Genomic DNA, 72,089 nt, shown 5'->3' with positions numbered 1-72,089 from the left:
TTGAACTTGCTTAATGGCGTTTTTAATGTTGTCAATACACATTATAATCGGTAGTAGCAACTTAAATATACCATTACTTAATACTATTCAGTTTTCTTAAAATATATTTGAATAAATCTTTAAGTCGTCTTGAATACGACGTCTTTAATCATTCAAATCAGTTATTTGTAAAACGTTTTTTCGACGGACAACGTTGACTTTTTTAAGACATCTTTAAGACGTATTTTTTATCTTGAAAAGACGTCTTTAAGACAACTAAAAGACGTCATACGTGTGCTTGTTACATTTAGTAAACCGTCTTGAATAAAGCGTCTTTAGTCCGTCTTAGACAAAACGTTTTTAGGTTGTCTTCAGTAAGACGTCTTTAAACAATGTTGAGTAAGACGTCTTTTCGACGGACAACGTAAGCCTTTTTGAGACATCTTTAAGACATCTTTTTCCATCTGGAAAAGACGTCTTTAAGACAACTAAAAAACGGCTTTTGTTTGCTGGGAATGTGCTTAAAAAGCTTGTATTTTTCATTTATTCATAGCCACATTAGTTATTGCAATACAGCGTGGGAAAGTAATTATTCATCTTCTATATTAAAAATTTATAGCAAACAAAATCTAGCAAGACGGATAATTTTGAATACAAGTAGATATGCATGCGCCAAGCCTTTACTTAAAAAAGTTAATGCTTTAAATATTTATGAGCTAAACATCTATCAAAGTCTGATATTTATGATTAAAATTCATAACAACATGCTTTCAGCATATTTTCAGCCTCATTTCACCTTAATTAATCACAAATCCTCTACAAGACACTCCATTGGCAACTTTTTTATCCCTACAACATCCCTTAAAAAATCAGGCTTCTCAATTACATGTCGAGGACAACATTTGTGGAACTATATCCTGAATAAAGACATGAAAAACACAATTTCAATTGAACTATTTAAAAGTACAGTTAAACGATATTTATTTAATTTAAATAATAAAAATATTCTTTCGTACTTTTAAAAACACCTATATATATTGATTTGTTAACACGTATATATGCATCTTATAACTTATGTATATTTTATGAACTGTAATATGTTATAATATGTAATATGTACAAAATTTGTAATATGTATAAAACTTATATAACATATATTTTAGGAACTTAATACGTAAAACTTTATTGAAATTTTCACGAGCATAGGAGCAGGGTGACGCATTGTCTTCTACTTGCTCCTGTCAGAATGTAAAGATTTAATTTTTAATTTTTACAAAAAACATTGTAAAATGATTGTTTATTGACGAAATATATATATATATATATATATATATATATATATATATATATATATATATATATATATATATATATATATATACATACATGTATATATATATATATATATATATATATATATATATATATATATATATATATATATATATATATATATATATATATATATATATATATATATATATATGTAAGTTAGAAAAAAAAGTTATAAAGAGAAAAATGTTTAAAAAATCGGTATAAATAAATATTATTTACATAAAATAATGCGCTTTTTAAAATAATGTATTATAACTCTATGTATTACCTGGATTTTAAAAGTTGTTAGACTAAAATTGTTAAGTAATTAACATATTTATAGCAATTTTAAATATGCCTAATATGTTATATTTTAATGTCAAACTTTTGCTTTTAATTGACAATATTTTTTTTTTTATTGCTACATCTTGCTTTTATTGCTACGTCTTGCTTTTATACTCAGATATTTTATAGCTTATATATGTTTGCTTTAATAATTTCATAAATCTGGCTGCCACTAGGCGCCACTTTGGTTTTCTTTTACGTTTGAACTCTTTCACCATACAAAAAATCTGTAATTGCGCTCAAAAAATTTTTATTTGCACAAAATTTTAAAAAACGCGGAAAACATATATATATATATATATATTTTTTTTTTTTTGTAATATTTTCTCCAGAATAATATGAGCAAGGTAAATTTACAATGAATATATTACTGGTAGGACTTCCAGAAGATCACATGATCTTATCATGAAGCCCTTTACAATCTATACAAAAAAAAAATCGTACATTAGAAAATTACATATGCGTTATAATACTCTTCAGATGTTAAGCAAGTTTTAACATAATATTTTATAATATAGGTATATAACATTCTCAATATTGAATAATATTATAATATAAAGTATTCAATATATGTTGTATAAATTATATTCTTTATACAGTAAACAAAAATAATGTATTAAATCATATTAACTTGTAATACTAAAAATAGATGAATATATTTTGTGTTGAAAATATTATTTCTTTTAATTTCTTTTTAAAGAAAGAAAAAGACCACTTGAAAGAAAAATCCAAGTTAGGTAATACTATTTTATTCCAGAGAAATGGACCACAATAAGAAATACAAAACTGGTCAATTTTTGTTTTGCAAAATGGCTCTTGAATATTTTAACTACAACGAAGTTCATATTTGTTTTTGGGTTTCAAATTATAGAGGTTTATAAATACACTAGATGATACATTTTCTTTACATTAAAACACAAAACATAAAATATTAAAAACTTTTAGTTCGTATATATTTAAAACTTTCATTTCCATAAGAAGTGGTGTTGAGCTTGAAAAACGATTTGCAAAATTAATTATGCGAGCTGCGTTTTTCTGATGCCGATAGAGAGATTTAAGTTTGGTTTTGTGAGTGTTTCCCCATATAATATTAGCATAGTTTATATGGCAATGAATAAATGAATAATATAGTTGAGTTTGTTGGTGTTTATTTAATATATATCTAGCTTTATATAGAATTCCAATGCTTTTAGCAACTTTCATGGAAATATTATCAGTTTGTTGATTCCAAGATAAGTTTTCGTTTATCATGACTCCTAAGAATTTTGTAACTTTTTTACTTTTTATGATTGTATTGTCAATTAATAAGTCAGGCAAGACATTTTGGATTCTCTATTTTTTAGAGGTTGGGTAAATAAGTAAAAACTTTGTTTTATCCGTATTCAAAGACAATTTATTTTTTCTAAACCAATATGATATTCTATTTAGTTCATTATTCATTTTATTAAAAAGTATATTTATGTCTTCGTGCGACTGAAATAAATTCGTATCATCCGCAAAATTTACGGTCGTTAAGTTAGGAGCTTTGTAAAGATAATTTATGTATGATAAAAATAACAGTATGGACCCAAAATAAAAATAACAGTATGGGCCCAAGTATGGACCCTAGGGAGACACCACATGTTATATTCATTATTATTTGCGATGAAGATTCTTTATTATAAACAAATTGTTTGCGATTACCTAGGCAGGTTTTGAACCAATTTAGGGTTTTTACTTTTACACCATAGCTCTCCAGTTTTTTAATTAAAATATGATGATTAACAGTATCAAAAGCCTTTAACAAGTCAATGAATATGTCTAGTGTGAATTAAGAGTTCTTAAATGAGTCGGCAATACTGCGCGTTACTTGGGAAATAGCGTGTTCAATAGAATTGTTTGAAAACCAAATTGATTTTTATAGCGGAGTTTATTATCGATAAGATAAGTGTATATTCTGTTATGCATTATTTTTCTAATATTTTGAAAAGACTGGTAGAACTGAGATAGGACGATAGTTTGTTATATTGGTATGATCACCTGTTTTAAAGGTTGGAGTTATTTTTGCATATTTTCAAACTATCTGGAAAAGATTCTTGAGTAATAGATGCTTCAAAGACTTTGTAGAGGATATCTTTGATCACATTAAAAGAGCCAATTATAATATTTCCATTTATATCATCAGGCTCTATTGCTTTATTCCTTTTTAATGATTTTAATGCTATTTCAAATTCATAATAACTTTGAGTTGAAAAATTTATAGTTGAATTTGGTGACGATATAAATTCGTCAAGAGTTATTGTCTATATAAGGAATCTTATGTAATGTAAACATGTTATGTAATTAATCTTATTTATGTTATGAAGTTTATTTATTTTGATTATGGTATGAGATGGAAAGTAAACTAACCGGTGCAAAGATTATTAGGATGAATTTCCGCTTGGCTTGAAAATGATTTTAATACCACATTATTGAAGAATTGTAAAAATAAACAACTCAACAGACTAACATTATCATTTCAAGAATCATCATCAAAATCAAAAAAAAGAAAACTTGCAACTTTGTCAGCTTCAAATTTTTGTGAGTTATTGTTTGCTAAGCTTGTATTAATTGTAGCATACATTGTCAAAGATTTTTGGTGATTGTGAATGCGTGGGAACAATACAACCATAAAAATTTTAAAAATTCTGTAGACGCTCGTAAAATCTGCTAAAAAAACTAATTATTAAGCTAGCATATAATTTTTTTTCACAGTAAAAAAGTTCTGCTTTTAACGAGCAAGGATCTCATAGTAAAACACGTGCTAAATAGAGTACATAGCATAAATAAAACATATGCAACTAATAAAAGTTAGTTGTTGCTAAGCAAAATTAGGTATCCATAGCAAAAAATAAAAAGTATATTCTTTTTTTTAAAAAGCCTGACCTCATATTGGTACATATGTAAAATTTGGTGAACATTGCACTCGTAAAAATATCTGCAATTACCAAAACTAGATATTTGCTATCCGAAATTTGGTATCCATAGCAACGAATTTAAAAAATAACACCTTCATAAGAAGTGCAGACATCTTATTATTTCTTATCCTAATTTTAGTTAATATAGCCCTAACATTAAATTAGTTATGAAATTTGTCCAGTAAAAGTGAATTCTCGCCCACTGTGTTCCGGCTAGTAAACTGAGGGTTCGGAGTTCCTATATTTTTTTGAGTTAGTTTTATTTTTTTTTAGTTCTTTTTTTTGTTGCTGCACACTTTTGTGCACCAACTAAATAAAGTTCTGCACTTGTATCATATAAAGTCAAAGTGCAGAATGTGCACTGCACAAAGACGTTACAACTGTAACAGTCCGTTAACAGGCTGTAACTACTCCGTTAATGGAGTGTACACGTCGACTAAGCTAGATTTAGGCGCAGTTGATTCTACAATCAACATGTAAATACATCAACTGAGGGTTGTGGTTTGGCCAGATGCTCTTTTAATTAACAGAAAGTCTTCTCTAGATTTAAAACTAAAAAAAGATGTTGCGTCACAAAATCGCCTATAAATACCCCTCCCTCTCCCTATAGCGTGACGTAATTTATGGACGACCCCTGTGGTAAATAAAATAGATAAATAAAAAAATAAAATAAATAAACATGAAAAAGGTCCACTTTATATTCCATATAGGATTAAGTCAGTTTATTTCAAAAAAAGTAATGGCTCTATATATGATTTAATATCTCATTAACAATCAGTAATAACAAATTTAAAACACAATCAAAAAAAAGATTTAGGAAGGGCTTTAAATTATCGGTTTTTAAATATCCGCATAAATTACAAAATGCTTCAAATAATTTTTTTTTGATTCTATAAAAATACAATCTAATTTATATTTACCCACTGGGTAAATATAAATATATAACAATTTATTACTATATATAACATTTATTATAAATATTTAAATTTTCAATTTCAAAAAAAAGTTTTTTCACTACACCCTAGTAGAGCGTAGTGAAAAAACTTTTTTTTTTAAATTAAAAATTTAAATATATTTTTCAGATGTCCAAAGAGATTTTAAGATAAACTATAATTTTTTTTTTTCATAACTTCATAACAAAGTTTGAAATATTTTACAGTCATAAAATGAAATAAAATTACGACTTTTAGTCAGGAACTGATTAAACAAAAATATTAAATAAAAAATTAAATTCAGACTTGAAGAATGCCGCGTAAATTAAATTAGTATTATTTTTTATGCCCAAAAACATTTTTTTGTGCAAACTTTTAGTATATCAGGGGTGGCGGAAGGAAATAAAAAGTAGGGGCAGAAGGGGGGGGGGGGGAGCTAAAAATATTTTGCAAATTTTATAAAACTAATATTAATTTTCTATTACTCTTAAAAGAAAACCACACTTATCCATTTTCAATAAAGTATAATATCAACTAAAACATGTACCAGAAAAAATCTGCGAGTGTTCTGATGCGGTGTTTACGGAAACCGTACATCATTTTAAATTTCTAATTGTTTTAAAATATCATTGTTTAAGTGTTATTCAAAATTTAAATAAGTCTGTTATCAAAACAATTAGCTTTAATTGAAATGTCATCAAATCAAGATAAGAAGCGAGAAAAAATTTTGAATTTTCTCGTTGAAAATCCTGGTGTACTAAACAAAACAATTTCTAAAGAGTTGCAGATTGCTTTGAGAACAGTGCAGAGCGTTGTGAAACGATTTAAGGACTCAAATCGGAAAGTGGAAGAAAAAGATGTTTTGTTAGACGAGATCTTAGTAAAGACGAGACGAGATCTTAATAAATTTAAGACAATTGCTTCTACTATACAAAGAGTAAAGAGAAATTGTGGCTATAAATCTTCGTTATAACAATTCGTTGTTCAAAGCTGCTCCATAAAAAATTATGTGCCAAAAAATCTTGTTTGATTAATGACGATGAAACTTATTGTGCTGCATATTTCCGCTCTCTTCCAGGACACCAATATTGTTCAGCAATTAATCGCAAAAAACTGAATTCCAATTATAAATGGAATGCAAAATTTCGCTATAAAATTTCTAGTTTGGCAAGCACTTTGTGAATGTGGTGAAAGGAGCTCTATTTTTATGACTATGGGAACAATTAACACCAAAATATACATAAAACAATGCCTCAAGAAATGTCTTTTGCCATTTTTAAGAACTCACACGCCTAACCCGTTTATTTAGCCCGATTTAGCATCATGTTACTACTCTGGGACAACTTTAAACTGGCTTAGAGAACATAAAGTAGATTTCGGTGAAAAACACTGCAATCCACCAAATTGTCCTATCGAAAGATATTTGGCTCTTATTAAAAGAAAACTAAGGTTCTATGTAAAAGAAGCCAAAAACATTTATGACTTTAAAAATAAATGGTTTAGAGCTACCAAGAAAGTCCAGCCGAAAACTGTGCAAAAGCTGATGTCGAGTATAAAACGCAAAGTGCGTGCGTTCTCACGTACAAAACTTCACAAACTTTCTTAAGTGAAATTTAAGAATATTAATATATATACTTTAAAAAAATATATATAATATTCAATATCGAAATAAAATTATTAAATAAATATCCTTTAAAATACCCGCGCAGATTTTTTCTGGTACATTTCTTATAAACATATTTCACTAAAATTTATAATTAAAGGAATATGTTACAATCTAAAAATAATTTAACGTTTTCCAAAGTAAGAAATTCTGATGTCTTTACTTTTTCCATTTATAAAATATTTTGCAATAGCTTTTACATCTATTTTCACAGTGTTTAATTTATAAAATTGAAGAAGTAGAAGTTGATTCAATCGCTTCTGAGTCGAGCTCGACCGAATATATGACTTCATCATTCTTAGATGAGAGAAAGATCTCTCGGCTGTGCAGGTTGTTAATGGTATTGCCGAGTAAATTTTTAGAAGTTTTGATATTTCGGAAAACATTATTGAGACTTTTTTACAGTCGTTTAACATATCAATTATAGTTGTGATTGATGTTACCTGTTTAATGTTCATTTTATATGTAATGTTATAAGTTTCCTTAATGGATTTAACTAGAAAGAGTTCAGCTTTTAATTTTTCATAAACTATATCATTTTTATAGAAAACCTTTATATTATCTATAGCTTTTATGTCCGTATCACCATTTGCAGTGCACAACAATAACCTTTCTAAAGCAATTGATCCGTGGAATTTTCTGGGAGTCGCTGATTTAATTGACTTTCTATAACATCAAGTACCTCTTAATACTGAGCTCGGTAATATTCCATTGTTTTTTGTTTTTTTTTTAATTTTTATTTTAGGTGCTCCAAGAAGTCCTAACGGTCTTGTCACAGAGCACCGTGGAAGTGCATTTAACCAGGAAGTTCACGCCTCCTTCCTTACCGTGACGCGAAAAATTGTGTCCCACTTGTGAATGTTCAAACTATTATCATCAAAGCGAGAAGGAGTTAAATATCGGGGAGGCAAAGAAGCATGAGGTAAAATGCAACTAAATTTCTTAATTCCTTCATTAACACAAGATTCAAAAAATAATTCAAAATGTGTTTCTGATCTCATAAATAATATATGAATTTTTAATAACATTATTGATGAAGCAATTGTTTGAGCATCTACTTCAGCAAATTACATATGTTGAGAGATTTGCTCTACAGTTGCAAACACATCATAAACCAGGCGAAGCCCAAAATATAATTGAAATGATAATAATTTATCAAGTAAACCTTCTGCTTTAGCTTTGTTAGGATCATTTGATTCAAAAATTTCTTGAAGCTCTGAAACAATCACTTGAAAATTTGTCAGAATTGAACCATATGATTTGGTCTTCGCGGTAAAACGACTTGGACGAGGAGCACTTAAATTGATTTGCTTGACATCCTCGTCAAGTATATCACAGTGTAATTTTTCAAATCTTACCAGTCTTTTTGGAGCTAAACAAATGAAATTATACAACAGCTGGCACAATTCCTGTCCCTCGTTCATACAGTTGACTTGTTTACAAGCATTTTTAAGAACAAGGTTGAGCCGATGTGCGTCACGATGTATAAAAGCCGCTTCATTGACATCATCTTGAAATAGTTCAGCAACACCACTTAGATGCCCTGACATTGAAGCGGCGAAATTTTTCCTATTTTTCTATTTGTTTCAATTTGTTTTATTATTATATTATACTCTATTTAATATTATTAATGATTTTGATTTAATATTTATTCCATTTATCTCATCTTGAACCTAGCCTTGAAGAAAAACCTGCATTAATGGTATCCAAACCTATAGTAGATTGGTATAAAAAGTTTGATATAGATTTACAGTATATTGGAACAGATTCTACAGCAACTAACACCTGTAAGTTAGATTAAAAATAGGCTTCTTAATAAAAAGTTAACATGGAATATATGTATGCTGTATACAAATGAGCTTCTTCTTACACATATTATTCAAGATCTTGATGGAAAAACAACTTCCAAAAATGGATTCAGTGGAGTTGTGGGTAAATTATTAGTTTGTTCTACATTACTTCCAGTTGCTCAACATTTTCCAATAATAACCATTAATAAAAGACCAATTGAATTAAGTAAAGATGTGATTAATGTGATCTTTCAACTGATCAGCTCTATGGATATAAAATGATTCTAGCTATACGTTTAGGTAACATACCTATATATCTTAAGAAAATCGAGTGTGGTCCTGTTAATCATAGCAGATGGCGAAGCTCTTCTAACAACATTGTTCTATAGTGAAAGAACGGGTTTTTGCAGTAGATTTTGTCCTTCAAATCTGAAAAGGTTCTGACAAAGCAGACATATCTGTTCGAGAAAGAACTTATGCTTCTTCTTTAAATATTGGTGCTAAGAATCTCTCAGAGCTATGTTCTTGGACTCATAATGTGTTTGAGCCAATTCAAACATGTAACTTTACTATTAAGACTATTGTTATCACACACATGTAACTTTACTATTGAGACTATTGTTATCACTTTTACTTAACAACAATACAAAAAAGGATTTAAAACAAATGGTTTTTAAATGTTTATATTTTGAATGTGACTACTAAATGGGATCTTTATAAAGAGATTTTCATAAAAACAACCTTTTTTATCCTTTTTATCTAGATATTTCTTTTTAATAGCAACACCTTCCTTTTAACCTATCAAAATCCAACTGAAAACTTAAAACTATTGCGTAAGAATTTACACGAAGATCTTTCCCTTTCTCTTAGAAGGAGATATCTTTTATGGATGACCCCAAATAACAATCCATATGATCTAATGTATTTATGTTTTACTAACTGATATAATTCAATTTGTTATTTTAAATTTTTGTTATTTAAATACATGGGTAAACTTTAAAGTCACTAATATAAAATAAATTATTTGTAATCACTATGGCCAGGCTAAAATTATTTTAAAATAAAAAACAAATTTTATTTGGTTTTGCAGTACCACTTTTCATTAATAGTTTCAGTTTTAAAGATCAAAAGGCAAAAGGTTAAAAGTTTAGCAATCAAATTTTGATACTTTATACACTTGTCAAATGAGAATAGTTTCGAAAAACCCATTGTTATTCAGGCTAAGTCTTAAAATCTACAAAAATATGCCTCTCTGGCTACCACCCCTCCTCCTTCAAAAATTCAAAAAACCCTAGTCAAATTTGATTTTTTTTTACTTAATATTTTAAAATAGATTAATGTCCAATAAAAAATTTCGAATTTTAACAAAAATATGTTGTGTTGAAAATTTATGATATTTTATTGTTGATAATTCCCTTTTACGCACATTAAATAAATTAAATGTGCGTAACATGTCTTGGTTTTGAAGAAAGAATCGTTATTCTTATAATATAGTTTATACAGAAATTTTTTTATGAAAATTTTTAACTTAAAATTTTTAATTTTAAGATTTGTTTTCAGTCATTTAAATTTTTAATTTCAATTCTTTTTCACTTATAAACACTCATTAGGTATGCATAATATATATAAGATTTATTTGCCTTCACCTTCACTTGTTCAGGAGACAGTTTTTTTTTAATTAATTATAAATTATATTTAATTAAAAAAAAGCGATAAAATGAATAATTTTTAACAATAATTTATGTTGTTGATGGGTTAGTCCTCTTGATTATAAATAAAACATAGTCTTATTAATGCAGAAACACAATAATAATAAAAACCGAAAATTGAAGGGTTAGTCCACATTTTGTTCTAGCAAAACCCTTTACTACTTACATAAGATTTACTTTAGAATGTTGCTCTACGGCTTAAAATAAGAGTTACTAGAAAAAAAAGAACAGAGTTATAGAAAGAAAACGGTTGACAAAAGACTTGAAAAGTTGTTAGTCAAGAAAATATGAAGATGGGAGAGAGTTCCAACATGGCCTACTATATAACACGGCCGGATTTGTTGCCTTGAACGCAAAAAATTAGTGGGCCGAAAAAACACGAGTTTGAAGTTTACAATGAACCGATTTAACAATCTTAAATTAAACTTTTTTTAATTCAAGTAATACTTTATTTTGCAATGCCAAAAAAGTGTTATGTTGTTGGTTGTAGAAGTAATTATAAGCGAAAGATTAAAGAATGTTCCAGTAACAGCAACCACGTAACATACAAAACTGTGTTTAGTTTTCCTGATAGCAATCAGTTAGATCTTCGAAATTGTTGGATTAAGTTTGTCAACCGAGCTGATTGGAGCCCCACAGAAAACTCAGTTATATGTATCGATCATTTTGAAGATAAATATTTGAAAAGAGGTAAACGTATAACATTGAATTATTGCGAAAATCCTATACCAACAATTATTACCAACCAAAACATCCTATCAAAGCCATCTTTAATTCAATCAACTTCAGCTTTACGTAAGCCCCCTGCAGTTCGTATATATTCTCATCCTTTTCTCGATGAAACATACGGTTTTAGAAAACATGATACAATTAAAAGCATTATAGATCTTAATGAAAGTTTTTGTCCAGCAGGATTTTCATTTAAACTAGTTGATAACCGTGTGTTATTTCTTCGAATTTATTTCGACGACGGGGATGTTACTCCTAACATTGAGAGTATTACTATTGATAAAGACTTACATGTAAAGCTACATATGAAAGGTATCCCAGTTCCATTGCCTAAATGGTTTAGAGAAGGCAGTGTTTGTAAATTGACCAGTGCCAGTATGCTTGTTAATTTTGTTTCTTATATGCATGAAGTTGCAAAGAACGTATCAAAAAGTGTATTATCAGATTTATATAAATTATCTCTTTATAAACCACAAGGACGTCCAATCTACACAAATGAAATCATTAGATTTTCTCTAATGCACAGATATACATCAAAACAGGCTTATACTTTGCTATTAGAAGAGTTTCCACTTCCTTCGTTGTCTTATTTAAAATCACTTTCAAAGGGTGGCATTGATCCATTATCAGGATTATTATTACTTTTGGAAAATGGTAGTATTAGTGCTGACTGTGTTGTTTTAATTGATGAGATGTATTTACAAAAAGGTGTCCAATATCATGGAGGAAGTTTAATTGGTGCTGATGATGATGGTAATTTCTATTCTGGTATAGTTGTGTTCATGGTGGTTAGCTTGAAAGAATCTATCCCCTTTGTAATTAAGGCCTGTCCAGAATTTCAAATTTCTGGTTCTATGATTAGTTCACATATAGAAGAAACGTTAGATACTTTATATAAAGCATCTTTTAATGTACGAGCTATAATAACTGACAATCATGCAACAAATGTTTCAGCATTTAAAATTGAACAAGATAATGAAATATATTTTACTTTTATGGGACACCGGGTTTACAATTTATATGACAGTGTTCATTAACTGAAAAACATTAGAAATGATTTATTAAATTCAAAACGGTTTGTATTTCCACCTTTTGATTTTATTGAGTTTGATGATATTATTCATGTTGAAGCTGGAGAAATTTCTTGGAGTTTATTGCATAATGTTTATGAGAAAGATGAATTGTTACCTGCTAACTTAAAAAAAGCTTTCAAACTGTCTGCCCAAACTTTACATCCAGGAAACAACAAACAAAGTGTTCCTTTAGCTTTAAATATTTTTGATGAAACCACCTCTGCTGCAATCATCAGCTATTTTCCAAACGAAACTGCAGCTGCTGGATTTCTAAGGCTTATTAATATTTGGTGGACTATTTCTAATTCAAAGGTAATGTTTAATACAAACAATAGGATTGGTAATGCAGCTATTCCAGGTGACAAAAAGTCACAATTTTTTCGAGTTTTTGCAACATGGATTAATGAATGGAAAAATTTCAGTTTCAAAGATGTAATAAGTATACTTTATCTGCTCAAACAACTAATGCATTAATTACAACACTGAAGGGTACTGCAAGTCTGATTGAAGATTTATTTTCATAAGGATATAAATATGTTTTAACTAGCAGGTTTCAAACTGATCCATTAGAAAGACATTTCAGTAAATATCGACAAATGAGCGGTGGAAGATTTTTAGTCAGTTTACGTGAAGTTCAAAGCTCTGAAAAGATATTATGCATGAAATCCTTAATTAAAGCCAATATCAATTGTTGGACGAGCAATCTTAAACTTGATACAAAAATTGACAAAAATGAACTTTTAATAAAATTGGAAAAATATAGCAATGAAATTCAAGAGAATGAGCTTTGTCATGACTCTTACGAAGTTGCAATCAATATATCTGGTTACATCACAAAAAAGATTGGGGATAAATATAACTGTTCTAACTGTCTGAAATCATTAAGTTTCAATAAAGTCTCAACAGAATATCTGGAAATTCTTTCACGTGGTGGTTTAACAAAACCTTCCAAAGAATTAGCTAACTATGTTTGTAATGGGTTTATAATTCTGGACACTGTAAAGAAAATGTTATTAAAGTATTCCCATGATATAAAAAATGCATCCTTGCTAGCGCTAGAAAAATATCAACCAAGTGATAGTGATTTTATGTGTATAGAACATGAGGAATGGGGAAGGCATTTGGTAAACACAATTATTACCAACATATATTTTAACAATGAGCAACAAATTAAAAATGGAAACATTAGAAAAAATGAAGTTGCTGCCTTTAAAGTTCGACAAACCAAAAAAGACAAATGAATAAACCCATAACAACATAGTATATGTATATTGTTTTTTTGAGAAACAAAAGAAACTTGACTTGATTAATCTTTTTGTAATATATGTAAATGCTTTCAGTAAATGTGTACATTTAAAAATTATGCTAGTTTTACTAACATTTTTGTTAATTTTAGTTGTTTGAACCAATAATTTTAAGACTAAGATTTTGTAGATTAAAATTGATGGCTAAAATAGATAGTTCATTCGGCTTAATGCAATCATGATTTATTATTAGCTAACTGTTTTAGTGTTTGAAGGTTAAGAATTTTGGTAATAGTAATAATTATAGCTAAGAGCAAATTATTTAAATATTATTAATGTCTTTATAGAATTACCTTCAGGTTTTGATTCAAAAGCTAAAAACCTAAAATCGGCCCACTAATTTTTTGCGTTCAAGGCAACAAATCCGGCCGTGTTATATAGTAGGCCATGGTTCCAAATGGTTGAACTGCGAGGAAAAAAACCAAACGAATTAAAGTTTTTAAAACATGCAGAGATAGATACAGTAAAAGAATAAAATTTTGCCGAATGAAGAGTCAAAGAAGAATGAGTTTTAGTCGATGTCGAACTAGAGATAACAGCTCCTTTGAGCAGCGACCATGATAGTATTTAAGAGATGTAACTTTACTATACAACGAGAGAGGCTCAAGAATGGCAGATAGAGCGGGTCTAATTATGTATACAATGCGTTTTTGAACTTTGTCAAGAAGAAAAAGAGCATTATTGGAAGAACCAGTCCAGATATAACAACAATATTCCATACAAAAACGAATGACAGGTTTGTAAAGATAGAGAATGAAATTAGGAGTAAGAAAATGGCGAGCACTCAACGCCGTTAATGTATGTTCTGGAAAATACACGAATTTTGCGTTTTTATAAAAAGGTTATGTTTGACTTTTAGCCCAAATAATTTATTTTTTTTAATTTTTTTTTTTCCCAAGCGCTTTAATTTATCTAAAATCAAACAAAGTTAACTTTTTTTTTTAATTACTAAAGTTTAGATATAAATTTTGCTTTATAGTTGATGAACCATATTTTGGTATAAAATGGTGCTGCTCTCAATGAAGATAAAACATTAAATTAAGAAAACAACTTTTTCAAACAAGTTTTGAGTTATATGTTTAATTTCTAACCAGTCATATGTCTGCAAACAAGTTAAAGGTTGAAAAAAATTAGTTATTTCAATTTTAAAATCTGTTTTTTCCATTTTATATGAAAGTTTTTATTAATTTGAGTGTGAAGAACACACAAATTGACATACGACAAGTTAGACTTTTAAAGTTAAACCTCTTAATGTTTATTTAAAAGTCTAAGCTCAAAATTTAAACATTACTGTGATGTGAATCACCCCTATTTTATAATGCCATAAAACTATTTTACTAAAATTCCGGTCTTTAAATTACCATAGATTAATGTAAACGTAAAATAGCGAGCAGAATATAAATTTACTTAACCATATGTAGAATACAAGTAAACAACAGATTTATAATAAAATTAACTCAATTTTTTGCTATGTCAGAGCTGTCTATTGCTGATCCTTTAACTTGCGGTATTTCTAAAGTTGCAGTATATATAGCTTTGACTGAAAAACATAGAATCAAACATTTAGTAAATGAAAATTATAAAGTTTTTAGATCAAGAGTGCTAAATCATCAATACAAAACTCATATTGAAAAAAATCCTACATTTCACTTATAGTTATGAACAAATAAAAAAAACAGGCCCGGTTATTGTTAAACATTTAAAAAACGTAGGGAAGACCAGGTCAAAATTGTCTTTAAAAGATATTTTGCTTACCTTTTCCAAAGAAAGATTTAATAATTTAGGAAGTTCAAAAATGCTTCATAGCCATTTTAACTGTCAAGGATGCATAGTTAACAAAAGATTAAAATTAGTGTTAGAAAAATTTCCTGTCAAATGTAAAAGGTTCAAATATAAAGCAGAAAAAAGAGGAATGTATAGGCAGAAAAAACTTTCAATCGCAACTCATAAAGCACTGAACAAACTAGATCAGGATTTTAATAAAACATTTTCCACCACATTCACAAAGGCTATGAAAATCAATATACCTAATCCACAAAATAAAAAAAAGAAACACAGATATGATGCAAATAAAATAAAAAATGATATTGAAAATCAATGGAAAGAAACCTCAACAGATAGGTATTTATATACGAAAGCTCAGCAGATAAGTATTCATAAACACCTGAGTATTTAGATCTATACATACTAAATATTGTTTGTATATACTCTATATACTTCACAAGTATGTGTGCTTGCTGCGCCAGAGAGAGAGAGAAAGAGAGAGAGAGAGAGAGAGAGAGAGAGAGAGAGAGAGAGAGAGAGAGAGAGAGAGAGAGAGAGAGAGAATGTACTCTATCTCACTTTGTTTTACATATACAATATATGTATATAACACAAAATATAAAAAAAAATTAACTTTTTTAGGGCATTTGGTGTTCCTGTATCATTAAGCAATAGAGATAAGCTTCGCCTAACCCATAGTTTTGAAACACAAAAAAATACGAAAAATAGAAGAATATTAGAATTATCAGCTATAAAAAATGTAAGACAAGTACAAACAAATGAGTTGGTTAAAATAAGAATAGTATAACTTCAAAACAAACTTGAGTTAAGTCAATATTTATAATTACAATGCGTCATTATGTTAAATTTAGGACTGGCATAAGTCATTAGTTCATCCAGTGACCCCTGGGTATGTAGGGATTTTTCTCTTAAACCAAATAAAGAATCTAATAAAAGGTAATAAATATCAAATAAAGGAAAATTTAACTTACACCATTATAGTTCTTACCAGCTCAAATGATCATTAACTATAGTTTGGACAATATACACATTAATTAAATGTAACAGATGGCCTTTGTATCATAATTTCAAATTGTATATTTAAATATATACATATATATATATATATATATATATATATATATATATATATATATATATATATATATATATATATATATATATATATATATATATATATATATATATATATATATATATATATATATATATTCATACACACATACTTTAAAACTCTATTCACATCTAGAAGGAACCTACGAGATGTGGAAACACTCACAGGGCTCGTTTAACAATCCATATGACAGATGTGTTCTAAGTACAGAGAAGTGCTAGCCATTCCTTATGTATTTATGTTATATACCTTTTAGCATACTACAGAGAAGGATTAAGTATTGAAAGGTATAGTGAGGCATACAAAGTATAAGCCTCACTATATTTTTTTTTTTCTACCACTAATTTAGGGAGAGAAAAAGGCAAAAAACCCTGTCGGTTCTATTGAGAAATATTCTTGGAAACAAGTTTAGTGTTTGGATGAAATTTCATCCTACCCTAATGGTTTTAAAATAAACTTTTCTGAACTAGCACGTAAATTTTCTGTGACAAACAAAAAAGGTAATAGTTTTAAATGTCTGCGATATAGTATATTTACAAAAATAATAAACTAATAATAAATTTTTTTATGCTAATAAATTAGTTTTACCATTTTAACAGTAATAAGTACCAATAAAAAACAAGAATTTTAAACAAAATAATTTTTAGGTATTACACCTGCAAACGGAGGTCAAGTACTAAAAAAAAAGACTTTTAGAATCTATGAACTGTGATCTAAAAAGACTAAATTTAAAAAGAAAAATGTCAGATAATACATACTTTGATGGCACAATATTAATAATATACAGTATAGAAGAAAAAAACGTAACGAGGTATTTATTACCTTTCCTTCACTTATCATTAATAAGTTAAACTTTTCAAATTTTATTAATCATTCATGTTTAAACTCATTTATAGGTTAAACAGGCCATACATCAGAGATATATCTTTGCCATGCGAGCCAACTAATAAAAAAAATAAAGCAGCAACTCAAAAAAAAAAAAAAAAAATAGACGATGGAACGTATAATTCAGGGGAAAAGATTGTGCCCCAAAGATATGAAAAAGTATTTATATCATCTGAAAATCAAACAATTACAAAAAAAGAGGTTCATATTAAAGGCAGAAAAATTTCCTTAAAAGATATAAGACTAAATATGTTCAAAGACCATGAGATTTTTATGAAAGTTCGAAACGATAATGAACTAGAAGCACTTTCTCAAAGGCAAATTGTTTATGCTCTTGATAATATTCAGGAATATAAAGATGAATATGACACTTTAACTAAAAAAGAGCTGATAAATATACTTAAAACTTATGAAAGAACAAGGAATTTAATGTTTTGGCATGATTACTCCACTATATCTAATCACGCTCACTTTCTTGTTACTGTTAGCGTAATGTATGATACAGCCATATTTTTAAGTAGCTTTGAATATAAACAAAAGTATGGAGAGGATATAAATGTTCAATCAGAGGTCGAAAAGCCTTATTTATACATACTTGGTAGATGTCCTTCCAATGACCAGCAACTTTTGTATAGCGATGACAGGATTAATGACATTTTGCAATTGAGCAATCCCTTAGAATTCAAGGAAACACCTATTTTAGATGTTGCACGAATATTCAAAGGTAAAAATCCAGCAGCACAACTGGAAGCTGGTCATCTGAAGGGTGGTAATTATTTTTGTTGGACATGCAACATGCATGCAGATCTTTCTAATAATATATCTATATCACTAAGCTTCCCATACACTTCCTTACAAAATCGTATAGACCATATAAATGCAAGTAACACCTCACAGCTGGCAGTAAACCAAGGAAAAACCAAATTATATTCATGTCTATAAAAAGATTAGATTGAACAAGAGTGTTATGAAAGAAATATTCAATTTCCATTAAATACATCTGTCAAAAATTAAAGGAGCTATTGGCAAATAAAATGCATGGAGTGCAAGGATTGCCTCCCCTTCTTTTTAAAAAACCAGGTTTTTCTTTAACACAACTAAATCTTTTACACTATGAAATCTTAAATAATGAACCAATGCATAATATTTTAAACCATATTAAAAATATATTTGATGAATTGCCATATTTAGTAGAAAAAAAAGATAAAAAAATTGTAGAGAATATAATAAAAAGCTCTTTCAATGGCTTTGAAGCAAAAAATGCTTCCAACTATCGAAAAAGTTTATTAATAGTTACTAACTGGTTCCTTGAACATTACAAGGTTGATCACTTTGTTTTTAAGTTTTTACTAACTCTGTGCGAAATACAAAACATCCTTTATATGCCAGAAGAATCTAGATCAACACACAGTATTCTTTGTTTAATAAATACCCCATATGTAGATGCAATAATTATAAAAGAACATTTAGAAGCAAATTTAAAAAATAGCAAGCGAAAATTCTTTGGTGCATACTATCACTCAATCACATCCCATGCTCCACTACAGTATAGATTGTTTGCAGGTCGTACGTCTAATGTGGAAAAAGAAGAAGCAAAATCAAAATTTGAAACTGTCTACAAAAACATCTTCTAATCATCATTCATATAATGTTATTTTTAATGCAATAATCCGCAACCAAGCAAAAAAATATTTAAAGGAAGGAAAAAAGTTATGTGATAGCGTTTCAATACTTCACAAATTCTACCAACCATTACATAGTCTATTTAATGACACAAAAATATCATTTACTTGGATTGAAAAGAATAGCAATGAATATCAAAAACTTTTAGAAAAATCAGCTGACTATTTAGTAGAAGGCATTAATGTATGGTGGAAAGAAGTTGAAGATGGATTAGTATTCTTTAATATAAACTACCCCAATAAATCGAAAAAAATATTTTCCCATTTTTGTTCCTCCTCAATGCAACAACAGTCAGAGTACTTAGAAAAATGCTGAAAATATTGTTTGGAAAACAAACACAAAATTCCTGCTTATAAAATCACAATTAATGCAAATGTGTTTTATTTTATTTTATTTTATTTTGTTTTTAAACATCTTCGCTTCCAACAAGGCTGCAAGCAGCCACTAATTAAAGTTGGAAGTTACTGAAAGAGAAAAGATGAAGATTGTAGAGCAAGATAACGATTGACAGACGACTTAGAAGATTGCAAATTATATGAGTCAGGAAAGCAAGATGAAAAAAGCGAATTCCAAAGAGCTGATGTTCGAGGAAAAAAACTAGACGAATAAGCGTTTTTGGAGCACTTAGGAACAGTCACAGAAAAAAGATGACACTTAATTGAATGGCGAGTAACACGAGAATGAATTATAGTAGATGACACAAGAGAAGCTAGCTCTTTAGAGCAGTGCCCAATATAGCATTTGTAGAAAAGAGAAAGAGAAGCAACATTACGACGATGTGATAATGGTTAGAGGTTGGCTGCAAGAGTTTTTGCACCTTGTCTAAAAGAGAAAGGGCATCATTAGAGGATCCGCCCCAGATATGGCATCAATATTCAATACAAGGCCGGATTTGAGATTTATAGAGATAGAGAATAGAATCCGAAGTAAGAAAGTGACGAGCTCGATAAAGAGATGTAACTTTAGCAGATGCTAATTTTGCAACTGATTTGATATATGGTTTTCAAGAAAGATTTGAAGTAAGAGTTAATCCTAGAAGATGAAGAGTAGGTGACTCATCGAGTACATCACCGTTCATAAATATAGGAAGATCTAAATTATTGCGATAACGATTGGCTGAAAAAAATTGAGTTTTATCTGAATTAAAGTTCACCAGCCACTGTGAACTTTAATTCAGATAAAACTCAAACTTTAGACACACTTCAAAATTTTCAAATTTTTAACACTAAAAATATATCTAGAAATAGTATTATACCACTAGATATAGTTTTGACTTAATAATATCAAAGTTTTTCATATAAGTATTAAAAACAGTTATAAAAATAATACAATTATTCCTAATGACATCATCTAATGTTATTATTATTTTTTTATAAAAGAACTTAAACATTATAAAAAATATGTTTACAATGTGTTTACAACATTATCATTATGTAGTACATAACCAATGTATGTACAGTTAAATACACAATCATTGTGCCAAAATTTTAGCAGTATGCATACCATATTATGCATAATAATGTTATTATATATATATATATATATATATATGTATATATATATATATATATATATATATATATATATATATATATATATATATATATGTATATATATATATATATATATGTATATATATATATATATATATATATATATATATATATATATATATATATATATATATATATATATATATATATATATATATATATACATATATTTATACAGTATTAGACAAAACATTTGCAACCAACATCGAACAATGCTAAAAAGTGTTGCTAATTTTACATGTCTTCAAAACGAAACGAACTACACTACCACAGCAAACAGTTCAGGAGTCTGGAGTCATAGCATGCCATGACTGAGCAATCAGCTGACAGGTAACAGCACACAGGCAGAATTTCGTTAACAAGTGCCATTTTGCAGCGGACAAAACAAGCGCAACTTTTTTGGTTTGTTTCATTTTCTTAAGTCTGGTCCGTGTCAACGTCACGGAAGTTTTTTAATAATTAAAGGAAGCATCCAGAAGTTTCCAGAAGCATGCAGAAGCTTCCAGAAGTTTTCAGAAGAAGCATCTTGAAGCATCCAGTAGCATCCAAAAATATCCAGAAACATTCAGAAACATCCAGACGCATCCAGAAGCTTCCAGAAGCATCAAAAAGAAGCATCTAGAATCTTTCAGAACAGGTTCACACATGTTCATTTTACTATATAAGAGACATGTAAATCGACATGTAATTCAGTCAGTATATGGAAGTCAATCAGTCAGTATTATCAAGACAGTTTATCGAAGTGAGTTTTATCAAAGTGTTTTAATAAAGAACATCAATACAAGAAGTGAAATACAACAAGTGTTTCATTACATCAATACAATCCACATCCAACCAAAACGTTGTGTTCCACAGAGCATTATTGTATCATCACAAGGTAAATGTAACACGGTAAGCCTTGAGAAGCGTGATTATTTATTTTTATTATTTTTATGACTTCAAGTGCAAAAATGGCTCCCGACAATCTTGGATTGGAACTAAGTCAGAAAATCATTGGCGATTACATAAGCGGAATGTCACAAAAAAGTATTTGTGATAAATATCGCGTGAAAAAATGGACCGTATCAAGACTATGTTCCAAATATCGTCCTACGGAGAAGTTAACAGCAGATAACAAAGGTGGAAGACCGCGTTCCACCACTTCTAAAGAGGATTCTATGATCGTCAGATCCGTCAAGAAGGATCCCTCGATATCATCAGTCGAGATACAAAAGCAATTAGAGCTGCCTGTATCGGACCGTACAATCAGACGACGTGCTGTTAAAGCCGGATTATTTTCTTGACGCCCTGCAAAAAAACCGCTGATTTTACTAAAAAACCAGAAGAAAAGACTCCTGTTTGTTACATCTCATATTGACTGGAATGTGCAAAAATGGCGAACTGTTCTGTTCAGTGATGAATCAAAGTTCAACATCATTGGGAGAGATGGCATTTGCCGTGTACGTCGACGGGTCGGAAAATGCCTCGATTTACGTTACTACCATAAGACCGTGAAGCATGGTGGAGGCAATGTAATGGTCTGTGAGTGTTTTTCTGCTAACGGTCTAGGTCCAATACATCAAAAAGATGTAATAATGGACCGTTTCATGTTTAAAAATGTTCTGAAAGATGTTATGTTACCTCATGCTGAATGGAATATGCTAATAAAATGGGTTTTTCAGCAAGACAACGATCCGAAACACACTGCAAAAGTAGTCAAGCAGTGGTTTCAAAACAACCACCCATCGGTGATGGATTGGCCGCTTCAATCTCCGGATCTCAACCCTATGGAGACCCTGTGGGAGATTGTCAACCGCAGAATTATCGTGAAAGTGTTCGTTATAAGGATCAATTGTTTGAACAAATCCAAAAGGCCTGGGCAGCGATTCCACAAAGTTTCATTGATCACCTGATCGAATCTATGCCTCGAAGATGCAAAGCTGTGATTGATAACAAAGAATTCGCCAAAAAATTTTGATAGCGAAATACAGCTTGGTCAACATTTTGTCGAGTTGCACTTGTTTTGTCCAGAAAGAAATCAACTTTTTTTAATACTTTTGATTAATTTATTAATTTTCGTGTATATATACATATATATATATATATATATATATATATATATATATATATATATATATATATATATATATATATATATATATATATATATATATATATATATATTTATATTTATTTATTTATTAATATATATATATATATATATATATATATATATATATATATATATATATATATATATATATATATATATATATATATATATATATATATATATATATATATATATATATATATATATATAACAACTTTATTATGCAAAATATAGTATGCATACTGCAAAAGTTATGTGATTGTGTACTTAACTGTACATTCAATAGTTATGAACTACATAACGATTATATGCATATATAATTATAACTACATATATATATATACTACATATTAAATAGTTGTAACACCACATATTAAATAGTTATAACTACATACAATATATAATATATGTAGTTATAACTACAAATATAATATTTGTGTGTGTATATATATATATATATATATATATATATATATATATATATATATATATATATATATATATATATATATATATATATATATATATATATATATATATATATATATATATATGTATATAGTATTATTATGTGTATGTGATGATATATAGTATATACATATGTATATATGATATATAGCAATATTTAATAACATTATTAATATTATATTAATATTATTATATTATATTAAGATTTATTATTGTTATCAAAAATGAATTTTTATTCATGATATAAAAAAATATATTACTTCTAATAATTAAGTAAAGTTTAACAAAAAATGTATATATATTCAACGAAATATTGCGTTTCTTTACCACAGCGCAAAAGATATGTTAAGTTTTAAACATTATCTAAACAAATGTTGCAGACCGGAAAAAAAGTATGTTTGTTATCACCGAGAACAAACAAGACAAAAAAGTTTGAGAACTTGCATTAACGGCGTTAATGCAAGTTCTCAAACGATTTAAAAAGTAGAGATATAAAGCCGGAGTCCCAAAAAGGACTCCGGCTTTATATCTCTACTTTTCCAAGTCTGTAGTGACCAGAAGCTCTAAACATGATTGTTGACTTATGATCTGCTGTAGGATAAAAATTCATGAGATTTAATTAGGGCTGTAAATCCTGGCTCGTGTTCGTGAACGGCTCGACAAGAGCTCGTTCAAGTTCGGCTCGAATGGAAGACGAGCCGGGCTTGAACATCATAGGCTTGATTAAAGCTCGAATATATCTGTATATATATATATATATATATATATATATATATATATATATATATATATATATATATATATATATATATATATATATATATATATATATATATATATATATATATATATATATATATATATATATATATATATATATATATATATATATATATATATATCTATATATATATATTTATTTATCCAATGCATTGAGAGCAAGACTTATATTTGAGAAAATGTAATTTGAACTATTAGAGTGCAGTGTTTGATAGGAATTATTATGTTTGTGAGAGTTTACGTTATGTTTGAACTATTAGTTTTAACTTTTATTTTGAACTATTAGATTTGTGGGATCTTATTTCATTATGTTGTTTATTTGCATGTTTAATAGACTGTTGATGTTTGGATTGTTTATGTTGTTTGTTGATTTGGACTTGCATTATTTACAGACGAGCCTTTAACGAACAATTTTTTTTTACTAAACGAGCTTTAAACTAACAGGTTACAATAATTATTTCGAGTTTTGAACCAGTCGAGCTCGAGCAACATGTAAAACGAGCCGAGCCCAAACAATACTAATCCTTAACGAGCCGAGCTCGAACAAAGAATCTTATGTTCGAAACGAGCTCAAGCCGAGCCTGAACACTCTTAATATGTAAACGAGCCAAGCCGTGGCAAGCTTGGCTCGATATACAGGCCTAGATTTAATGACTTGAAACTTCTTATTTTTAAGCCCGGAGTCCTTGCCGCCATTATACTTATGGACTCCGGGCTCAAAAAAATGATTGTTCCTCTAACCTAATAATCTTAATTTTTTACCATTTAGTAGTCCAAACACTTATTTATATTTTTAGAGCTGGATACCAAATACTAGGATAAAGTAATCTTTTTGCAACTTTCAAATCCGGAGTCCTTTTAGGGACTCCGCATCCCTGACCTAAGCAGATGCTAGTTTAGTAATTGATTGCATATAAAATTCAACTCAAGTTACTCCAAGAAAAAGTAGAGAAGAGTTTTGCTAAGAAACTAGCTAACTTGGGTAAATTTTCATATTTTAACAATCTTTCAATACTCGATTTGGAACTACTCAAAATTTGTCGACTAAAGCAAGACTCAACTTCATATTACAAAATTCTGAACAACTTAGTTTGTCTTGGTGTATCAAATTTTATTTAGTTAACAATTACATTTAAACTCGAGGTTATTAAGTTACGCAAATTAAAGTGTTTAACTTAATGTTCGTAAATATTCTTTCTTTCAGAATTGTTAATACTGGAATAACTTGTCGTTTGATGTCGTAAATGCCAATAATATCAAGAGTTGTAAAACAAAAATTAACTACATCAATTTTTAAAAAATACTGTTCATGTTAACTGCATCTTGTGTAACAGTTTTGTCAACAACTCAAAAACTAGAGTCTCCAAAATAACATAATAAATATATAGCTTAAATTGAAAATAGCAAGTTAATTAAAAATTGAAGCAGGTTAATAATGTAAATATTGTTAAGCAGGTTAATAATGTAAATATAATAATGTAAATATTGTTACTAAAAATTCATTGGATTTGCAATTCTAATTGCAAATTATAAGGAATTGCGCTTAATTATGTTGGAAATTAATACCTTTTCAAAATTAAGTTAATCGAAACTGGATCTCTTTCTTTCAAAAGAATTTACTTGTTTGATAATTTTCAAAAGTTTTGATGAAAATTTATTTTAATTTTCGATAACATTTTTAACAATTAGTTTCGATGAGCCGTAAATGTGACGAAAATTGGTAAAAACCTGACTGAATTCAAAACACGTTTCTATATTGCCATGTTTTTTAACTTGCTTTTGATACAGAGTTTTGAGAGAAAATTATATCACAACACACTTCCATTATGCACAAAAATATTATAAGAGGTTGAATATATTAAAGAAAGTTATAGTTTGTAAACCAGTTCAGTATTTACCGAAGTCATTGTAAACAATTAACACCCTAAAATTAAAAAATTGCAAATCTTTTATTTATCAAATTATTAATGGTTGGCAATTTTAAATTTTTAGTATAGCATTAAATTACTTTTTTCTTCTACTTTCAAATGAAAATTAGAATTACCAACCAGAAAAAGTTTGACAAAAATAACCAACCGTATGCAAAAATAGCCGGTTTTTAACATTTCCAAAATATTATGTCATATCGTACTATTCGTTTAGAGCAACTTAATTTTTAAAAATCAAATACTATAAAAGTAACATTTATCAAACGCGAGCATCAATGTTTTTTTAAAGTTACTCGTTATCTTTAACTCCGTTAAATGCCAATGCGGTTAAATCCAGCCCCGTATGTTACTAAACAAACCAAGAGATGCTTAGTCCGAATCAGCAGCCGGCTTTTTTGACTTTTTTTTCTTAGGTTGCTTTTTGTCTTTTTCTTCTGGAGAAAGAGTTCTCTTCCTGTAACTTTTTTTTTTACGAGAACTTTTTATTTCGTTTTCCGTGTCACTATCATCTGAACTTTTTTTCTTTATCTTTCTTTTTTTTCTATCCTTCTTTTTAATTTTAGATTCGTCAACTGAAAAATCTGAATTACGTCGCGTTTTCTTTTTATGCTGTCGACTCCTTTCAACACTACCACCTTCACTTTCGCTTAAGTCGCTTTGAATTTCTCTTGAGTCACTACCACTGTCACTATTCTTATGTCCCCGTCGATATTTCTTTTTCTTCTCTTTACGCTTATGTTCTTTCTTGTGGCCATCATCTGTGCCACTGTCGCTACTTGATTTACGCTTTTTCGCCGAATTCTTACTTTTACTCTTAACAGGCGTACAATTCTTAGAATTATTTTTGGACTTGACTGGAAGAGTTTTGATTTGCTTTTCCGGAGACGAGTCAAGCTTTTCGGATGGAAGGATTAAGTCTGCATATATATCGTTGTCATCACTTTCATGACCTGCATGAGAACTTATATGAGAAATTGTATCGTTTATTTTTACTGTGCTGGTGGTTTGAAAATTGTCAACTTGATAATCTAGATTTTTAACATTAGACTTCACTTCTTCAAAATGGCGCGCCAATTTATCGTCTTTGATCGTTGTAGCAATTAAGTCATTGCTGTATTTATGATTATTGTTCTCCATAATGTCAGCACTGTCATTAAGGTCACCTGAAGATTTATTTTTTGATAAAGTTACGGCTTCATTAATTTTATCTGAAATACATTCACCAGTGGAATTACTGTCTTTTCCAGGCGGATGGGTAACTAGAGGATACGATGACAATGGCGGAGGAGAAGACGGTAAAGGAATTTGATCAATCCATTCAATATGAATCGGACTATCTGCTAAATCCATAGGTTCATTCATAATTAAATCGTCACGATCGTTTTCTTTTGTTACAACAGGATTAACAACATCTGTAATTTGTTTTATTTGATCGAATTCAACAGGATTTATCTTTTCAGTGTTTACACTACTATTGGCTATGTCGGCATTTTTTTCTTCGTTAGCTTTTTTTTGAAGTAAAAGATCTATTTTTTCTTTAACAGTCTGCTTTTTATTATCGATATCCTTTTCTTGTTTTTTTTTACGTTCAACTGAAGAATCAGACCCACTACCACTTTTTGAACGGTGCCTTTCAAATTTACTTCGCCTATCACGAGAACTATCACGCCTGTGATCACGGGAACGAGATCTTCTCGAGTTACTTCTTGAACGCCTATAACGATATCTATTACGCGATCTTGAACGCGGACGTCGACGTGGAGAACGCGAAGGTCTTCTTTCACGTGATAAAAAACGTCTTCGACTACGAGACGACGAACGTCTTCTAGGTGATCTACGTTCACGAATCGGTGAACGCCTTCTTCTTGGACTTGTAGAACGCCTACGAGGGCTGCGAGATGATTTTTTTGACGGACTTGATCTTTTTCGAGTAGGTGATCTATTTCTCGCAGGACTAGGTGAATGTTTTTTGCTAGGACTAATTAATTTACTTTCCGAATTCTTGGTCTTCGAGTCAGGGCTTCTTGACCTTTTCATTTCTGAACTTTTGGAAGTAAGAGACTTTTTTCTATGATCAGGGCTACGAGACTTATTTCTAGCAGGTGTTTCTCTTTTATCTTTTTGTGGGGAGGACGAACCTTTTCTAATATGCTTATCGTTTATGCGAGAACTCTTTTTTGGATCGTCAGCATCCGAATTTTCTGAAGAAGGCGTTGGTGTTCGATAACGCTAATAGAAAAAATATATATTATGAAAATAGAAAAAATACGAAACTTTTGTATGCTTATTTCCCTGTATAAAAAACTTTGGTTTAAAAGTAACTAACATGCCATTAGTTTCTACTTTTTGAGTAAGGTCACCCCCTTTACTACCCTTGATTACTTCACAGGGTATCACTGAAATTTCTCTGAAAGTATATTAACCTAGCTATTAAAAGAAACAGTACTTTATAGAGATTTCAGATATTTAACTATGGTTTTAAATAAAAATCAATGGGATATATGGGACTTAGCAAGTAATCAAAGATCATTAGGTGTGACCTTTTTAAAAAGTAGATAAAACCAATCACGTTTTTATTACTTCAAACCAAAGTTCATTTATTTTTTTAAAGCAGGTTTTTTTTTACAGGAATCTATATTTACATACAAAAAAACATACACACACTATGCATTTTGGGAAGGCCGTATATGCGAGCAGAACGAAAGCTTGTAGGATAATTTTAATTATAATTCGAATAATCAAAGAAACCTTGACTTTTGAGTTTCCTTATAAAAAGTTTTGAAGTTGCCCCTCCCTATTAATGGTGACGTCTTTTTTTAAGTTTTTTAAATTTAGTTGGATCATTAATAATAATATTAATCCCTTTTTCATAATTTTTCCTATCCAATATAACAACAGCATTTCATTTACCTGGTTTTAAAATTCCTATCCAATATAACAGCATTTCATTTACCTGGTTTTAAAATGACGATATCCAGATTTTTACTTAGTTTTTTTTAAATGCTATGCTTTTTCAAAGTTTCTTTAGATGGTCGGTAGTTATATATATATATGAATTGCGAGATGAGATAATTCAGCATTTTTTTTAATCTGAAGATCACCTTCCTGTAGGTTTTAAATCATTCGTCGTTTACAAATTTGTTTACGCAGGTGTATATGCTGTTATATTGGCGAAACTTCTCGCCACCTAAAGACACGAATGATTGAACACTACAGAAGGGATAAAAAACTCTTATTTATAAGCATCTTCATTCAAAAGAAAAATGTTTTACTAATTATAGTGATGATTGCTTTTCGACCTTGGATCTTGGTAATTGAATTAAAAATAAAACAAAATTAAATTAAAAATAAAATAAAGTATTCATATAGAATGAGAAAAATACGATATGAATAAACAAGAAAATCATGTTAAAACCTTTTACCTTTTAAAATAATTTACCGGTTCTTTTGTTAATTTTAAACTTAATTGAAATAAGTTTAATAACTTTTTTTGTATATGTAGAAAGTTTGTTATCAATTTTATAGCTTTTATTATGTTTATTTTTACAACTATATTTTATACCATTTTTAACTAATATATTTTAACTGATGATGACTAAATATAGTCGAAACATGTCTTAATAATAAAATGTTTTTAAATAAAAAAAAAGTTGTCTTATTTTTAAAAGTATTTTTACATTTTGTGCTGAGAAATTATATATAAATATATATATATACAAAAATTAGTAAAAAACACTTATTTAACTCTTTTTTTCTACTTTCACCATTGTTTCACCATTGCTGGATCATCAGGAAGAGTTCTCTTTCTTAATGATCCAGCAATATATATACGTATGTGTAAGTAATGTACTGTCCCCAATAATTTTTTCTTTCAAGTTATACTATTTTTACTTTAAACCGGTACAAATAATTAATTTACAGCTTATACCATGTTAAACCGATAAAAACCAATAATAATTCGTTCGAATAAATGTTCGACATCAAGTAGTTGAATAAATTGTTCAAATCAAGTAGTTTAATCCTTGTTGCTAGTACTTTATTTTTATTTTAGTACATAATAAATAATTAAAAATACATTAAAATTAGAGTTGACAATATTTTCCTCGAAGCATATTTTTTAAGTAACTTTTATATGATTGAAGCTCATGTCACCAGCTCAAGTGTCACGTCTGTGGATTGAGCTTTTTATTCCACAAATAAAAAACTGTAGGAGGCCGCAGTAGTGCTCTGTGTTGCTGTCCTAGCTGAACTATAAGACAATTTTATTAATGAGTAAAAATGAAGGAAGTTTTGGTGTAGTTTTTTAGTGTTGATAAGTGTTGAAGTTTTAAAAGTTGAACTTGTTAGTGTATCACATCCGTGGTAAACATACTCAGGGTAAATAATTTTACTTTTTATAAGCAAAACTTTTACTTAATAGCAATTACCTAGGCATGCTTACTCCAAGGGGAACAGAGTCCTAGCCTCAAAACATAGCACTCCTTTTAGGTTTTCTCCTTTAATTTGTCACGTTTGTGGAGTACAGAAAGCAACAGACATGACACACACGGAACGGACATGACAACAAGTGACAATTTTACTTGTATGTGAATCTTTTTAATGCTTATTTATAGCATTTTTAACATTTTAAAACTTTACTCATATAGCCAATTAATTATTATAGAAAAAATAAATGTTTCTATTCAGATAGTTTTTTACTTACAGTTAACAAAAATGGGAAAGATGGAAAAAACTAGAGAATTGAAAAAACTAAGTATGAGGAAGGCGAGAGAGAAGCTGAAAACCCAGACAAGTATGAAGAACAAAAACAGAAAGATAGAGAAAGAAAAAAAGCAACACGAAAGAAAACTCATGAACTTGCAGAAAGGGATAAAAGATAAGTAAGAAAAGGTTGGAAGTAAAGGACCAAGAAAAGTCCGGAAATGAAAAAGAAGAGTCAGCAACTTATTGAAAATTTGTCTACAACACCTGAAAGTCCAACTGTAAATATTCCTATTGACAATGAACTAGGCATCAATGTACATCCTGGTCCCAGTCAGGAATCTAGTTCTAGAAAAAGAAGCAGGCTAAAAGTTTGTAGAAAATATAGAGATGGGTTGAAGAGAAAAAAATTTGTTAAAGCAAAGAGGTGATAAACACAAACAGGAATTCTACAGACTGCAATATGCAAAAGATAATACTCCTCAAAAGGTGGTTAAAAAAATGACCAGTGGTACGAAATGCTTGAAGAATCTAAAGAAAAGCTTGCTTTTTAGCGAAGTGTTACAGACACAAATACAACCAAATTTTTCAAATGATTTTGTCAGGGTATTAAGAGGTAAGATAATAAAGAAGTCAAAACTTCAAAGAAGCCTCAACAATTTTACTTCTAGATATCTTACCATACAACTTGAATCAGCCCTCAAATGTACTGAAACAACAAAAACTTTAAATGGAAGTTGGGGTCTTTTAGAAAAAGATAGTTCTAGTAGGCTTACTGCTGGTAAAAAAGAAATAATAACAAGAAACAAAGTGAAAAAACAGAAAAGACTATTAAATGATACAATGTTGAATGTATTGAATGAGTTCAAGTCAATGCCTTATAGCACACTTTTTGCAAACTGAGACTCTTTTGGGTTGTTCAACAAGACTTTCCTAAACGAGATACTTGTCTTTGTATTGACCATGAAAATTTCGCTTTGATTCTTGACAAGTTGTATAGTTTAAAGATGTTGGTATATAAATATACTACTGACTTGCTAAAAGTATAACATGTGACGGCGAGCTAATAGAATCATGCCTAGAAAGGAAATAGGGAGTATGCCTTTTAAACAAAGAAAATAGTTTGTAAAGAATTTTAGAATGATATGAATGAAAAAGTAACATTTCCACAATGGTCTAAAAAAAGTGTTGATATTGTGGTGAAGGGTGAAATGAAGACATGTTTTAAAACTGTAAAATAAGAATTTAACATTAACTAAAAAAGAGCTGTTATTGCATTTTATTAATAACATACTGGAAAAACTTATGAGGCATGTATGAAATATGAAACACTAGTACAAAGCTAGATCAGAAATAAAAAATAATTTAGGGCCTGGGGATTTTTTCATTCATTGTGATTTTTCAGAAAAGTACAATTGCAAATTCTCAAAAGAAATTCAATCAGTCCACCTTGGTGGATTAAGAAACCAAGTATCAATCCATACAGTTGTGGTATACTATTGTAGTATTTCAGAAATGAAAATAATGGCAAAATCTCACTGAACATTTTCAGATAACAGACGTCACTGGGCGCCTTTTTGGGATCTGTGCACATTTAAAGTTATTAATGACTTGAAAGAAAAGCTGCATATCATTGAAACAGTTTATCTCCTTAGTGATAGCACTTCATAACAGTACCGAAACAAGTCCATGTTCTATTTGGTAAGTACTTTTTTTCAAAAGGAGTTTGGAGCTAAAACCATGAGGTGGCATTTCACAAAAAATGGGCATGGAAAAGGTGCCTCTAATGGAATAGTATCAAAATTGTATGGAATTGTATCAAAAGAACTGCAGACAGATTAATAGGACAAGGGAAAGATATTCCTGATAATAATTGTTTGGTCGAAGAAATAAAAGAAAAGTGTCCATGTATAACCATCTATACTTTTAACAACACAGATTTTAATCTCTATGAGAAATGTGTACCAGAAAACCTAACAACTTTCAAGGGGACTTTACAAGTTCACGAGGTGTTCAGGAGTTCCACTAAAAAAGATACATTGTATATGAGAAGACTGACATGCACTATATGTGACAATAATGCAAAATGCAATCACTATAGTATTGGAAAAGTATTATTCCATGTGGAATTTTTGATGGATCTTTATCCTCAGATCCTTTTAATGTATAGCATTTAGAAATTTAAGTTTGCTCATATTGAATACCGCAAACTTTTGAGTTTCTTAAATGTTCTCTAGTTATTGACTCAGTAAGAATGTTTGATTAATATTCAGTTTTTCAGCGATCCTAGTATTTTTATTAAATGTTAAAATAAGTTATGCATGAAATCTTTATTGTAAAACAGTTATTTTATTTGTTTCTGTTTTATAAATAACTTTTTTTTGCCTCTGTTTTAAGAAATTCCTTAACATAGTTTAGCAGGTCAAGCATTTTTGAAAATGAAAAAAACACAAGCCGAAGAAATGAAATCCAAAAGGTTGGCTCAAGAATCCAAAGGGTGGGTAAAAGAAGTTGACAAGACTAAGTTACCACAGCATTTAAACCGATAGTGAGGAGGACAGCTTGTCTATTAAAATCAACGATTTTATGATTTTTAAGTTTCAAACATCAAAAAAAGGTGTGAAATACTGTTGGTAAATTCAAGCCTTAGATACAAATTAAATTGAGTTTGTCATACAGTTTTTGAGAAGATCTGGGTAGGAATTTTTTACATTTCCAAAGAAAGATGACACCTCTGTCATCGATAAGAGCAATGTAGTGTTTAGACTGTGCCAGCTGAACCTCAACAATAGGGGGCAATATAGTTTTCCACAATACTTACCATTCAAAAACATTTTCTAAATTACTTACTAATAATACTTAAAATTTTGTAAAACTTGTACCGTGTACTATTTTTGTCAACTATTAACAACTATCGATTAAAGATTATTTTTGTAAATTACCTGACAGACACTTATAGCTGTTATGGCATAAAGCAATACTATTTTTAATGTCTCATCAGTGGTAAATTTGTTACGCCTGAATTACACTAAAAGATTTTAATTTTTTTTTGTAAACTGACATTTAATGAGTTGTGTGGATACTTTCAAATGATTAAGTATACTCAAAGCTTTAATAGCAAAAAATTTGGTTTGGAAAATTTAATATTTAAATTTAATAAAATTAACTATTTAAAATGTTACTTTTCAGGAGAATGACTCACATATATACTTTCACAATTTTTTTATATCAATTTCTGTTGCTGATAAACCTTCCAAAACAAAGAATTTTTTTTGACACACATTTGCTCTACATTTACAACTGTGCATCAATGGGTTTTAGAGTTTTTTCATAGTCGTACGATTGAAGATGAACCATGTAGTGGACATTCAAAAATTGCAACAACACCATGAATCATGCAACAAACATGAGCAAGTCTATGATATTGTTTGTCAAGATCTAATTTTGACTAAGCATGAATTTCTGATACAAAAAGCATTGATGAGCAGAGCAAGTTTCATGGCTTCTATATGTCCTTCTCAATATGTTTTCATCATTAGACATACCAGAGCCACTATTTTTTGGTAGATCAACAACAAGTTTGAATGTATCTTTAATCTTTTCCTTATTGCAACTATACTTGTCTTTTCAGGGGTGTTTGCATGAAAAAAATCTGCAATCATTGTATTCTGGTCTTCTTCTCTGACCAATATGTAACAGACATTCAAAACAACAAATCCAGAGATGGAGAGTGTGGATTCAAAGGTCGAAAGACATCTTATTAGGATTTCTATTGTAAGCTATTACAAAGTCATTTTTTTTTCATGTTTTTTATCCAAATACAGTCTGCGCCGAACAAATAGCACACACTATAAATGTAATATATTTAATTCATTTTATACTGTTTTAAACATTAAAATATCTGAAAATAGTCATAATCAGAGAAGTAATAAAAAACATCTTTTTGACGCCAAATTTTCCCCTGCATCAAAACATGGTAGACCATATGATATTTTCTGGTGACAAACAGATATCTAGTCAGATGTTAGTCATTTAATATTTGACTGCAACACACAAAAGGGCCATCATATGTGAACTAATCTTATGTTAATAAGGACTATAATAGGCAAAGTAAAATGCTGAAGAAGTTGCTATGACCAAGGCGTCCATGGCTGCCAATGTATCAAAGTCTGAGATATCGAAAAATATAGAGTAAAGTCGTAAGGTTATCAAGAATATTTCGAAGGATCCTGATACATTATTTGAAAACAAAACCTAACCAAAATGCTTCAAAATTAACCAAGCGTGACAAACGTCACATTCTAGAAGTGGCTTCAAACACCGGCTGTAGTGCCCCATTAGTAAATGTCCAGCTGGATATTGACATGTCTTTGCATACAATACTTAGGTTACATGAAGCCAAACTTCTGAGATATAGGAAGCGCATACTAAAATTTATTATTTAAAGTTTATTTTATTACTTAACTGTCAATACAGGCGAAGCAGACACATCGCATGGAGAAACGTATGGCAGATGCAAACAAAATTTAATCTTATCCACCTGATTGGGGCTCAATTATTTGGTCTGATGAGAAAAAATTTAACCTTGATGGTCCAGATGGATATCAACATTATTGGCATGAAGAAGAGCCCGTAACTTTCTTGTCCAGACAAAATGGTGGCGATGGTGTCATGTTTTGGGGTGCATTTTCCAAGGGTGGATTATCTGAGTTAAAGTTCTTCGAAAGGAAACAAACAGCTGAGACTATATTATTACTCTCTTATTATTAATGCTACATGGGCATGCCAACTAGGGACATACGTTTGTCTTTATACAAGATATCACATGGATACATACGGCAAAGACTGACGGAATTTGTAACAGAACATGACACCCAGTTGTTTGATTATCCAGCACTGTAATCCGAATTGAAAACATTTAGGGTTACTTGTCTCGTTATGTGTATGCAAATGGAAAACAATACAGTAATGTCATGGAACTGGAAATGGCACTCCGGATGGAATGGAACAAATTAGATAAATTATAGTACATTCTAACTGTGCTTGACTTGAAATAAGTCTATGGTTGTTGTTCTGATTTTCTTTAACACATTGCAAAGAAACAAAGTTTGTGTTAGCACATTTTTTAATAAATCTTTTTAATAAAACTTTAAAACATAAAAGTTAACGTTATAATATAATATCATTGAACTAACCATAAGATATTTTAATAGTTAAAATGCCTTTAAAATGCTGTGTATTTCTTTAGTCACTCATCTACAACAAAAAAATAAATTTATAAATTCCTGAACAATCCAAAACCAACAAACAACCAACAAACCAAAAATATTTTGGTTTAGAAATGAATTATTATGAGAAATCCACTTAGTTATAGATCAACAGTTACAACTGCTACGAGACATTGCTGAACTGTAAAATTTTATGAAACCTTGAGGTAAGCAAATAAAACAGCTTACGCTAGATACCAGCAATGCAATTGTGCCATACACGTTATGACATAATGATCTAGTAGAAACTTTGTTAAGTAATGGAGCAAAGTATGGCTAATTAGGTGGGTTTTCAACAAATCCTCTTGAAAAAGCCTTTTCTAAGCTTTAACAGGGATCTGGAGGTACTTACTTTATAAATAAACCTGTAATTGAAAAAAATTCATATTCAACATACTCAATTGTTGTTACAACTTGACATTCCTGTAGATGGTATTGATGGTCATACTTGGGATATATGTTGTAGAGATATTTCAACCGATGAAAAAGAACTGCTGGATAAATACACGATCTTGAAAGTTCAGTTAATAAATCTACATTAATGGCTATAGTTTACATAGCAAGCTATGTGCAAAAAAAAGCAAAATAAAATTTATGATGATACTACCAATTATATATAATAAATATGGAAGTTATCTGAATAGCCAACCAGAAGCAAACTTGAAATTCCTTCTGATACCTTGTTCAATGGTCATATTTTGCTTTCAATTTTTAAGGTGCTAATGGACTTTTATGCAGAACATTTTGTGTTACTCAGTTTGAGTTCATAGCAGCTAAATATCAACTTAAAATCACAAAAAAAAACTATGCAAAATATATTTAATCTCACTCAGCCAATCTCACATCCACTTAACGGGATCTTTTGTTATCATCAGAATCTTAGAAATCTTAACAACATTTAAGTTGCAATTTATTTCGAGCAGAGCAAATTTGGGATGAAGTTTTTAAGTATCAAATTTTAATGAATTATGGGCAAAGCATGTTTGAAGGCAGATCAGTAAATGAGATATATGAATTGAGGCGTTGCGAATGAAAGGATCACACCAACCAAAATCAAGTTTTGAGTAAGCGCGCAAAATTACACTTTTTCCTACCATATAGTAGAAGAGTTTACACCCCCTCCCCCGCTGTGGTAGTTGGTGGTTTTTTTCAGACCCCCCCCAATGGTTTTTAACCGCTCCCTAGATCGCGTTTGAAGTTTCTAGACTGAAATTTGCTTGATGCATTTATAATAAAATCATGATGCATTTATAATAAAATCAGTATCATTAATTACAGACGTAAAACAAAAGACTTTCCATCTAGTAACAAAACGTGATTTACTCAAAACCAATGCACCCATTTTTGCCAATTGAATTTTTTAATTTTTTTTACACACAAATTAATATTGATGTATCATGCATTTTACATTTATTTTTGGGGGGAGGGGGCATATTAAAATAATTAAGTTACTTTCACTTTAGAGAGAATGGTCTGCAAACATAGTTTTAAAAAAAGTGCAATCCAAATACATAATACAAAAAAAATGATAAAGAAACTCATGGTATGCATATTTGTGTAATAATTAAACAATATTAGCAAGAAATTTACATAGCTACATGAAAACTTTGTTTTTTTTCTCAGTTATAGAGCATGAAGCAAATAAGCATTTAAAAAAAAGTTCCTTGAAAACGAGTTTCAAAAATAAGTCCTTCTGACTGCAATAAAGTAACATCAAGAATATCATTTAAATCCATTTCACATAATTTTCTTCTACATTTTAATTTATCTAACTTTTATCTGCAATAGGGGCATGATAAAGGAAAAAAAATTAAAAAAAAATCCCTTGGAAACTAATTACAAAATAGTTCTTTTGGACTATTTTTTAATTAGTTTTCAAACCATAAGTTCATTTACATTAGTTTAACAAATTGTAAATAAACTTATGGTTTAGTAACAATAGAGCACATAGGCTAGCAATCAAGCATTTAAAAGTCAAGATGATCTTCATCGCCCACGTCATCATTTTCAAGATGAACTTCTTCATAATCATGCGTTGCTATGTTGAAAAATTCCTTATGGTGCACAGGCATTTACATTAAAAAGACTTTTTACATCAGCCAGTTTTTCTGCTGATAAATGTACATGCGACCCATATTTCACTGGAAGTACAATTTTGGAGAGATCAAATATTTCAGCATTATATTGCTTTGACCTGTCCTTTTACAGTTTTTATTATAGTTGGGTTTAACAATACCCTTGTTTGTATTCATTTGAAAATGAAAATACACGGATGTCTTTAAAGCTGACATTCTGAAGGGTCCTTTTCGAAATCATATTTTGCATTAGTCCAAAATCTAAGAAATCAGTAATTTCCATTTTTACAACTTTGAAAGGGATTCTTATTTTTGAAAATTTAATAAGTTCAATTTAGTTGTCTTGGGAAAACACTTTAACACCTTTTAATTTCTTTTTAAGTCTCGATCATATGGCAAGTACGAATGTCCGGGTATCATGAAGTAATGACTTTTGAATGATTCATCATGTATTTTTTATAAACAAGAAAGTACCACATTCACGTTTTTATTTTGGCCTCCACAGTTATCGCTAAACATAACTAATTTTTTTATTTGCGATAAATTGAGCTCGTCATTAAAGTACCTTTGCAAGCAACTTGCTATTTCTGCAGAACCCCATTTGCCTGTTGTCTCATTCCACTCGTACATGCAAGAGTTTCCGGTTTTAATGTTATGAATGCCAAAATTGTATGTTCATATCTTTCTTTTATAAAACTGAACATTTGTGGTAAGCTTTAGTGTAGGCATAGCTTGTTGCAAATCAAAACAAATTGCAGCTAAGGTTGCATCATCATTATTTTTAAAAGAAGACAGTTTATCTTGAACTGTTTTTGCACGCTTTTTATGTACAGCCTGATTAAGCTTTAACTCTGAAATACAAGCCTGGTTTCCTGCATTATCCTCTTTTTTCAACTCTATTTCAGTTTTGTCACAAAAATTACATGTATCACTTTTGGGTGGTTCAAACCCCAGATTAAATTCAGTATTAAAATTTTTTCTATAAAACCATTTTGTTGCAATTTCACTATCAGCATGATTTTCATGCATCCACTCTAAATACTTCTCATAAACAGCGTTAATGTTCATACCTGTTGGTAAGTACTTACAATTCGGACTCTTTGCTCTACTATAATGGCGTGATAATTTTGGCAATGCATTTATGTGCTCACATACAAAATTAGCACATTTGTCTGAAATTCTAGTAATTGGTTTACGGTTGCCTCGTTTGTCTTTTTCAGTTCTGTTTCGCACAGTTCGCACAGTTCTGTTTCGCTTAATACTAATGCCAAATATACTAATAAATGCACTTCGACACACAATGTGTTTGGTGTTGTCATACAAAACTTTATAATGAACAGTTCTAAGTTTCTTACTAGGTCGCTGAGTGATACGGGAACGTCCTGGATCACTTTTTAATAACTTACTAAGATAAGCATTCTGGTCATTAAAATTGCCTATCTTCCAAAAATTGTCAAAAAGTATTTGAATTTTATCAATGCCAATTTTTGTGAAACACCCACACGAACACGGTGGCCCTATTGAACGTGCTGCAACATCTTTTCCAGATTTGTGACTGGTATAGGCTTGTCCCGTATTTCTTTTCATTTTTTTAACTGAATCTTTCCACAATTCAATATTCTTTGTTCTTTTATGAGCATATCCAGATGGACCAGACTGCACTTCATTATCCGAATCACTCACAATTATCTAGGCAAATAATTTACACAATTAGGAAAATGCCAATCAATAATAATAGCATTTTCACTTAAGATTGTTTAAAGCCCACTAGTTAATTACATTGAAGATGTATTTTAATATTTAAATACCAAATTGACACCCGCTATTAGTGAGCTTGCGCGAGTCTCGGCTCTGATTGGTTCCCCGAGCTTAACGCTTGGTTGCTGTGCCTCTTTCGGGCAAACGTTTTACTCGTTACAAAGTGTGTTTCTTCAGATTTTATCACGTGTAAATAACAAGGGATTTTCAGTCAGAAAGAGGCCCACTGACACGTTAATCTTGTGTTATATTGTAGATGACAGACTAAAGTAAAAAATGGTTAAAGAAAACCGATTTTCGAAAATTGGTTGGTGTGCCCCTTTCGTTTGCAACGCCTCAATTGTTCATCAACAAGACAAAAAGAATATTATAACTACAAACATTTTAACATAAAAAAGTAATGTGGGCACACCAGCAGTCAAAACCGAATGCAAAGTATGACCTACATACATGCAGGCATATCTACTCACAGTGAAATCAAATGCAACACTAAGAAAAATGTAAACATGTAGTTAGAGTAGTCAAATCAGTTATGCTTTGTTTTTATAAAATAGCACAATCATCTAAATCTGATCCTTAACACAATACATGAACTTACTATTTGCTACAGTTTATTCCTGTAGCAAACTGTAAGTTTATGATCTCATTCACTCAACAACTACTGATTACAATTTGATTTGCCATGTTCTGAATAAATATTTTATTTAGTTTTTACATAATTTTTACCTGCAAATCCATTATTAAATTTTGTAAGTCATGCAGAATTTGAATGATATGTTAACAAAACATTAAACTTAATTGCACAACCAACAGTAATAGATAAATTAGCAAATCTAGTCAAGACAAAATCAATGGGATATGATGGTATAAATCCCTGAGTATTTAGAAAATTTGCTGCCCTACCCATATTGACATATAAGCACTTCTTCAAATGTACTCTCCCTGATAACTGGAAGCGCTCAAATGTCACGCTAATCTTCAAAAAAGATAATAAACAAACTCTCTATTAATGTTGGTCTCTCTCACATCAGTGCCAAGTCAAATTTTTAGGAGATTTCTACACCATCATATAACATTTTGCACAAAACATGGACTTATTCCAAATCACAACATAGATTTGTTTATAAACAAGGTTGCGTCAGTAACCTACTTAAAGCCTGTGACAATTTCAAAGAATAAACTTAGTGGTGAAACTGTACAGTGCAGAAGTAATCAACAGATTGTGCCAAAGCTTTTGATATAACTCACAATCGCCTTATTATAAAGATTTCTTCACACTGTATGAGTGTTCTACTTATAAAACTGATAGTCATGGTTAAGCAGTTGACAAAAAAGTGTTATTAATTACAATTTGTATCCGAATGGATAAGTGCGACACCTTTTCTAGAAAGATTACTACTGATTCTTGAAGAACATTTTAATAAAAGAGCATTTTGCAGTTGCAGTATCAACCTCTAAAAAATGCTGAGGCAATTCAAAAAATTTACACTTTAGAACTTAAACAAGGATATATAAAAGGGTAATATTAAGTCTACAATATCTCAATCGGAAAACAAAAACTTAATTTTTGCAAAATTTGGCTAAAAGGTTCATTAAGCTTTTAAAATAAAAAAAAGGCTCTTGCTACTCTTAAATGGTTAAATTAATCTTGATAATGAGTAGTTTATTGAAACATTGAAACTAAAATAAATTGTCAACTATTTTTTCAAATTTTTTTTAAAAAATAAAGCTTAGAAATTTTCTGAGGTTTTATTACACAACTTTTCAAATTAAAAAAAAAAAAAAAAAAAAAAAAAAATTTTAAGTATATAAAAGACAGGATAAAAAAAACATGTTTTAAAGATTATATATATATATATATATATATATATATATATATATATATATATATATATATAAAACTTTAAAACATGTTTTATATATACTGTGTCTTTTATATACTTAAAATTACTTTTTTTTTTTTAATTTTAAAAGTTGTGTAATAAAACCTCAGAAAATTTCTAATTTCTAATTAATATATATATATATATATATATATATATATATATATATATATATATATATATATATATATAAATATATATATAAATCCCAAATTATATTGAACCCAAATATCTTTACAACTTCACGTGAAAAACGAGTTGCATATTTGAAATCAAAATGAGAAATGTTATACAAAAAACAAATCGTTTCCTTGGCACCAGAAATGTTTTGTTGTTGTTGACCAGTGTAATCTATTCACTTTAATAAATTTTTCTAGATGATTAAAAAAATAATCATTAAAAAAAATTAAGAAGTTAAAGAAAGCAGTCAAATTTTAACTTTTTAGGTTAAGGTTATTTAAGAACTTTTAATGAGGTTTTTATTTTTTAAGGATATTTAAGGTTTTTAAGAAGAAGTGGGAACACTGTATATATAAAATAATAAAAATAATTAAATTTTGCACTTATGTAAACAATTTTTTAGAGATGGGGGCAATAATAATTCATACTCTTATTTCATCTCAAAAAATGCAGCAATTTTTAAGGACAGCTTGGACATTGCACACATTATTTCCTTTCCTAATCCTAATTCTGCATATATCAACATGCATATGTGGTTGGGGTTAGGTTAACCTTGTTTATGCATTTTATATTATTATAGTAAAAACTATAAAATACTTTTAAAATTATTGAAACATAATTATGACTTAAGTCTAAATATAAAATCGCTGAGAAAAGAAAAATAGAATAAAGTGTCAATATGAAACTTATTTAATATAGAAAATAAAATAAACAGTAATTAACTAAAAATTGGAGATATATATTAAACACATGCAGATAAATAAGAAAAACTAATAAACTTGTTTATATATATACACACACAAACACACATGAGATTTCTGATTAATGTACTAAGTACCAAGATTAAATTCAGAATAAAAAATTCGACTTACCATAACACCGCGTCCTCTTAATTTTTTACCAGACTTAGAAACCTTTAAAAAAAATCTTGGTATAAATTTTTTTGAAACATATAAAATACTTATGACTTATTTACTTAATGAGAGTATTATAAATTAATTGAATTTTAAAAATTTTAATGCTTTCACTGCATAGAAACTACATACAACTTTAAAGGCAAAAATATTACTTAAAACAAAAAAAGCTATTTAAATTGCAAACTTATGTGCACTTTGCTTACCAACAATAAAAACTTTCATCATAAATTTATATTTCAAAACAAATAAATAAATCCAAAAAAAATAAAATAAAAAGGAACAAATAAAATGCAAACCATATTAATCCGAGTACGAAGCTGAAGATTGTTTTGTCTTGAATGGAGTCTAATAATAGAAGATAATAGAGTAAAATAGAAAAAGAAGTATACCTTTTACAATTTCAAATGCATATTAACTAATCTAACCCTTCTTTCTCTCTGCGCTCTCTTACAGGAGAAGGTGTTTTGCTTCGCCTCAAAAGAAAGGAATTCGGAACAGCAGGAACATAATTTAAATCCATTTGCCCATTTTCTTTTAAAACCAACTCCTTTAGATCACGAACTTCATTAGCACTATTAGGTCTATAATTATAGATTTAAATCTTAATTCTTAATCACTCTAATTAAATTTTGTATATTATTTAATAATTTATAAAATACATATAATTATTTTTTGGATAAGATTTGCATTTATATATAAATCAAATTACAAACAGCTAAAATTATTAAAAGGCTTCTATAAAGTATACAGGAATGGGGAAAAGGGTTATTCAAGTTAAACAAATGATGGGGAAAAAGGTTTTCAAAGTATCAAATAAACAAGTTTAAAATATTTTTAACTAAGACATTTAAATTTGTTTTGTTATTTTTAAAAATTTATAGTCTTTTAATAAAACGTCTTATTGAAAATAGTATATAGCAGTAATATAGTTTAGAATAAAATATACACGTGTAAAAATAGTAAAATCACTTATCTATCTGTACATTTGTTTTACATAAACTTGGTATGCATACAGAATATAAAATTAGTATGTGATCTATATAAAAACAGGAAGCTGAACAAGCATAAATTTCAGTGCCAACTGGCATACAGGCGCCAAATAAATTTGCAAAGATTAGCATAAGTGCAAATTGGCATTTTGCACTTATGCTAATTCGCACTTGTGCCAGTTTTTGCAATTTTATTTGACGCACTTATGTCAATGTTTGCAAACTCTTTTGGTATACTTATGCCAGTTTTTGTAACTGCTTCACACATATGACAGTTTGCACTTATTAAGTCATCCTGTTAATAATATAAGAAAATTTTTTTTTTTTAAATATAAGAGTTTACAATAACATATATTCTTATAAATCGAAACACATTTTCATTTTTATGAAACATGGTTTAAAACTCTCTATAATAGATTAGTGCTGTATTGTTATTGGCAATCTCTAAGGTAGGTGAAGATCCTAGAATTTATAATAATTGACCATAAAAGTTATTTTAATATATAAACAAATATTCTATACCTTGCAACAGGGGTGTAGAGTAGTAAAAAAAGCACCAATTCTGACCCCAATCATTGGAATTTTCAGAGTACCACTCTGACTCAAAAGCAAAGAATTTTTTAAAAAATATTACGCAATGATTGAAATTTTTTTGTGTGCTAAATATATGAAAAATTCTTTGAAGGTCAAATATTTTGTACATGCAAATGCAATACCAAGAGTCACAATTTGTTTAGCCACTTTAACTTCACTACAAATGTCATGACTCTGTCTCTACAGCCCTGCCTTGCAGTATAAAAATAATTATTATAGTTGTGTAAATCTAACTAATTAGTTTATAAATCAAGATCCAAAATAACCTTACATATTGACATACCTCAAATTTAGAGTTTTTGTGCAGACTTGATTAGTACTGATCAAGATTTTTAATATAAAAAATTTGTTTTTACATTTTTAGATTTCTTAATGCGGAAACATTAAAAATCTTCTTACGGTAATGCTTAAAACATAATTTTCTCAAAGCAAAGAGTTTGAGCTATGTTTTAAATAAACTTTGCATGCAAGATATTAAATAAGTCTGTGACCTAGTTAAAACCTATAATTATTTTTAGATCTATAGTAAAAGCTACTTGTTTGCACTTAAGAAATTTAAAGATAATTTTGTAATTCTTTAAACAATTGATGTATTAATTAAATTCTATTTCACATATACGCAGATAAATCCTGTCAATTTTAATTTAATAATTAAACTCTATTTCACTTATACCCAGATAAGTCTTGTCAAATTTATCAAAAATAATTTATAGAAGCTGAGATAAGTTTTTTTTTTAGATATGAAAAGTCACAAAAAAAAAAACAAAAAAAATTTATTATTCATTGCTTGTTTAAACAACATAATTCAAAATTTTTATTGAAGTAGAAATGCATCTAGAAAAAAAAGAATGGATATAAAAACTTTTTATTAGTTGTTTTTTAAATGTATAGTTTTTCTGCACAATAAGTATTATTGTTTATAAACTATGTATTAGAAAAAGTTCCTCAAGGTTTTAACATTGTTTAAATATTCATTTTATCTTTTCTAGATGAATTTCTACTTCAAATAAAATTTGGGATTACTTATTGAAATGATATTTCATTTATAATAATTTTATAGTGTTCTTTGAAATTATAAAAGTAATAACACTATGATAGTGATATAATTTTTATAACACAGTGACAATTATGTTCTTACTATTGCAGTTTTAAGTTTATTGTTTTGTTTTTATAACTTTTTTGCTAACAAATACTACATTTTTTTTCCAACTTCTTCACTTCTAACAAGGCTGCAAGCAACCACTAATTAGAGTTGGAAGTTACTGGAAGAGAAAAGATGAAGATTGTAGAGCAAGGTAACGATTGACAGACAAATTAAAAGATCGCAAATTATATGAATCAGGAAAGTAAGATGCACCTTGTCCAAAAGAGAAAGGGCATCATTAAAAAATCCACCACAGATATGGCAACAGTATTCCATACAAGGCCCGATTTAAAATTTATAGAGATAGAGAATAGAATTCGGAGTAAGAAAGTGTTGAGCTTGATAAAGAGATGCAACCATAACAGACGCTAAATTTGCAACGGATTTGATATATGGTTTCCAAGAAAGATTTAAACCTAGAAGATGAAGGGAAGATGACTCATCAAGTACAGTACCGCTCATAAATATAGGAAGATCTAAATTATTAGAATAACAATTGACTGAAAAAAATTAAATTTTATCCAAATTAAAGTTAACCAGCAATTGTGAGCCCCATACTGTAACAGAAGTAAGATCCTTTTCAAGCTCAAATGCCCCCTCCAAGCAGTCAGAGAGTGTTAGCTTCTTATCATGACAAGAATAAATGGTAGTATCATCAGCGAACAATGCCACCTTAGATGTGAGATTATAGATTCAAGATAAGAAATTAAGTGTTTGTTAATTAAAGATTCAAAAACCTTGCTTATGATAGGAAGAAGACTAATGAGATCGTAGTTAGATGAATCAGATTGCTCTCCAGAATCTTTGAAAATAGGGAAACAGATGCTGTTTTACAGCAGGCTGGAAAACAAGACTCTGATAAGCACTTGCTGAATAGTTTTGAGAGTATAGACGACAGCTTCGGAGAACACTTCTGCAGGACTATAACAGGTGTGTTGTCTGGGCCACAAGCTGTAGAAGAGTCTAAGCAGGAAATCACTTTAAATACAGAAGCTGGAGTGATACGAATGTCAAGAAATGGATCAACCTGTTTGACGGCTATCTCAGGTAGAAAGCAACTAGTGGAATCAAGAGATGATATTGATGAAAAGTTCTTAGCAAACTATTCAGCTTTGTCTTTAGAATTACAGATTTGCTCTTATTATTGATACTATTAAAGATTCTCCAGAAGTCATGAAAGCCTAATTTTTGTGATGAAATACGAGATTTCATGACATAAGAATGGCGGGCTTTGGCGTTAGACAAAAGCTTTTTACAATGGTTTCTAGCAGTAATAAACAGACGCCTGTTTTCTGGAGAATTGTTTTGCTGATAGATATGGAAATAACGGTTTTGATTGGCAATAGCAGCAGCACAATGTGACGAAAACCATGGAGAAAAGTTAGGTTTGACCTGGAATCAATTGTCAACAGGAAGACGAAAGATTTCTACCCAAGAGCCATCACAAAGAAAATCACGGAAAGAGTCTCAGTCAGCTTTCAGGTACTTGTAAGAGGTATGATGATAAGGGGATTCAGATAATTGGAAGTATGAGATATTAGTTTTAGAAAGATCAAACTGTGATCAGAAGCAGGGAAGGGTGAATGTGGAAAACTGAGCACTGACTAGGATCAGAAAAAAGACATAAGTCAAGTACAGAAGGTAAATGAATAGGGTTGTCTGGAAAGAGAGTTGGAAAGTTGACTATTTGTTAGGTTATTTATTTAGTTAGGGATTGAGAAAGGCAAAAGTTGTGGGCTTTAATGCCTGTAGAGTCACTTGAATGCAGTCTTGAGATAAAGGAGAGCGATATAGAACAAAGAGAAAGGCGATAGAGTGAAGTGGTGCTAAACTAAAGCACATTAAAGAATAGTCTATGGATTCAAACCTAGTTTTCGGACAAATGAATGAATTCTTACGAATGCAAATGCCCAGGCCAAGCATGTGACTATTGGAGTCTTTACGAATTAAAGGAAGATAACCATCAACACTAAGATCACAAGACTCAACAGCTGAACTCAAATTAGTCTCACAAAGAGCAAGTAGGTCTGGTGAACTTTGCAAGAGATAAGACTATTAGTAAATGATAGGTTTAGTGAACTTGGTGATGATGATGGTTTTTTGTGTTTTATAGTTTTTGGTACTTTATTCATTTTTAAATTTGTTAAAGAACTTGATTCAAAGCATAGATAGTGTTCAGTACACTGTTTTATAGCCCAACCAATTGCCTCGTTACTATTAATAAAATCTAAGCCATAAGGCTTAGATTTTATTAATAGTAAATGAGAGGCTTTAAAACAATTATTTTTTTTTATAGACATAAATGGAAACATAAATAAACTTGAATGTTCTCAAAACATCTTAGTGCGAAAGAATAAAAAGAATATTCGCTAACACTGAAAACCCGCGGAATCTACGAACAAAATAATTTTATTGGTTCAAAAAATACACTGACTAATTAAAGTTCTAGAGTTTTTTGTTAGATTGTTTTAAAAATTGTATTATTTGAAATTTGTTGATATTTCTAGCATAAATTCTTTAAAGATTATATATCAAACGAAATAATACTTTAATACTATGGCTTATTCTCGTAAATCTTTTAAACTAATATTATTTGTTTACAAAAATAAATATTTTAAATATATATTTTTTATGTAAATGTAACTATGTGTATCTGTTTTTTATTCTAATGGTTTAAAGCAATTTTTACGATTTATTTTTATATAAAGAAATATATTTTTATATAAAGTTATATATAAAGAAATATATATAGTTATATATATAGAAATGTTATATATATAGAAAGTTATGTTAGTTATGTTAGTTATGAAAGAAATGTTATATATATATAAAGTTATATATATATAAATATATATAAATATATATATATATATATATATATATATATATATAATATATATATATATATATATATATATATATATATATATATATATATATATATATATATATATATATATATATAATATATATATAAAAAGTTATTAGATATAAAGAAAAGTTTTTGAGTTTTTAGATATTGGTTTAGTAGCTCTAAATATTTTTGTTTCAGTTGACATTCTTACAAACTTGTTATACTTAAAGTTGCTTTTTTTCTGTTTTAAATACTAATTAAAATTAAAAAGCCCACTCACTAAACATCATCAGCGATATTGTGAAGCAATGCCATTTCCTCTTCATAAAATACTTTTTAATTGATTTCTATTTAACTTAATTTCTACAGTAACATTTAATTATTTCTACAGTAACATTTAATTATTTGAAACCCTGTTCATCTTACTAAGAAGAATTGTTTCAAATATGTCAAAATTTCCATGTGAAACATAAAATTGTTATTAAAAAAATTAACTTTTTTATTTATAAAATAATTTAGCTTAAATAAAACTAAAGCTTGTGTTTTATTAGAATCTTGTTAGACTTTATGAAGACAGGGACTATTTTCATATTGGAGGCCTTTAAATGTGCCACAGCATAAAAAGGGTAAAAAAAAAAAAGTCTTCTTGACTATTACGGGGCCCCTAACATTGCGGGGCACAGGGCTATAGTCCCCTTTAACCCCAACCCTTCTTTATTAAAATTTATAAAAGAGCGATGTTTTGAAAATATTTTCTATAAACGTAATTTATTTTGCTTCAAGTTTTTTAGCGTTATAAGTTATTTTCTTTTTCTAGTTTTTTTTTTTTGTAATTGTCACTCATCAGTCCAATCATTTTTGTTTTGTTTTTTGAAATGTTCTCAAAACAACTTAAAAATCTGGCCAGTTTTTTGTAACTAAATTTCATTCCTGCGGTCAGTTATCGAGAGCAATTGCTCCCACTTCCCGACCAAGCCTGTTTACCCCTTAAGTCATTGCCTAGGAGGCCTTCTACAAGACAGTAGCCAGATGCATTTAACATCAGCCCAAGATGAGTATTTTTATTGAGATACTATCTCTAACCTTTACTCAACCAAGAGCCCCAAGGCAGGGGGTGTTTTAAGTCAGAGTTGGCATCTTCTAGACTTTACCTAAAAAGACGTATCCTACAAGGCAGCAGTACATGAAGCAGATTGTTTTGGGTTACATGTTACCAGTAACAGGATAACCTCACCTGACACTAAATCAAATGTACCTAATAAATATTAAAATGACCTGATAAAAAATAACTTCTAACTTTATAAAAAAAATTTATATAATTACTGCTCTTCCAATAAAAAATTTAAAAAACTTTATAAATTATTAACAGATTATAAGAATAATCAATATAAAACTAAATATTTCAGGCCAGGATTAAGATTATCATGATCATCCAGGTACTGATAACATGTAATCACACATAACCTTACAGATGTCTTTCTGCCATGTAACTCTGACTTAAAATACACCCAGCTTAAAGATTCTCAGTTGAGTTCTTAAAGATTCTCAGTTTGAGATCTTGATAAAAATATTTGTCTTTAACAGTTGTTTACATCTGGAACTGACTTGTAGAAAACTTTCTAGGCAAAAGTGTTTGAAGTAAACAGAAATTTTTTTGTAGGACTCCTTTGTAGAACTTGCACTCCCTTTTATCAATAGGTTGGGATAGATTTTGACTTGCTGTTACATTATTTCCTGCCTAGGACGACGAACACTGGATGATCTTCACTGTTGTTTATTATTAGTGATCTTCCTAATAATCTTACCCCATATTTTTACTTTTTTACTACATTTTTATTCTTTACCCTAATTTTATTTAGTGACTCTACTTGCTAGATGAGACAACTTTATACTTCAGTCAAAATGTTATCAGATTTTAATTACTTAAAAAGGCAACCAATCTTCAATGTGATTTCTCTTTTAAAACAACACGGTGCACCTGTTTTCTTCTTACTTCTCATTTTAAACATAATCCAAAAACACATTGTAAATGTAGTTGGACCTGCTCTAGTTCCCAAGCTTGTGCCTCTGTCTTATTTGTCATATGGTTGCATTTTTTTCTATTTCCTACAACTACTACCACGGTCACTGCTCAAGCGATAAATACCACTCGAATATCTCTTGTTCAATCTTTAAAACTCAATTTATTTTAACTCAAAACTCTTGTTCTACAGAAACATAAGCTTATGTGACTCATTATTTAGCAAAGTGGCATCCTTTTACTGTAACTGTTCCACAAGGCTCTAAAAGCTTTAATAGATGTAGTTTTTTTTTTAAATCTCAAAGACAATACTTAAGAAGATAGGTATTCATGTTTTCCTCATTCATACAGATTATAGTTTTTTACACACACACAACTCTCAGAATTAGGAAAAAATAAGGTTGACAATAATTTTCCGCCCTCAATCTTTTAGAGGTCGGCAAAACAAATTTGATAAAAAGGTCTTATATAAAACATAGAAATGAGGTTGGCAATTTTTTGCTGACCCTTTTGAGTCGGCAGTTAGGTTGACATTGCCGAATGCCAACCCTAATTCCAAGGGTTGGTTGGTATATATATATATATATATATATATATATATATATATATATATATATATATATATATATATATATATATATATATATATATTAACATATAAATTTATATATATATATTGAAATTAAAGAGAAAAAAAATCTCACTTCTCACTAGTGGTAGTTGCTGAAATCAACTTTTTCTTCTTTTCTTCTTCACTGTCTGAAGAACTGGATGAACTACTTGAAGTATGCCTTTGAACAACTAAGAAACAATGAAGCTCTGATAAAATGTAAAATTTTAAAGAGTTTCTATCTGAAATAATAATTTTTTATTTATACTAAAAAATCATAAAAAATAAATGAACTTTCCAATTTCTATTTTTTGGAAAATAATGTTATTAAACTTAACATTTAACAAATCAACTATATAAACTAGTGCTCACTCCTCCTCAGTGAGTGTTATGATAGCTAGTACACAATTGTTTTTTATCTTAAATATTTTCAGAATCAACATTAACAATTCATATTTTTTAGTTGAATATTCTAGTAAGAATTGGTGACAGCAACAATGGCTAAGAATAATGTAAAAGTTCATATAATAAAAATAAACGTTGCAATTGTATTATTAGAAGCAAGTACCTTATAAATCAACAATGTCTTGTAAATAACATTGTGTATCAAGCTACTTTATACTCAGGCACTCTGAACAGGAATGAAAAAGTTTATTTTGGAGTTAGTAAAACAACATTTAAACTTAGATACGCTAACCATACAAAATCTTTTCATATCGAAAAATATAAAAACGATATTGAATTATCTAAGGAAGTATGGAGGTTAAAAGAAAGTGGAGTAAACCCGACAATTGAATGGAAAATTTTTAATTGTTGTAGATCTTACAATCCCACAGTAAAACGATGCAACTTATGTCTATATAAAATGTCATAATATCTTACACCAATGATAACTTATTAAATAATGAAATAGTTTCTAAATGTAGACATAAAGGCAAATTTCTTCTTTCAAAGTTTGATAGGGGTGATTAGGCAGCTGTTTTTAGATTTTTTGTTGTTGTTGTTTGTTGTTATGCAACAGCGCACACTTCACTGTAACTTTATATTTTAACGGTTTTTAGATTTTGTATTACATGGCTGATAATTGCCTTTAGGCATGAAGCTATTAGCACCATAAAAAGTTGTATTTTCTTTGTTTATAAATCTATATAATTCTCTATCAAACAAATAAATCCTATTTGTTTATTATTTGAGCACTCTTATACATACAAGAGTTTTTTGTATCTTATTTACAAATACAAAATATCATTTAATATATATATATATATAAAAAAGGATTTAGGCTAAATGAAGTTGGCAATAATTTGCCGACCTCAACCTTTTAGAGGTCAGCAAAAACAAAAAAAAATTTGACACAAAGGTCTTACCATAAAACATAGAAAAGAGGTTGGCATTTTTTTGCAGACCTCAAACACTTTTAGGTTGGCATTGCAGAATGCTGACCCTGATTCCAAGGATTGTGTGTCAGATTTGATAATTTATTCAAGCGCGTTTCAGAAGAGTTTTAGTACATGAAATCATGAGACTTTTCATGGAATCATCAGACTTTTTGTTTGTTTACATAATCGATCTCTTACGCGAACAAAAAAAAATCAATGTCATGTAGTGAAACTCTTAGGAGTAAAATGAGTTTGAATAAATTATCAAGTCTGTATATTGCGGCGTATATTATTCTGACTTTTAGGTCTACAATAAAACGGAGAGGGCGAGCTTTGACTAAAATAAAAAAATTTTGTTTTTCTTGGTATTTATTTATTCTTTTGTTTTAATCAAAAATAGCCCAAATGTTTTTTTATTATTCTTGTTAATATGAACACAACATGTCTCAGAGGTTTGGGATCCCTTTAAACAACGACAAAAAAAAAATTAAAAAAAAAAAAAAAAATTAAGGGAGTGCAGAAAACGTTTAGTGAATTTTAATAAAAAAGTATGTTTATAGAATTGCCTAATATTTATGGAGCTCTGGCTCCATAAATACTTAGCAATTTTATAAAAATATTATATTCGTCTATAGTCATGTTCTATCAAACATGACCATAGATGAATATAAACCTTAGTTGTTTATTAGTTATACATGGAATCCATAAGTAATAACTTTGAATTAACAATAATAGCAAGACTTTAATTAAGTGATTGTGAATTGCGATATATGAAAATACTTCTGGTCTTTAAATTTTTAGTCTTTTAAAAACTGTAAACTCTGCTTTTATCACTAAAATTAATAATTATTTTTAAATAAATGTTATAACAAAATGTTATATTAGAAATGAAAAAATCGCAAATCACGACAGTTAAGAAATTTAGCGGTGATTTAATATTAAATTGAAAAAAAAAAGAAGCAAAAAGATATAAAATACTTTTATTTAAATTTTTAATTAAATCTTATTTAATATTTTCTTATAAATCAAATACAATTGCCAGTAAAAACTCTTTAACACAGATATTTATATAAAATCGAAGAGAAATAAAAAACTAATAAAAACTAATTTAAAGCACTTATAGCTATTTAAAAAACAAAGTAAAAAAACCCTAATAATAAATTTTATCTTTTTTTATCGTCAATTTTATAATCAATTAATTTTCTAATTTAAAATATTTAAAATTTTAATTAATAATTCTTTCAAGTTTCTCCTAAACAAAAAACCAGTTTTTAATGTTTCATACAACACGCAATAAAGCTTAGTACGATTGGTTGATTTCTAAATTACGTGCATATTTTTCGAACCTTGAGTAATTATTTCTCTTACTTTTTATTTTATTTTGTAGTACTTAAATTAACTGGTGTTCAAAAAAATAACAGATTAAAAAATGTAAGTTTTTACTACTATTATTTTTACATAAGTAAATTTGTTTTTCTGTTTTTTCATTAATTTTTGCAAATGATAAATTTTATATTTCATTAAAACAGTGTTACGGTTTTTAATAAACTTAGAATTTGAAGACCAGAAATATTTCCAGATTTTTGAAATTGGCAATCACTTAATTTGCAACTTGAATTAAATTTGGTTAACAGAAGAGTTAATGACTAAAGAGTCTCATTTACTATATTTTAATTTTTATTGCATTTTAATTCTCTTTTAAAATTGAGTTATTAGCAAATTTATAAATTCCAATTTAAACATGTTTTAGATGCTCTTCTATTATTTAACAAAAAGTGATAGTTTGAAAAAGTTTTAAACTTTATCTAAAAAATAAGATACGTATTTTCTTTTGGAGATACCCTTGTTTAAATTTTACCTATTTTAGTGTTAGCCTAGTACTGTTTTACTCATTGTTCACTTTTTTTTATTTATTTAAATATTTTATTTATAGGCAGATTATATTTAGTCAAAGAGCTTCTACAGTTAAGACTAATTTTTTTAAACTATCAGTAAACAAAAATACTAAAAATTTCACCTTTCTTAACTGACTTGGAATTGGTTTTTGATTTTTTAATTAGTTCACCACAGTGGGAGATTGTTATATCGGCATAAGGCTTGTGATTATTGTTTGTTTTTTGGCTTTCAATTTCACGAATCAACTCGTTGCCGGATAAAACATGCCCAAAAACAGTGTGCAGGCTAAACATTTGAAAATTAAAATCATTAAAGAAAACCGAACATTAGAAAAACAAAAAAACAAATCAAAAAACAGTATGCAGACATTAATAAATAAAAAGAATTTATAATTGAATTAAAAATAAATTGAAACATACAATAAAATATAATTATAAGTACATACTTGTCCAAGTGCGGTGCAGGAGCCAAAAGTCTACAGATGAATAAAGATATAAAAACAGGAGGGATGAGATCCACAACATAGGATGGCTGCATACAGCAGAGTAAATATAAAAGCAAATAGTAAAACCGAACACTTTACAAAGCAAATTGAAGATATACAAACCTTAAGTGTGATTTAAAAAAAAATACTTAAAGAATAGTTTCATTAACCAATAGTTAATGATAAACTTCTAGTTTTGGCATTTACATACATAAAAAATTGTGATCCATTTGTGTTTGGACCACGGTTAGCCATTGAAAGAAGGTACGGCCGATTATGCATTATCTCAAAATTCTCATCTAGAAAAACAAAACATAAAATAAAAATCTATATCTATAGTCATATTCTATCTATACACATCTATCTATATAAGTATACACACATACATACACAAAAAATATTTTTAACCTTTAAAGGTACCACCATAAATAGATTCTCCACCAGTACCATTACCTGTTAATTAAAAAGTATAAATAATCAATAAGAAAATAAAATAACGAAAATTAATTAAAAAAAAAAAATGAAACTTTTGTTTTAGAGGACATTTCTCAAAAACTGCAAATATACGCATAAGTATTTGCAGTTTTTAAAACAAACAGCAAATATATAAGAGCATTAGTTCAAAATATTCATATAAATACACAAATGTATACTTATATAAATATTTTTAAATTATGACAAACTTTTATAAAACCATTTAAAATAACCATAAAAAACAAAGATCTTTTGACTGCTACTAGTCATCTTCAGTTGAAATTAATTTTTAAAAAACTTTACTTTAAAAAACTTTCTTTTAAGGTTATAAAAATAAGAAAAATATATAAAAAACTAAACAAGTTAAAATTAAATAACCATTTTGTGCCAACCTAAAACTATTGATATTAAAACTACAAAATTTTGAAACTATTAAAAACATCACTCTTTATTCATTTAAAAAATAGCATAGCAGATTTTATTGAAATTTTTGTTACAGTTTATTATATACATGTTTTAATCACTTTAAAATTAAATTTAAAAAACCACTTAACCTTACTAAATTTAAAATAGTATACAAAATCATAGTAAACATCAAATAATAGTCACAATACTTTAACTAAATAATATAAACAAGTTACCAGTGTAATTTAAAAAAAAAAAAAAGATCTTTTAATGCTCTTTCATTAAGAACAAAGAATGTTTATTACATAGGAATCTCTTTAAGTTTTTAAGTTTTTTTTTCATTAAAATTCAAAACTTATTATTTTTACATTTTTTAGTTTACTTAAGATGCAAAAATAGTTAAAATGCAATAAATAACAAATCAAATATACATTAAATAATTCAAATAAAATAAAAGTTACAAAATATTAAACTTGGTAAATATGTAATTTATGGAAGCGATGAAAAATATGAAACTTTTATAACATGTCAGGGTGTTAGCCAGGAATAAAACTTTTACTATATTTTTGGCTGGCTAACACCCTGCATGAAATAGGATTGGGCTATAGCTTTATATTAAAAAAATCATAAAATAAACATATCACATAACACATTCAAAAATAATTCATGCTGACTGAAGTTACCAGAGCTGAAGTCTCCTCCTTGAATAACAAATCCTTTAACAACTCTATGAATGATGGTATTTTTGTAATGTAGGGGTTTTAATGTAGTTTTCCCATCACCTTTCTCACCTATAATAATTCAAATAAAAATATTTTTTTTGCAGAAATAATCATTTAATTAACAATAAAAACAAATTTAAAGTACCTGTACAAAGTGCTCTAAAATTTTCACAGGTTTTTGGACATATATCTGCAAACAATTCAAACACGATTCTGCCAGCTGAAAAGAAATTTTTGCTGAGTGAAATCCTCAGTAAAAATTAAAAAATTAAATAGTACCTAATCTTATTCACAAAAAAATTACAGTCAATAAGTCTATAAAAATTATTATTTATATTGGCTTACCCAATAAAATTAATACTTAAACTGATCTTGAACTAACTATATAGTGATTTTATGTAAGAACTCCTAATTTTCGTTTATTTAAGAACTCTCTCAATTCTTATTTATGTAAGAACTTTTTTAATTTTTATTTATGTAAGAACTCTCTTATTTTATCTTTATTGTTTTACATTACTGTTATTATTCTCTTTTCTATATATTCTCTTTTTTTTAAAAAAAAAAATCTTTGTATGAGTTTTCCCCATTACCCCAAATATAACAATTTTTTTACTGTTAGAAATAAATGTTAGAAGCTAAAAGAATGTAACAAATAATTGTTACTAGCAGCAGTGCAGGCAGAATTTATTGATGTTAAAGATATGATGCTTTCAGACAATGCAAACTCTAAATTTAAATATGGTTACACTGATGTTAATTTAGTTTTTTTTTTCATAATCAAAAAATCTAAATGACATATTTTGACTAAAATCATAACTGACTTTATTAAAACTTTAGTAGAAAAAAATTTATACATTTTGAACATATAGATAATAAGCAGAAAGTTCAGATTTTATTGATATCATTAATTAGTTCAGATTTTTTTGATATGATTAAATACAAAAAAATCTAGAGTGGAATGAGTTTGAAACAGTGGTCAATTTAAAGGAAAATGTAAACAAGATAGCAAGGTCTTCTTAGAGTAATTAACCAAAAACAATTAAAAAAAATAATAATAACAACATAAAAACTTCCTTTTAATATCTCAATATTTATTACATACTAATTATTACATTTTATAGATAAAAAATAAATTTGGTTCTAAATAAAACCACATTATAAAAACCATTATAAACTTTATCTTTAAAGTCATTGGTGACGCTGTTAGTTGATTAACTATTTCTAACATAAAGAGACTATATTCTAATATAACTCATGAAAATGTTGAATACTAAATAATCAGGTAAACAAATACAAAAAACTAAATTAACCTGACACTTTGTTTATTTGAATATCAAAGAAGCATCTTGGCCTGTATCCTTTTGCAGGTGGAGGTGGATACCTTAACAGAAGGCTTTCTTCGTCACCCATTTTTTTATGTAAGATAGCTTTTGAATACAGATCTCGTGTTTAAGCAATGACGCATGCGTGAATAATAAGTGAAAAATCGACTATATTACGTACCGTAAAATCGTTTAAGTTCGGTCACTTAAGCTTTAAACATTCATAACTTAGGCATATACAGAGGCGTAACTATGGGAAGAACTGAGCTGTTCGCGCCATCGTAGAGTTTCGCTTCAGGGTATTCAGTGCTGTAACAAACATGTAACTGTACAAATATAAGTGTCTCTGAACTTATTAAAAAATTTAAAGTAACATGCTCCTCTCTTTTTATGTTCTTCTAGCAGAAAGGTACCTATTTTTTTTTTTTTTTCTTTTGTTTAACGATAAATAATCAACATATATATACAAGAAAAAAATAAAAATCTTGCCGTAGATACAAAGAAGACAGTAATTGAGACATATTGAATTGAATATTTGATAAAATATTTCTAAAAAGTTTATATTTCAGTATTTACAAATTATTTAAATTACAAACAATATTAATTTTAATTATTTAATTAAAAAATAATAAATTTTTTAATATTTATTTTATTAAAATTTACTTATTAAAAACAGTGTTTGTTGCACTAAAACACTGAAAACAATTTAAAACATTCTAATATCTGTATTACAAAATATCGTAAGCGAAACTGAAAAATGTATACAAAAAGAAAATTTGAAACCGGATCTTCAAAGAGAAAAAGGGCCAAAAAAAAGCAAGATTAAATTCAAAAAATTGATGCAATTTTTCAGAAAATAAATCTTCAATTAATAACAGTGAAGTAACTACTGATGATAAACCATCTACATCTTCATTAAATAAATAAATAAATATTCATAACAATGATAATTATAAATAGAACTAACATGGGATTTCGCGGTCATAAAGAATTATCAGAATAATCATATAACGGAAATTTTCGAAAAACTGCTTCTATTCTAAGAGAGTATGATCCCTTTATAAAACATTTATTAAACAAACCAAAAGGGGAAATTAAATATATAAGTAGCACGATACAAAATAAAATGATCGAGTGCCATGGAAGTATGATAGAAGATGAAATAACAGAAAAAATTAAATCTGCCTAATTTTTTTCTATCATGTCAGACATAACGTTTGACTCAACAAAGAAGGATATGTTAAGTGAAGTCCACAGATATGTTGAAATTAAATATGAAGACAATGGAATTCCATCTCAAGTAAATATAAAAGAATCATCTTTAGAATTTTAAAAAGCAACCTCCCGAGGTGCTACAGGTATTAAAAATATATTAATACAATCGATGGAATAAAGGCAACTTTCTATTGATAAACTGATAAACTGTCAGGAATACACGATGGTGTTTAAAAGAACTAAATTATTTTATTTTCCAAATTCTTTTATTTTATTTTAAAAGAACTAGAATAAAAGAACTAAATTCTTTTATTTTCAAACGAAAATAAAAGAGCCGAATGCAGGCTACTTTTAAATCTAGTGATAAATGACATTATAAAACACATTCCAGAAATATTAACTTTTTTGCAACAGTAAAAGAAATATATTTTACAATTTGTAAGTCAATTATGAAGTGATTTTAACGCAAAAAGTTTACTTCTTCAAAAAAAAGAATACAAATTTAAAGGAAGTCATTTCTTCGTTGGAAAAATGTATGGACACACTTAAAATACTTTAAAATAATTAAGATTCGTTTAAATGTGACGCAAATAAAATCTAAAACACCAATTCGTAAGAAATTTTATAATCAACCGCATTTTGAAGAAAATTTTAACAAAAGTCAAGAACAGATTTTTATTGACAGCATTAATTAGACAACTTTTGATTCGCTTTTATCTCAAATTGGGAAAAGATTTAAATCTAAAATAGAATTAAGACAACTATTTAGCTTTTTAGAAGCATCAAATTTGTAAGAATATAAAGATTAAAGAGTGACATAGGGACGGATTTTCGTCCCCACCCCCACCCTGTTCATCGAATTACGTCCCCATCCCCACCTCGCTACCGCAGAGTAGTCCCCATCCCCACCCGATTATTGCAGAATTGTCCCCATCCCCACTCCATTCCCGCATTACTTTTATGTTTTCCCGCACTGTCCCCGCAAGCGAAATTATTATTTCTATCAAATATTATAACATACTGTAATATTCCTTTTAATACTAACATGCATTTTCATTTTTTTAAACATTTTATAACACATACAGAAGACAAATATAAATGTATTAATAAAAAATGTAGAAAACAATGTAGAAAAAACATTAATATGTGCATTTAAAATTATCTTTAATATTAAATGTACAAATAAATGGAATTAAAAAAAAAAACAGCAAATAATTAAATACTAAAAAAACTGTTTTTGTGTTTAGTTGTGTACGCCTGTCTTCAATTGTACGACCTGTTAATGAAAATCACACGTCTAGATAATGTTTCTGTAGCCAGTCAGTGGCGGCGTTAGGGTAGGGCCTGGTTGGGCGATGGCTCAGGGCGCCGAATATAAAGGGGCGAAACTAATTGGTTATTTTACCCTTTGCCTTTTTTTTGAATGGGATTAATATGAGCTAGGGGCGCCGCAGAAATCTCTTCCAGGGCGCTGGTAGTGCTAAAACCGGCACTGTAGCCAGTATTGCAAGAAGAAAGCGAGCAATTCTAGGCAGTTTCAGTCAAATGCTTGTTTTTTGCTTCTAGAAAGTGAACAAGTCTTGCCATTAATGTGTGCTCAGCATATATGCATCTAACTCATCTGTAGTAGCATGTATATAAAAATTCATAGTCATGTATATAAAAATAAGTCATGTATATAAAAATGGCTTTCAATGAACTGCTTCAGCTTGAATTTTAGTAGACAAATAGGCTCACAATTCCCTTCTTCTTGAAGTATAGCTTTTAATAACTGCACTTGCACAAGCAATCCAGTAGTGATGCAGAGCGTGTGATTGGTCGGCAGAAACCAACTTTGCAGCGGTGTCAAAAGGTTCTAGGACTTCAATAAGACACGGTGCATAGGAACATACTCTAAGACCTTGCAACACATCCCCCATATATTTGTTGATTATCATTAGAAAACATTTCCTCATTAAAAGAATGTAAACGACAACTTTTTATAGTGTGGGCCTGGGGAAAAATCACATATTTTAGAGGAGTGCCCAGGAATTTTGTTATCAATTTTGTCGGGTTTCGTTTTGAATACCACAAAGTCATGCCCATGCCCATACCATGCCCCTGTATTTAGATTTTCAAAAATGTTTGTGATAGATTTATCAATATTTTTTTAATGTTTTTAAAAATGTTTGTTTAACATTAAAATTTGCTGACGGATAAGTAATTTTCATTACTTTCTATTTACATTTTTATTGAAATAAAAACAAAGCAAAGCAACCTTTAATTATTAACAATTAGCAAAAGCTAGCAGTTGCTAATTGTTAACAGTTGCATAATAACTCCTTGCACGCGTTGATATACGAATTGAAAGCATTTTTATAGCCATTATATTGACATTTGATTGATATGACCGATATATCATGGCAATATTATCAATCCATATCAGAAGTTTTTAAGCATTCATTTAAAATGCCTTAACATGCAAAATAACATAGTGATATTGTTAAAATTTTTTGCATTTGCTGCTTCAGGAAAGGCAAAGATTTAAGACCCCTAAATAATGCTGAAACAACTTATTTAAATCTAAATAAAAAGAAAAATGACTACTCAAACCTTATCAAAACTATATTCTGGAGAGGTTATTCAGCGGATAACCCTAACCTTCCTACCATACTTTGATGAAAATGTAGAAAAAGGCTTGCAGGGACTGATCCTTACACAGAAGTCAAGGAACAAATGATGTTGATATCAAATTAGGTGTAGATGGAGGGCAGGGATTCCATAAAGTTACACTGTCAATAACCCAAAAACCGGAGTTACAAAAAATAATAAAATTCCAGAGAAACTGAGCAAGTGTGACGGGTATGCGTGCAAAGATTGTAAAGATTCAAGCGTCCAGAAAAATAATATATTGGCCATTTTGCTCTCATTGAACAAAAAATACCAGAATATGCGAATAATTTAAGATAAGTTAAACATTTCATTCTTAGATTACACAGTATCTGAAGATCTAAAGGTTTTGCTTGAAATGGTTGGAAAACAAACTGCAACATCAAAGCACCCTTGTCCGTATTGTATGACGTCATCTTCCGACTTTCAAAAAGCTGATTATTATACTCTAGAGTCTTTGTGTAGATTGTAGACCAATGGATAGCTGATGGTGCAAATTTAAAAAAAGCAAAAAAGTACACAAATGTTGTTAATCCTTCTTTATTAATAGGCGACAAAAACAAAAAAATACTAGAACTTGTAAATATTCCTGGTCACATATACTGCTATGTGTTGTAGACAAAATTTTAAAAGAAAAAAATTTATTTGAAAACAAGGAGTGTGGGTTACAGTTTGTTAACCAATATCTGTCTAAGATGAACATCTGCAAAGTGTCCTGCCAAGGGCAGCATCGTTTGGAAGGCAATGCTTGTAATAAGTTGCATAAAAACATAGACAGCTTTGAATTGTTTTTTCAAGAGTCTAGTCTTGGAGTTTCCACTGCTAAATATATTAAGGTACTTAGAGATTTTGAAAAAATTTTCCATGGTTGTTTTGGAAAATCATTAAGCTTCACATATGTTAAAGACTTAGAGGAGTTCTCTACGAGCTATAAGTAGTATTTAATGCGGGTTCTGGCACATTTTGATTTCGACCATTTTAGTATCCACATTTTTTCATATTATTTCAGGTTCATTTCAAACTGAAATTGAGAGAGAAAAAAGATCTACATTAAGTAAAAAGTATAATAAAGCAATAAAAATAATTTCAGCAGTTGTTGTTGCATTAATTGGAAGTACAATGGCACTTGGAACTGTTGGTATTGGTTTTTTAGCTACAATAGTAGCAACACCAGTAGCTATTGCATGCGAAGGAGCAGCATTAGCAATCGGAGCTCTTTCATTGATAGGAGGGCAAGTTAATAAAAAATTAAGTTTAAAAGCACAAAAACATGAAAGTATTAAAATACTTGCAAATTCAAAATTAAATACAATAATGGATCATATTTCTAAAGCTTTAGTAGACGGACAAATAGACGATAAAGAATTTGAGCTGATACTTAGCGAATTTGAAAAATTTAAAGTTATGCTTGAAGATATTAGATCAAAAATTAAAAAAGATATTGATGAACAAACTAAAATATCGTTGATTAATCAAGGAAGAGAAGAGGCTATTAATCTATTACAAATGAGATTTAATAAATCTGAAAATATTAATAAAATAAAATAAGTAAATTCTTTCTTATTAAAAATATGTTTTACTTTTACCCTTTCTTTTTAGAATGTAGCAAGCGTGAAAATGATTTGAATAAAAAAAGGTATTTAGAAAAATTAGTATTTGGAGAAGCAGGCTTTATAAGAAATAATATGCTAATTACTGATAGAGGTAACTTTGAAATACCTACTCAGTATAGTGATGAAGCTAGAGATAAGCTATATTATCTTATTCAGTTGAAATATTATAAAGATAATGGTAATGTTGAAAATATGATTAAAGAATCATATAAAGAATGGAAAAATATTAGTAAGAAAGAAAAATGTAGATTAGTTGATAGATATGTATATAATTTAAATTGTAATCTTAAAGAAAAAAAATTTACAAGAAGCAAACTATTGTCTGATTTAATATTTAATCCGATAGAAGATATTGATATTAATTATAGTGATTTTGAAATTAAAGATATCATTTATAAAAATTAAAAACACATAACACCTTTTATGTTATGTGTCTTAACATAACATCATAACATCTTTTATGTTATGTGTTTTATTTTTTCTTAAATATATAAAAATGTCGTTGTTTAAATTTACAGATCCTGATAAAAGAGATCAACTTGTAAAAGAATACATTTATCTTAAGAAAAAAGTACAACAAGATAATATTGCTGAAAAGGTGGGTGACTATAACCTACAGATGGATTTATCAAAGTTATATAGACCCTTAATTGATAGTCAATCTGGAATAAATAATAGTATATCTAATTTGAAAGATCAATTAGCACTCACTTTTTCAAATCCTGAAAAGGATCTTGCTATCCTTCCTCTTGATAAAGGGTCCGAAGTTCCTGAAAAACCTGATATTTTAAATTTTGGAAAAATTGCAACAAATTATCTTAGATTGTATGCAAAAAGTAAAAAGTCTACAGATCCTATATTTGGAATACATTCAAAAGGAGCTGAACTATATATTGGTAAAAAACCAATTACAATTAATAATGATGATATAACTGTTGATGGAAAGAAATATGATGGTACACCAGGTCTTTGGGAATTAGTAACAAAGTTTAAACCTAATAAAGAGGTATATAGTAAGGAAGATCTTAGAAATTATCGAGAAATATTAATAAAAACAGATGCTCTTACTACTGATAAAGGTAAAGTAAGATCATCTAGAAGTGAAAAATATAATGAGTTAATATCTCCAATTTGGAAAGATATAAGGACTCCTATATTATCAAAGAGAAAACTTGAATATGGAACTGGAGTTAAAAGAACAAGAATACAAACTGTAATTCTTCCTAGTGATCCTAATGCTCTAGTTGAGATGCTTGAGTTACGTATAGCTGCATGGGAAGCAGGTAATAGTTCATCAAGAAATGAAGCTGTTGCAATTAGCGATGAATTATTAAGACAAGGTGTATTAAGTAAGGGTAAGTATGAAGCAATACAGAATACTCTTGCAATATAAAAATTTTTTTTCCCTAATTAAAAATGATTATTGTTCAAAATAAAAGATTTGTGAAAAAACATGTTATTGGTGGTAGTGGATTTTTTGATACTTTAAGAGAAATGTTTAGACGAGCAGCAGCATCAAATGTAACAAAAGTATCATCAGCTATGATTAAAAAGCTTGCAGCTACTGATTTAGGAAAAACTGCAGCAACTGCTGCTAAATCAGCAGGAAAAGAACTTGCAACATCAGCAATAGAAGCTGCTAAAAATGTTACAATTGAAAAAGGAAATAAATTAATTAGTAAAGTAGCTCCAAAAGTAAATCTTAGTAAAAAAAGTGAGGATATATTATCAAAATTAGCAAAGTCAGGAGATGAAGCAGTAACAAATTTAAATAATATAATTAATGGAAATGGGGTAAAGCTATCACGTAAGAATGCTATTAGAATAGAGGATATAGTTAAAAAAGGGAGAGGCCTTCGGAGTATATAAAAAATTTTTTTTTCTATTATATAAAATGACAACTTCTCAAACAATTTTAAATATTACAGAAACACCAATTGTAGATGAATCAATTGAAAAATATTATTATCGAGATTATGATCCAGCATCTCGACCTAATCTAAATAATACTGGAAATATTATAATAAATATTGAACAATCCGATTTATATTCAGTACCATCTGATGCATATCTGTTGTTTGAAGAAAGACTTCTTAAAGCTGATAATACAGCTTATGCTAATGCAGATGCAGTAGCTCTTACAAATAATGGCATTATGTATCTATTTAGTCAAATATCTTATCAATTATCTAATCAAGATATTGAAGTAGTTTTTAATCCTGGACAAGCAACTACAATGTTAGGGATGCTTAAATACCCGAACGATTATCAATTAGCTCAAGGGTTGAATCAATTATGGTATAAAGATTCAGCAACAACAGCAGTCATTGCAGAAAACACAGGATTTGCAGCAAGACAAGGATACTTGATTCAAAAACCAACTGCAAAAGGTACATTTCATTTTGCGTACCTTTAAAGCATATCTTCGAATTCTGTGATGATTATGATAAAGTTGTTTATGGATTTAAACATACAATAATTCTTACTAGAAAATCTGATGATGATGCTATTTTTAGAGGAGCTACTGTAGCTGCTGGAAAAGTAGACCTACAAAGAGTAACATTGTTTATACCGCATGTACAACCAGCTCTATCACAACAAAATGAACTTTTAAGTATTATAGCATCTAAAGCAACAATTCCAGTTGCTTTTAGAACTAGACAATGTGATAGTTTAGAAATCTCACAAACTTTATCGACTACTTGGAAACTTAGTGTAAAAACATCTAGTGAAAGACCAAGATACATTGTTGTTGGATTTCAAACAAATAAAAATGGAGATCAAACAACTAATCCAGCAATATTCGATCATTGCGACTTGAAAAGTATTTACGTTATGCTAAGTTCTGATAAATATACAGTAACTGATTACTGCTTATCATTTTCAAATCAACAATTCTCAAGAGCTTATAGAGATGCAGCTTTATTTAGTGAAAAATATTATGGAATGAACGAATTGATTACTAATAGTAACATACAACCTCTTGATTATAAAGATTTGTTCCCTATATTTGTTATTGATGTAAATAATCAACCAGAAAGATATAAATCATCAGTAATAGATATACAATGAACTTAAAATGAACTTTAATACAGCAGTTCCTCAATATACGATAGGATATGCTGTAGTAATATCAGATAAATTAGTGAATTTTAAATCAGATGGAAGTAAATTAGACCTTATTATTAATTAAAAAATGATATAAATAATTTTTTTTCTTTATATAATAAAAATGTATTATACTAGGACAGCATTGCAAAATTTATTAAAAGAAAATAACATTTCACAAACATCTAAAAATTATGTCACATTATTAATGCTTGCTATAGATAATGGTTTGATTGATAAGGATGCAATCATGTCAAAAGCAACAGAAGTAACTGATGTGAAAAGACCAATTGGAAGACCTAGATTAAATAAAGTAAAAGAAGTTCGTGAGAGAAAACCAGTAGGAAGACCTAGATTAAATAAAGTAAAAGAAGAAAAAGAAAAAAAGAAATTGATCCAAAATATGAAAGATTAAGAACAATTAGGAAAGAACCAGTCACTATTAAACTCACAAACATAAAAACAGGAGAAGAAATAATATATAAATCATTATATATGGCTATGAAAGAAACTGGACATGGATTTGGTTATTTTGAATTACGTGATGGAAAGATTGAGGATGGTTATAAGATTGAAGTACTCAATTCCAAAAAATTAAAAAAATCTAAAGATTTTTGATGTGCTAAAAGCGCTTTAAAAAAAGATTGATATATAAAAATGGGAGATAAAGGTATGGAATTTTATAAAATGTTTAAACCAACTTCATGTCAATTGTATTGGAAAAAATCAAATGGATTTGTGCAATCTACTTCAGATCCTTTTGAAAAATGTGAATCTTACAAAACCGCTTTAAAAAGACCAAAAAAATAATTTTAAATTTATAAAATTTCACATGATCTTATCATATAAAATTTTGATAAGAAAAAAAATTTTTGAAAAAAATGATATAAAGAAATTTTATTATTATAAAAAATAAAAATCTTATGGATATAAAAATGGAAAATAAAACGGTAAAAGAATTAAAACAAATCGCTAAAGAGCGAGGAATTAAACATTATTATAATATGCGAAAAGGTGAACTTGTTAATGCATTATTTCCAATACAAGTTCCTTCTGCTCGTCATACCACTTCGGATCTAATAACATTTGATAATTCTAATATATTAGCTCCATCTCCTGTACAAAGCCATGTAAATCATATATTAAACGAACAAATTCCATCATCAAGTTCATCACCTGTTTTACAATCTGGATTATTTTCAAAGTTGACTACAGCTGTAAAAAATGCATCATCGTACGTCGTCAACAGCTATAATGATGTTTTAGAATGGATTAAGCCCTATATACCAGATCAAATTAAGAAAAAAGTAGAAGATACAGGATCTGATATTAAAAGAAAAATAGACTCAATAAAATCTCTAGTTTACTCTACAATATACAAAAATCCTTTGAACCCAACCAAAGTGGAATTTAAATTATCGCAATCAGCTGTTAAGAATGTGGCAAAACAATATTCAGCTAAAGGTATAAAAGGATATGATCTTGAATCTTTTATGAATGTTGCTAAAAATAGTGCAATTAAAGTACTAAATGAAAATAGAGGATCAAAAGTGAATATAGTTGTCACTTGTAAAATGGAAAAAACTAGTATTTTAACAGGAGATGCTATAACTGCAACTCCTAGATTTGCAACGAATAGTACTGTTATATTAGAATCTACAAATTTAGATGAAATTTATGAAATATCAAAGTCTAAAATTTTAGAAACTTTTTCAATGTTTCAACAGTTAGGATCAAACTGGATATTTGTTTCTATTAAAAAAATGGATATAAATATTATAGAGTATAATCCACTTAAAGCAAAATCTTATATTCCACTTGATAAAAAATTAGCAGCTAAAAAAGCAATCATTAATATGAAAAATGAAGATAATCAATGCTTTAAGTGGTGTATTGCAAGAGCATTAAATCCAACAGATAATAATCCTCAAAGAACAGATAAAGATCTTATAACTCAAGCTGAAAAAATAAATTGGGATAAAATAGAATTTCCAGTTTCATTAAAACAAATTACACAATTTGAGAAAAATAATCAAGATATAAGTGTGAATGTATATGGATACGAGAGTTCAGTTTATCCTTTACGTATTTCAAAGAATAATGATAGACAACATTTAATAGATGTGTTGTTAATATCTGATGGTGAAACAAATCATTATTGTTTAATAAATAATTTAAGTAGATTACTTTCATCACAAACATCAAAAAGAAATTGTGCAACTCACTATTGTAGAAATTGTTTATTAGGATTTAGTTCAGAAGAATCATTATATAAACATAAATTGTATTGTGATACACATGATTCAGTTCGTATTGATCTTCCAAAACCAGGTTCAACAATGTATTTTAAACATTATTTTAAATCAATGAGAGTACCATTTGTAATATATGCAGACTTTGAAAGTTTTATTAAACCTATCAATACTTGTACTCCCAATCCAAATGAATCCTATACGAAGCAGTATCAAAAACATATACCAAGTTCATTCTGTTACTATATTAAATTTTTAGATCAAAGTATATACAAAGATAAATTAATAACATTTACTGCAAATACTGAAGAAGATGATATTGCTAAGATATTTGTAGATAGATCACAAGAAGACATTATACAAATTTGTAATGAAGTAGATTTTAAGAAGCCTATGATATTTACAAGTAAAAATAAGATTGCTTTCTATTCAGCAATAAAATGTCATATTTGTGAAGAAGATTTAGGAGAAGACAGAGTGCGAGATCATTGCCATTTAACTGGAAAATACAGAGGTGCTGCTCATAAAGATTGTAATTTGAAATATAGAATTCCAGAGTTCTTCCCAGTACTATTTCATAATTTATCTGGTTATGATAGTCACTTGCTCATAAAGAAAATATCAGGAGATAAATTAAGCTGTATGCCTAACAACGAAGAAAAATATATCAGCTTTTCTAGAGAGATTAAAGTTGGAGAGTTTATTAATAAAGAGGGGAAAACTGTTGATATTAAGCGAGAGATTCGTTTCTTAGACAGTTATAGATTTATGCCATCTAGTTTAGATGCTCTATCAAAAAATTTAACAAAAGAACAATGTAAAAATATCGGAAAATTGTATACAGGTACACAATTAGATTTATTACTCAAAAAAGGTATATACCCTTATGATTGGGTTGATTCTATTGATAAATTTAATGAAGCACAACTACCTCCAAAAGAATCATTCTTTTCTAAATTAAATGATGAAGGAATTAATGATGATGCTTACTTACATGCACAAACTGTATGGAATGAGTTTCATTGTAAATCTTTTAGAGATTATCACAATTTATATTATGTTTCAGATGTACTTTTACTAGCTGATGTCTTTGAAAATTTTAGAGATGTTTGCATGAAAAATTATAAGTTAGATCCAGCTTGGTATTATACATCACCAGGATTAGCTTGGGAGGCTGCATTGAGAAAAACAAAAGTAGAGTTAGAACTATTGAGTGATTATGATATGATCCTCATGATACAAAAAGGAATAAGAGGTGGAATCAGTACAATATCAAATAGATTAGGAAAATCTAATAATAAGTATATGGATAATTATGATTAAACTAAACCTTCAAAATTTATCCAATATCTAGATGCTAATAATCTATATGGATGGGCTATGAGTAAACCACTTCCTACACATGGATTTAATTGGATGGATGAAGATGAATTGGAAAATTGGAAATCAGTTCCATGTATACTTGAAGTTGATTTAGATTATCCAGATCATCTTCATGATGATCATAATGACTATCCACTTTCTCCTGAAAGAGTCAAAGTGGATAAAGTTGAAAAACTTATACCAAACTTGAATAATAAGAAAAATTATGTGATACATTATACAAATCTTAAATTATATGAAAGATTAGGACTAAAGATAACAAAAATTCATAGAGGAATAAAATTTGAAGAAAGTACAAGGTTAAGCGAATATATTGAACTTAATACTAATCTAAGGACTAAAGCAACAAATGAATTTGAAAAAGATTTCTTTAAACTCATGAACAATTCAGTCTTTGGAAAAACAATGGAAAACATTGAAAACAGAGTTGATGTAAGATTAGTTACAAACAGAGATGAAGCTGTTAAATTAGCATCAAGACCAAACTATGAAAGTAGGACGATATTTGATAAAAATTTAATAGCCATTCATATGAAAAGAACCAAATTAAAGTATAACAAACCGATTTACCTAGGTATGTGTATATTAGATTTGAGCAAAACTCTAATGTATGAATTTCATTACGATTACATAAAGAAAAATAATTCTAATAAGGCAAAACTATTATTCACAGATACAGATTCATTAGCATACGAAATAAAAACAGAGGATTTTTATGAAGATATTAAAAACGATATTGAAAGTAAATTTGATACTAGTGAATTTGATCCAAATCATCCAGCAATTAATAATGGATTTAAAGTTGGATTAAATAAGAAAGTACTTGGAATGTTCAAAGATGAAGCAGCAGGAAAACAAATTGAAGAATTTGTAGGATTAAGATCCAAGTTGTATTCATACAAGATGAACGGAAAAGAAAACAAAAAATGTAAAGGAGTAAAAAAGAATGTTGTTAAGAGCTACATAACACACAACGATTATAAAGATTGTTTACTTAATAGAAAAGAACACATTAGGAAAATGAATATTATAAGATCACATGCACATGAAGTTTATACAGAAGAGATTAATAAAGTAGCATTAAGTTCAGAAGATGATAAAAGAGTCATATTAGAAGATGGAATTCACACATTAGCATATGGACACTATAATCTCATTAATAAGCCAAAAATCGTAACTATAACAGTTAGGCAAAAGGCAACAAATTATTTTAAAAAACTTTTTATATAAATTTAAAAGAACGTGAAAAATAATTTTATTTCGACATAAAGAAATAAAATTAAAAAAAAAAAATTTTTTGAAATGATATAAATAATTTTTTTCTTTATATAAAAATGAGAATAATAAATGTTATAGAATTTGAAAAATTAGTAGATTGGTCACGTTTATCTGAAAATCCAATACCAATTGCTATCATGTTGTTAAAAGATAATTTAGATTAAGTCAATTGGTATTGGTTATCTTCAAATCCAAATGCAATTGAAATATTAAAAGATAATTTAGATAAAGTCAATTGGTATTGGTTATCTTCAAATCCAAAAGCTATTGACATATTAAAAGATAATTTAGATAAAGTCGATTGGAGTGAATTATCTAAAAATCCTAATGCAATTGAATTATTAAAAGATAATTTAGATAAAGTCAATTGGTATTGGTTATCTTCAAATCCAAAAGCTATTGACATATTAAAAGACAATTTAGATAAAGTCGATTGGAGTGAATTATCTAAAAATCCTAATGCAATTGAATTATTAAAAGATAATTTAGATAAAGTCAATTGGTATTGGTTATCTTCAAACCCTAATGCTATTGATTTGTTAAAAGATAATTTAGATAAAGTCGATTGGTACTATTTATCTTCAAATCCAAATGCAATTGAGATATTAAGAGATAATTTGGATAAAGTGGATTGGTACTATTTATCTTCAAATCCAAATGCAATTGAATTATTAAAAGATAATTTAGATGAAGTAGATTGGGAGGGATTATCTTCAAATCCTAATGCTATTGAATTATTAAAAGATAATTTAGACAAAGTCGATTGGGAGGTATTATCTTCAAATCCTAATGCTATTGAATTATTAAAAGATAATTTAGATGAAGTAGATTGGTTTTTGTTATCTGCAAATCCAA

The 72,089-nt window shown here is 28.5% G+C and overlaps 3 protein-coding genes across 3 annotated transcripts; 2 read left to right on the top strand and 1 right to left on the bottom strand.

Annotated features, from left to right (window-relative positions):
- Positions 1-25,882: 25,882 nt before the first annotated feature.
- On the bottom strand, positions 25,883-58,011 carry LOC100207023 (peptidyl-prolyl cis-trans isomerase G). The gene is made up of 12 exons (XM_065809071.1): positions 57,725-58,011; positions 56,560-56,634; positions 56,376-56,483; positions 55,222-55,266; positions 55,025-55,112; positions 54,775-54,804; positions 54,451-54,614; positions 51,149-51,245; positions 43,269-43,424; positions 43,140-43,188; positions 42,799-42,840; positions 25,883-28,291 (listed from the first exon to the last, which is right to left on the bottom strand). Exons 1-12 carry the CDS (start codon positions 57,822-57,824, stop codon positions 26,432-26,434), a joined length of 2,814 nt encoding a protein of 937 aa, XP_065665143.1. The 5' UTR covers positions 57,825-58,011; the 3' UTR covers positions 25,883-26,431.
- Positions 58,012-63,709: 5,698 nt separating this feature from the next.
- LOC136087097 (uncharacterized) lies at positions 63,710-64,606 on the top strand. The gene has a single exon (XM_065809603.1). It carries the CDS (start codon positions 63,710-63,712, stop codon positions 64,604-64,606), a length of 897 nt encoding a protein of 298 aa, XP_065665675.1.
- A 501-nt stretch (positions 64,607-65,107) lies between these two features.
- Positions 65,108-66,285, top strand: LOC136087096 (uncharacterized). Its single transcript, XM_065809602.1, has 2 exons — positions 65,108-65,619; positions 65,703-66,285. The coding sequence occupies exons 1-2, from the start codon at positions 65,108-65,110 to the stop codon at positions 66,283-66,285; spliced, it is 1,095 nt and encodes a 364-aa protein (XP_065665674.1).
- Positions 66,286-72,089: the final 5,804 nt, after the last annotated feature.

This window comes from Hydra vulgaris, chromosome 11, assembly GCF_038396675.1.
Source record: "Hydra vulgaris chromosome 11, alternate assembly HydraT2T_AEP".
NCBI lineage: Eukaryota > Metazoa > Cnidaria > Hydrozoa > Anthoathecata > Hydridae > Hydra > Hydra vulgaris.
The sequence above is the reverse complement of the archived record's forward strand: the minus strand, read 5'-3'. Positions and strand labels throughout refer to the sequence as shown.

Bases quoted from the DNA above. Each gene is read 5' to 3' on its own strand.
- LOC100207023 (XM_065809071.1), bottom strand. From the start codon at position 57,824: ATGGGTGACGAAGAAAGCCTTCTGTTAAGGTATCCACCTCCACCTGCA. The intron at 43,425-51,148 runs GTGAGATTTTTT...CTATAATTATAG, and splicing joins GCAACTACCACTAGTGAGAA to ACCTAATAGTGCTAATGAAG. The intron at 42,841-43,139 runs GTTTGCATTTTA...TTTTTTTTAAAG, and splicing joins TTCGTACTCGGATTAATATG to GTTTCTAAGTCTGGTAAAAA.
- LOC136087097 (XM_065809603.1), top strand. From the start codon at position 63,710: ATGTCGTTGTTTAAATTTACAGATCCTGATAAAAGAGATCAACTTGTA.
- LOC136087096 (XM_065809602.1), top strand. From the start codon at position 65,108: ATGACAACTTCTCAAACAATTTTAAATATTACAGAAACACCAATTGTA. The intron at 65,620-65,702 runs GTACCTTTAAAG...AATTCTTACTAG, and splicing joins AAAGGTACATTTCATTTTGC to AAAATCTGATGATGATGCTA.